This window comes from Pinus tabuliformis, chromosome 1_2 (assembly GCF_031772625.1).
Source record: "Pinus tabuliformis cultivar Carrire ecotype Pingquan chromosome 1_2, CPIR1, whole genome shotgun sequence".
NCBI classification, from domain to species: Eukaryota; Viridiplantae; Streptophyta; class Pinopsida; order Pinales; family Pinaceae; genus Pinus; species Pinus tabuliformis.
Window position 1 is genome coordinate 1,147,118,182 of NC_142298.1, and position 72,089 is coordinate 1,147,190,270.

General features: G+C 34.6%; 1 protein-coding gene and 1 non-coding gene across 2 annotated transcripts; both read left to right on the forward strand.

Annotated features, from left to right (window-relative positions):
• Positions 1-21,016: 21,016 nt before the first annotated feature.
• On the forward strand, positions 21,017-31,909 carry LOC149210273 (endonuclease 4-like). The gene is made up of 9 exons (XM_089396666.1): positions 21,017-21,304; positions 27,904-28,078; positions 28,300-28,398; positions 28,541-28,596; positions 28,687-28,770; positions 30,225-30,317; positions 30,490-30,557; positions 31,422-31,495; positions 31,579-31,909. The coding sequence occupies exons 1-9, from the start codon at positions 21,170-21,172 to the stop codon at positions 31,704-31,706; spliced, it is 912 nt and encodes a 303-aa protein (XP_089252792.1). The 5' UTR covers positions 21,017-21,169; the 3' UTR covers positions 31,707-31,909.
• A 2,878-nt stretch (positions 31,910-34,787) lies between these two features.
• Positions 34,788-34,878, forward strand: LOC149210274 (small nucleolar RNA R64/Z200 family). The gene has a single exon (XR_016253180.1). It is a non-coding gene; the product is annotated as a small nucleolar RNA R64/Z200 family (small nucleolar RNA).
• The last annotated feature ends 37,211 nt before the right edge of the window (positions 34,879-72,089 follow it).

Here is a 72,089-nt window from a genome sequence, read left to right on the forward strand (position 1 = left end):
AGCCATTATGACGAACCAAATTGGTGCCACACGTCTATAGGCCTTGACGTGCCTTAACTCGAGGGACACTTTGGGGGCATGACAATTGGTATCAAAGTAGAGCTTAGAGAAAATATAGCGAGGATTTATCCATGTGAGATGGAGTCTCATCTGAAGTACGTCGGAGATTGCAGTCAAGTTCAAAACCTGGGATGGGTTGGGTTACTTTCTCAAGTACTTGAGAGATTTGAGCAGTATGGTGATAAGATTTTCAGTCTCGAAGATACTTATGATAGATTGAGTCGATTGGAGGAGAATATTAAGAGTCTTACTTCAGTTATGGAAGTTCAAACAAAGACGATTGCAGTGTTAAGGAAGGCAATCGAGCAAAGTTCATCTAATGCTTCAGAAAGGGTGAAGTGAAAGAACCAAAATCGTACGATGGTACGAGAAGTACGAAAGTAGTTGGGAATTTATGTTGGGATGTAGATCAGTACTTGGATAAACTCAAAGAGTGCTCAAATGAGTTCATGATGAAGGTTGCTACCTCATTGTTAATAGGGAATGAAAAGCTATGGTGGAGAAGAAGGGAAAATAATATTGCCTCAAGTCAAATGTAACATGACCTTACCATATGGTTGAAGTTTAAGGAAGAATTATATTCTCAGTTTGGACCACAAGATCAAACTTGGGATGCAAGGAGAAGGTTGAAGTTTTTGAAGAAGACGTGAAGTGTACAAGCTTGCATTTGGGAGTATTCGAGTCTTATTTTGGAGATTGTGGATATAGATGAGAAGGACAGGTTGTTCAATCTTGATAGGTATACAACCTTGGGCTTAGATGGAAGTGAAGAGATAGAATATGTAGACTCTTGAAGAAGTTATTGTTGATTTCGATAAGCTTTTGGATCTCTATGTAGTAGGAAATCTATAAGGGAAGGAGCATGGTGAAAAGAGGAGGAAGAAGTCAGATAAGGAGAGAGATATCTTCGAAAGAGGATGGATTGAAGAAAAGTGGTAAGAAGGAGAGGAAGTCTCTTTCATGTTCGTTATAAGGAGAGGAATACATGGTGAAAAACTATCCATTGAATTAAAAAGTGGTTGTTATACAACAAGCTGAGAAGGAAGAGAGAGAAAAGAATATTTCTGATGTGTTTATGGGAGTGATGTAGGTTTTGGGTGCAAATTATTTGAAGGAGTCTACTCCAAAACATGATTTGGAGCAGAATAAGTTACACTATATGAATATTGATGTCAATGGGAGTCAGTCGATGGCTATGGTAAATAGTAGGGCTACTCATAACTTTATAAGGTAATATGTGGCTAGGAGATTGGGCTTGCAAATTGTTCCAGTCTGTCCTTACATCTTTCAAAGCTGTGAATTCTGAGGCATGAGATTTCTTGGATAAGTTTGTGATGTTCCAATATAGAATGGCAGTTGGGAAAGGAAGCTTGACTTCACAATTATCAGGATGGATGAATATAAAATTGTATTGGGCATTGTGTTTATGGTTGGATAGAGAGTTATACTAGCATCTCATTTAGGGAGATTATTCATTCTTTCAGGAGAGGAATCAATGGTTTTTCCAACTATTGGAGCCATGGTAGATGAATGTAGGATGAAAACTATCTGTATGGAGGGAGGACAACCATATGGAGAGATTTGTGAGAGATTGGATGGTATGGAGTCCATACTCATTCAACATTTGAGGATGATAGTCGACTTGGTAGATGGCATTATGAGGATGTCAAAAATACCTTAGATGGTACATGTTAAGACTTCCATGATTGTGTGTGAGAAGGTTGATGTTGAGACTTATACATCTCATGATGGTAGAGGAGATGTCTAGTATGTAGATGATGTTGATGGTTATAATATGAGTATGTGTGAAGACTTAGACCAAGATGATGGAGATTGCAGGAATACATTGTTAGATGAGGTTCAAGATGATGGATCATGGCATCAACATACCAACAAAGAGCTTGAGGATTCTAGTGAGACCAAGGAGGTAGATGGTTGGCCTAATTATCCAGAGTTGGATAAGTTGATTGAGAAGAGTGAGGGTAGGATTGGTTCCTATCCCCCTTTAGTGAGATACATTACAGACATATATGGAGGGTTCATACTGGGTAGATTTGTACCATTTCCAGGATCGAGGAGTACATGTTCACTGAGGAGATATGGAAGATTTGGAGTTTGGAGAGGTAGTCCAAGAGGATACCCCACTTCAGCCTCTCATTGAACTCATGAAGATGGGCTCACTATTAGTTTCTCACAGTGGTGAGTCTGGAGATGCAGGAGGTGCCATGGAGGGTACTTCATGTTGATGATCAGGAATAGGATGAGGAGGAGATATTTTGACATGAGGATGTTGTTAGGGTCCTATAATTTATAGGATCAATTGATGATTATCTGTTGATTTTTATGTTATGAGATATTGTAAATAATGTTTCATTTTGCAAATTATTTCCAAGAAAAGAAAAAGAAAAAATAGAAAAAAGAAAAAGAAAAAGAAAAAGAAAGGGGATATACAAAAAATGATATTTATATATATATAGATATATATACATCTCTGTGTGTGCGTATAAAAAATAAAAGAAATAAAAAATATGAAAAAAAAAAGAAAATAGCCCCAATAAGTGAGCCAGTTCAAATGCCACTTTAATTAAAAAAAAAATATATATTGAAAAAATAAAAAATATATGATGAAATACCCCTTAGAAAATAAAAATATGTGCAGCTAGTCTAAATGTCGCATTTGATTTAAATAAATATGTTTTATTATTTAATTTCACCATTTAAGCACGATTAAATTAGTTTTAATAAAGTTCTTTAATTAATTAATTGCACAATTTAAGCGTGATTAATTAAAGATTAATAAAGTTAGATTTGATACGACATTTTTTGTCATTTTGTAATAAGCGTCGGGCTACAAATGAGGGTCATGATCTAACCTGCCCAGATCAACGACGGGAGATCACTTTGGACACCGCGTCCCTCCGATAGTTAACCAAGGGGAGATCTGAAAAGTGGATTCCCCATTTACCATTTTTGCGACGTGGCACTCCTTAGTTGAATTTGGATCCCCCACCGTCCCCCCTCACCCCCCCAACCTAAAACTGCTTACCACTCACCCGCCTCCAAAATCCACTTTTCCCCTCTTCCCACCTTATTATAACCATTGACTTCGCACTTTCCTTTCCACTCCACTACTGCCAAGTGGTACATCCTTTCTCGCTCCACTCCAGTCTGCCCCCACCATATGGTACTTGTTGGGTTGTGTTATATTATTTCCACGACTAGCCCACGTAGTTAACCGGGGGGTTAGAGGGGGGCGGAGCCCCACATTTGTTGCGCTGATTGTGTAGCCGGGGGGGGTCACAGGGGTTTGAGGTATACCCGTAACCCCACTTTATGGGGTCCGGGGCAGCGCCCCAGAAAATTTTGGTTTTGGACCCTATGTTAGGTTGGGTGGACCCACCTATGGTTTTGTGCATGATTTTCGATGCGATGGTTTTCGGTCCATGGTTTTGGACACGATGGTTTTTGGTCCATGGTATTGGATGCTTCAGCATGTATAAATATGTATTGTAACATTGAAAGGAACATAATGAAAAATCAAGCTGGTAGTCCTGGTTTTGGGATCCAGGGGAAATCTCTGTGTATATGTGTTTTATGCGTTATGCTCTCGCATTGTTTATTTTCTGTGTTTTAGAATTTGTATGCAGGTAATTTCTGTACAGGGTTAAAACCTACATTTGGTATCAGAGCTGTTTTGGCTTCAAGGGGACGCCTTTGTTGCTGAGGGGTTTCGCTCGGGCCTGTGGTAGACCCTGTTCAGTGGGAGATCTGCGAGATCGATTTTGGTGGTGAAAGAAGATGGCGAGCAGTGGAAAGATAGAGATCGAGAAATTTAATGGTCAGAGTTTTGAGTTGTGGAAACTCAAGATGGAGGATTTGTTGGTGGATAAAGTGTTGGGTATACGACCAAAGTCCCACATTGACTAGAAGTGGGGAGGATCATGGGTATATAAGGATGGACAAATATCTCCATTGGTATGAGGCCTTTTGGGGTAAAGCCCAAAAACAAATCCATGAGGGCTTAGACCCAAAGTGGACAATATCATACCATTGTGGAGATATGTGGTGTCTAGAGTCTTAACAAGTGGTATCAGAGCCATGTTCGAAGTTAGCCAAGTGGATGAATCCTCGGCATGCCGAACAAAGGTGGTGGGCCCCAGTAATATCACGATGGGATCTGTGGATGAGCTCGGTTAGAGCAAGCTCTCGAGGCAGGTGGTGTTCCATGTAAGGCGTGTGCTTCCAACGCATTGGAGCAGAGAATCCTGGTTGGTAGAGAGTGGATGGATGGATAATCGTTTGAGGGGAGGCTCGATGGTCCTTTGTTCGAGGGGAGGATTGTTGGGTATATGACCAAAGTCCCACATCGAATAGAAGTGGGGAGGATCATGGGTATATAAGGATGGACAAATATCTTCATTGGTATGAGGCCTTTTGGGGTAAAGCCCAAAAACAAATCCATGAGGGTTTAGGCCCAAAGTGGACAATATCATACCATTGTGGAGATATGTGGTGTCCAAAGTCTAAACATAAAGATCAATGGATCGCAGTAGATCCGGGCACTAAACCAACGGGATTGTCCGATGAAGAATGGAAGAAGTTGGATCAGAAGGCAAAGAGCACAATACGATTGTGTATCTTAGATTCAATATTGCTGAATGTATTAGGGGAAGATACAGTGAACACTTTGTGGGACAAGTTAGGGACTTTGTACCAATCTAAGTCTCTGGTGAATAAATTGTTCCTGCGGAAAAAGTTGTATAACCTGAGGAGGAAAGATGGAGACTTAGTGACAGAGCATCTAAATGCATTTAATACTGTGGTAAGTCAGTTAGCATATGTTGATATTAAAATTTCAGACGAAGATAAGTGCATCAGTTTGTTGTGTTCTCTACCAGATTCGTGGGATAGTCTGGTTATTGCAATAGGTAGCAATGCAACTGCTTTGCAGTTTGATGAAATAGTCTCAACCTTGCTGATGGAGGAGATGAGATGGAAAAATATGGAGAGCCAGAATGGTGATGCCTTGTATGTACGAGGATGGTCCTAGAACAGAAACAAAAATAAGTCATCGAGTGGGAGATCTAAATCTATAGGGAGATCTAAATCTCCATGAAAACCTGTAAAGGTGGTGTGCTGGAAGTGCGGAAAGGAAGGGCACTACAAAAGGGACTATAAATCTAAAGCTCCTGACAAAGGAAATGGATCTGATGATGCTCCTTCTACAGAGGCCAAAACCACCTCACATGAAGGTGGAGATGTGTACTTGGCTTCTTCAAGTACACATGTAAATCATGAGGCATGGTTGATTGACTTAGGTGCATCCTTTCACTTCACTCCCCATAGAGAGTGGTTCTGCGAGTATGAGAAATATGATGGTGGTAATGTCTTCTTGGGGGATGATAGGAAGGCTAGAATCATTGGTCCTAGAAAAGTAAAGTTGAAGCTGCAAGGTGGAAGGGTTAGAACACTTCCGAGCATTATGCATATTCCATCATTAGCTAGAAATCTGATTTCTGTTAGCAAGTTGGATGATGCAGGTGTAAAAACAGTGTTTGAGAAGGATACCTATAAGATCGTTCAAGGAGCACTGGTATTGATGCGGGGAGTTCTGATTGGAAATCTGTACAAGCTGCAAGGTAGCACTGTTGTTGATGGGTGCAACAGTTCTGTGGTTCTTGAAAGTAGAGAAGAAAATCTAGTGGTCTCTGGAGAGAATATCATGTTGTGGCATCAAAGGCTTGGACATATTGGAGAGAAGGGCCTTCAAATACTTCATGGTAAAGGTATGGTAGAAGGTATGAGTAATAGCTCTCCGGATTTTGATTTATGTGAAAATTGTGTATATCAGAAGCAGAATTGGGTGAGTTTCCCCTCTAGTGGTAAGAGGGCGAAACAGATATTAGAGCTTGTGCATAGTGATGTGTTTCGACCTATGAAGGTTCCATCACTGGGTAAGTCTATGTACTATGTATCATTTGTAGATGACTTCTCAAGGAATACATGGATATATTTCCTTAAGAAGAAATCTGAAGTCTTTGACAGGTTTAAAGAATTTAAGGCTCTCGTGGAAAATCAAACAGAGAAGAAGATAAAGGTGCTGAGGACAGATAATGGTGGAGAGTTTTGTAGCAAGGAATTTGAAGAATTCTGTAAGTAGTGTGGTATAGCACGGCAGAAGACTGCTCCATATACACCTCAGCAAAATGGAGTTGCAGAAAGAATGAACATGACATTGATGGAAAGGGCAAGAAGTATGCTCAATGGTGCCAGGATAGGACAGGAATTCTGGCAGAGGCAGTGGAGACAACATGTTACCTGGTGAATAGATCACCTTCATCAATGTTGAAGGATAAAACTCCACAAGAGGTATGGACTAGTAAGAAACCCTCTCTTTCACATCTGAGGGTATTTGGATGTGATGCTTATGTACATTTTCCAAAGGAGAAACGAACCAAGTTGGATAGTAAGTCTGAAAAGTGCATCTTTATTGGGTATAAGGATGGTTTAAAGGGTTATAAGCTTTGGAACCTAGTAATGAGGAAGGTTGTGTAGAGCCAAGATGTGGTGTTCAAAGAGGTGAAAGATGTTATTAAACATGAAGTCCAACCAAAGGAACTTGAGAAGATAGAGTTTGAGCTAAAGGAGGAAGAATCAGACTCTACAGCAGAGGAGGAATAAGAAGATGAAGAGCCACAAACTCCAGGTGTGAGATGATCAGTTCGAGAAAGAAGGCAGCCAGAAAGGTATAGTCCATCTGCTTTCTATTCAAATTTTGCTTTATCTATTACTGATGATGATCCCAGAACTGTGAAGGAAGTAGTAGATTCAGAGGATGGAAAACTCTAGAAAGAGGCCATGGTTGATGAAATGGCATCTTTGCACAAAAACGAGGCTTGGGATCTGGTGGAGTTACCAGCTAGAAGGAAACCCATTGGCATCAAATGGGTGTTCGAGAAGAAGACAAATGCAGAAGGAAAGGTGGAGAAACACAAAGCTCGGTTGGTAGTAAAAGGTTATTCCCAAGTGTTGGGAATTGATTTTGGTGATATTTTTTCTCTTGTTGCCAAGGTAACTTCTATTAGATTACTTTTATATGTTGTTACTGCTTTTGATTTTGAGGTAGAACAGATGGATGCGAAGACAACATTTCTTCACAGGGATCTGGAAGAGGAAAACTACATGAAGCAACCTGAAGGCTTTGTGGTGAAGGGTAAGAAAGAACTGGTATGCAAGTTAAAGAAGTCTCTGTATGGGTTAAACTAGTCACCAAGGATGTGGTATCAGAAATTTGATACATTTATACGAGGACTTGGCTTCACCAGAAGCAAAGCAAATCACTGCATGTATTTTAAATTAATTGGTGTCCGTGTTATTTATTTGGTCCTGTATGTGGATGACATGTTGCTGGTTGGAAATGACAAAGAAATTATCTAGGATTTGAAGACCCAATTGTCCTCCAAATTCGACATGAAAGATCTTCGTGAACAAACTATATTTTGGGCATGGAAATTAAAAGAGATCGGGAAAAGAGAAAGCTCTGGTTAAACCAGAGGAAGTATGTTGAGACAATACTACAGAGGTTTAATATGCAAGATAGTAAATCGATGAAGGTTCCTATTCCTATAGGTGTAAAGTTATCTGTTGAACAGTGTCCCAAGACACAAGAAGAGGAAGAGCACATGTCCCATGTTCCATATGTAAGTGCAGTCGATAGCCTGATGTATGCAATGGTCTATACTAGACCAGACATTGCACATGCAGTAGGAGTATTGAGCAGGTTTATGTCAAAACCAGAGAAGGAGCACTGGATAGCAGTGAAGCGGGTTTTCAGGTATTTGCGTGGCACTAGTGATTATGGTTTGTGCTACCAAGGAAGACCGGGATTGGATAGAGTGTTGGATATCCATGGCTTTGTTGATGCAGACTGGGCTGGAGATCTGGATCAGAGAAGATCTACAACTGGGTATGTGTTTAACCTATTTGGAAGTGCAGTCAGTTAGATGAGTAAGAAATAATCTACAGTGGCACTATCAACTACAGAGGCAGAATACATTGCAGCCACTCATGCAAGCAAGGAAGCAGTTTGGTTGCAGAGATTGTGTTCAAGTATGGGGTTAATACAAGAAGCTATAAGGATAGACTGTGATAGCCAAAGTGCAATTTTCTTGGCAAAGAACCCTGCATATCATTCAAAGACAAAGCACATCGATGTTCAGTATCACTTTGTGAGGGATATGATAGAAGACAAAAAGGTGTTGCTGGTAAAGGTGGACACTTTGAAGAATACTGCAGATGCGTTGACAAAATCTGTGAGCTCTGAGAAGTTCTCTTGGTGTAGAGAAACAACAGGCATTGCAGGGTTGGATAAATGACTAAGCTCTCTTGTGGCCCCCTGTGGAAAGAAAACAACAAGTGGGAGAATATTGGGTTGTGTTATATTCTTTCCATGACTAGCCCACATAGTTAACTGGGGGGTTAGAGGGGGGCGGAGCCCCCCTTTTGTTCCACCGATTGTGTAGAGGGGAGGGGGGCGGTCACAGGGGGTTTGAGGCATACCCGTAACCCCACTTTATGGGGTCCGGGGTAGTTCCCTGGAAAATTTTGGTTTTGGACCCTATGTTAGGTTGGGCGGACCCACCTATGGTTTTGTGCATGATTTTCGCACATATTTTTTAGACGCGATGGTTTTCGGTGCATGGTTTTGGACGTGATGGTTTTCGGTCCATGGTATTGGATGCTTCGACATGTATAAATATGTATTGTAACATTGAAAGGAACATAATAAAAAATCAAGCTGGTAGACCCAATTTTGGGATCCAAGGGAAATCTCTGTGTATATCTGTTTTATGTGTTATGCTCTCGCATTGTTTATTTTCTGCGTTTTAGAATTCGTATGCAGGTAATTTCTGTACGGGGTTAAAACCTACAGTACTTCCACTTCCAACCTACTCCTGCCACGTGATACATCCCTTACACCTATCATTCAACCGCTAACTATCTGTTCAAGATATAATCTCGGCCTGAGTAATGAACCCGTTTGTTTACGGACAATTTCCAACGGTACAATGATCTGGCATATAAATGAACCAGAACCCCATTTAGTATGCCTTTCTTCTGCGATCCCATTACATTGAACAACTGAATCAACCAACCTACTACTGCTACTGCAACTCTTCAACAAGTCGACCTGTCACCGCTACCAGTCATCGAGCCACCAATATTCATCCAACCAATTCCCAGGTAATTTCAGTATTCCAGTTATTTTCTTTCCAGCATGGATTCTAAGGGTAAATCCAAATCCATAGTCAAAAACCCCCTTCTGCCCCCTGTAATTGACTTAGACCACCAGCCCCTGGTAGATCAAGAATACAAAATCATTGAAACCAGTTGTGAGTTCGATCTCTATGAACTCCACAACTGGTTAAAACAAAAATTCATTGATCTTAGTGACAAATTGGGTTTGTGGGACTCCTTCCTACTCCAATTTTTCTTTCCTCAGACGCATCATTTTCCTGAATTTATTTCATGGTGCCACTTCCGGTACATTCCCAGTCAAAGGGAAATTGTAGCCTAGAACAATGATGTTCTTTTCACAATTACCCTTGATTCCATAAGCCAAATGCTTCAGATTCATAATTTTGCCTCTCTGAAACCCTTTTTAGTAGATTCTCTCATGGAACTATACCAAAACCTCACTTTCCCTCACAGAGCCAAAATATTTGAGACATTATATTTGAGGATATCCAATTATCTCAGAAAAATCCTCCTTATCCATCCTCCATGTTCCCTGAAATGACAAAGAAAATTATCTCAATAGTTTCTTGTTTATTGGGCTATCAATCCAATTAGTGGGTTGATGAAGCCATCATAGGGTTTTTATCAGTTTTCTCAACAGGTGAAAATCCCTTAGTCATCTTCAATTACAGTGAATTCCTAGCAGATGCCATCCATGAACAATTCCTAAAGTTTTCTATAGAAGGGGTTTTTAAGTATTCTTCAATTTTAGTGTATTTGTTTTTATTCCATTAGGCAGACATGTTTCAATTTCCATTCCAAAACTAGATGAACAAGGGAATGCCCAGTCTGTGATTCATTGGACTTCCTTGGTAAGGAAGCATACTAATGAATTCACCTTTAGTGATTACGTATACCAGTTCTTGTATATCGTTGCTTGCATATTGAATAGTAATGTTGAACCAAGGGTAGAACCTAAGATAAAAATATTTCTACACCTCAGTGAGCAAACCAAGACAGGTGACTGGTACCTGTACCAAAATTACACTGAGATCAGAGTGTATGGGTGCAAATTGCCTCCATACAGGTTGCCCAAATTTGTTCCTATGAGAATTTTTTCACTAGAATATATTAGACAAATGATTAATATGGATGAGCTGCACTTTGTGGTAGCCAAGAAGAAATCTCAATTCAAGATCAAAACACAGGTTGGGCCTTTTATTTGCAATACCAGGACAACAACCAAAGAAGCAGATCTTCTCCTCAAGTAGATGAATTTTAAACTCAGCTTCACCTAGTCATATGACCCTTTGGGAATAATTTCAAAACTAAGAGTAGAGAAGAATACTACTCCCTACATTCATACTCCCACGCAAAAATAGAAAAATATATATGAATCACGATCAATGGCAGGAGAATACTTTGCAGAAAGCAGAAGAATAGGTACTCTCTACAACGACATCACAGACTCCAACACCACAGGAGAAGCATGAAAAAAGACCAAGGGAGGATGTTTCCCCTTCAGTCACAGAAATTCAGGGGAAAGAGTTTCAGATTTACAAGAAGAGACAAAAGACCAATCCAGCAGAAGAATCCTTTGAAGAAGAAAATGTACAATCCACCATTATTTTGACAGGCCCTTATACTTCTACTAGGAATGAATACATTTTCATAGGATCTCCATCATCTTCGACCTCCCAAGAGCCACTGGACACATCTCAGTCAAGAGAATTGGTTCATGACGAAGCTGAACCAATTATATTTGCTAGGTATAAGGAGATAAAGAAGAAAATTGAACTCCTAAAAGCTACCGCCTATTCTCAATTTTGGAAATAAATAGCCTCTTCACAACATAGACTACTCTCTACCTTTGATACAGAGAAAGGAAAGATGCAGATGGCCTTCCTCCAGGTTGAGGTTCCTTTCCCTAAGACTCTAGAATACCACAACAAGTCCATATTTTCCTTCAATATTGATCAAATCCATCCCATTGATCAGATGGACTTACACAAAAAAATAGATGAGATGATATATTCGACCTTGACAAACTCAACAATGGGAGCTTCCAGGCTACAGGCTTCGATCAACAACATTCAATCCCAACTAAAACTAGAAAATGTATCTTCATTAGCTAAAGACACTAAGATTAAGTCTTTAAAGGATCTAGTAATCAAACTTGGATATGATCCCAATAATGTGAAAGCTGCAGAGGAAATTATTAGAAGAAAGAATGTTGACATTGCAGCTCTAAAGAAGCAACTCAAGCTTCCATCCATTGAAGATCCACAGACCAAGGAAGTTGGACAACTAGAGAAAGAGAAAGAAGACATGTTCAAGATTATCGCTGAATAGAATGGGTAAATTAAAGAGATGGAGACTGAAACGGAAAAACTGCTAAAGGAGAAAGAACAATCTACACAATTAGCAGTCATTCCACTCACAATAGTCCTGATTATAGGCACATCGATAGCAGGAGCTTCCACTTCAGCAACCATCACAGTAGAGGGATAGTCTATAGACTCATTAGTAGAACTACTCAAAACTATGGAGGACCTGTCTATTAGAGGGTAGGAGATTGAAAAGTTGAAAGCTCAGGTAAACAATCTCCAAGAACATAAATTAAAGATTGATAATGCACATATAGAGGAGCTTCAAAAGACTCATAGGTTAACCCAAGAATTGAACAGTTATAAAATGAATCTGCCATGGTCTAGACAATTTAGCAAGCAAAGGAGAACGTTTGGGTGGAAATCAATGAAGCTATGACTGAAATTTGGCCTTCCATTGAAATAATTTTCATGCATGAGGAATTAGTGCAGATATCAAAAGAAGCTATTGAAGAAACAAAAGAAAGTTTGGGACAGAAACCAGGTGAAGCCACTTCCCTAATATGGAATCTAAATTCAAAGATAAAGGAGGAACTAGAGGAATTTGAGATTGCAGATAGAAGTCACTTTGTCACATCCTATGACAAAGTGGAGTCATGCATGGAAAAAACCAAGACATGGTCGGGTAGGGCACATGAGATGGGAAATGTGTGACGGTTAAGACGAGCGAGGGCATGTGAGACAAGAAACTGGGTGAGGGAATGTGAGACAGACACACGAACGAAATGAGTCAATTATGGTTCACGAGTGGAATGGTTGGGCTGGGCATATGGTGGAATGATTTGACCCAAACGAGATGAAGTGGAACGGTTGGTGAACCAGGTTTATGAGAGGTCGACCCAATTAATCTAACACATCGATTAGACCGATGTATCCCTCCTCTTGACCGCATGATGATATAAGTCAACAAAAATGTTGAACGCTGGAAAAATCAATGAACCCAATAAAACATGGGCAACCGAATATATTAGACAAATGATTAATATGGATGAGCTGCACTTTTTGGTAGCCAAGAAGAAATCTCAATTCAAGATCAAAACACAGGTTGGGCATTTTATTTGCAATAACAGGACAACAACCAAAGAAGAAAATCTTCTCCTCAAGCAGATGAATTTTAAACTCAGGTTCACCTAGTCATATGACCCTTTGGGAATAATTTCAAAACTAAGAGTAAAGAAGAATACTACTCCCTACATTCATACTCCCATGTAAAAAATAGAAAAATATATATGAATCAGGATCAATGGCAGGAGAATACTTTGTAGGAAGCAGAAGAATAAGTACTCTCTACAATGACATCACAGACTCCAACATCACAGGCGAAGCATGAAAAAAGGCCAAGGGAGTATGTTTCCCCTTCAGTCATAGAAATTCAGGGGAAAGAGTTTCAGATTTACAAGAAGAGACAAAAGACCAATCCAGCGGAAGAATCCTTTCAAGAAGAAAATGTACAATCCACCATTATTTTGATAGGCCCTTATAATTCTACTAGGAATGAATACATTTTCATAGGATTTTCACTATCTTCGACCTCCCAAGAGCCACTGGACACATCTCAGTCAAGAGAATTGGTTCATGATGAAGTTGAACCAATTATATTTGCTAGGTATAAGGAGATAAAGAAGAAAATTGAACTCCTAAAAGCTACCGCCTATTCTCAATTTTGGAAGTAAATAGCCTCTTCACATCATAGACTACTCTCTACCTTTGATACAGAGAAAGGAAAGATGCAGATAGCATTCCTCTAGGCTGAGGTTCCTTTCCCTAAGACTCCAAAAGACTACAACAAGTCCATCTTTTCCTTCAATATTGATCAAATCCATCCCATTGATCAGATGGACTTACACAAACAAATAGGCGAGATGATATATTTGACTTTGACAAACTCAACAATGGGAGCTTCTAGGCTACAAGCTTCAGTCAACAACATTCAGTCCCAACTCAAACTAGAAAATATATCTTCTTTAGCTAAAGACACTAAGATTAAGTCTTTAGAGGATCTAGTAATCAAACTGGGATATGATCCCAGTAATGTGAAAGTTGCAGAGGAAATTATTAGAAGAAAGAATGTTGACATTGCAGCTCTAAAGAAGCAACTCAAGCTTCCATCCACTGAAGATCCATAGACCAAGGAAGTTGGACAACTAGAGAAAGAGAAAGAAGACATGTTCAAGATTATCGTTGAATAGAATGGGAAAATTAAAGAGATGGAGACTGAAATGGAAAAACTGCTAAAGGAGAAAGAACAATCAACACAATTAGCAGTCATTCCACTCACAATAGTTCCAATTGCAGGTACATCGATAGCAGGAGCTTCCACTTCAACAACCATCACAGTAGAGGGACAGTCTACAGACTCATCAAGAGAACTAGTCAAAGCTATGGAGGACCTGTCTATTAGAGGGTAGGAGATTGAAAAGTTGAAAGCTCAAATAAACAATCTCCAAGAACATAAATTAAAGATTGATAATGCACATATAGAAGAGCTTCAAAAGACTCATAGGTTAACCTTAGAATTGAACAGTTAGAAAATGAATCTGCCATGGTCTAGAAAATTCAGCAGGCAAAGGAAAACATTTGGGTGGAAATCAATGAAGCTATGACTGAAATTTGGCCTTCCATTGAAATAATTTTCATGCATGAGGAATTAATGCAGAGATCAAAAGAAGGTATTGAAGAAACAAAAAAAGTTTGGGATAGAAACCAGGTGAAGCCACTTCCTTATATGGAATCTAAATTCAAAGACAAAGGAGGAACTAGAGGAATTTGAGATTGCAGATAGGACATAAACAATCCTTAAGGCGAGAAGAGTCCTTACAAAAAGGAACTTGATGCTATAGTTAGAAAACAAGTGCCATAACTTGGAGGCCCACATTTAGAAGTTCCACAAAAAATTCAACGCACTGAATCAAAAGGGGTTGTCAGGTTTGAAATGAATTGGAGATAAATTTGGTTATGTTAGATGATTATCAATAGAATTATACTCCATAGCCAGAGATAAGTCAAAGTTTTCTACCATCAAGGGAACCATCACAGGAAAAGCTTTCATGGAGGGTTTGAAATTCGATTTACTTATCAAACATGAGATAAAACATTTGTTTGTAATTAAGCCCACCTTCCAGAAATATACCGAGGTGGATGAAACCTATAGAAAGTTAATCAAATTCTCCACCCGAGATGAAGACAGATGGGATCAACTATGCCAACTACTTGAGTAAAACAAGTGTTCATCTTCAACAACAAAGCAACAATTTTTTAGGCCAAGTCAACACCAGAATCCTCGAAGATAGTGCCAGAGAGCTACAACAGTTTTATTTGCCTATATTTTTGTACTATTTTTGTAAACAATTTTTTAGATATTTTGTAAGGAAAATCTTGATATTTTAAATCAAGATATTTTGATGAATTTGTATAAATAGTTCATAATTCAAAGTACAAAGGGTTGGAACTCATGTGAAGAAAGTAGATCTTTGATGTAAAGTTGTACATGTAATGAAGTGATCATTTCCATTAATACATAAAGTTTGTTCCAGGATTCCTGTGTCAGACAATTGGTGAAGTTTCCTCTCTTGTAAAATTGTTATTTTTCTATTTTTCAATATGTTCTTTTTGTCTCTATTATTTAAAGAATATTAAGGTTAAATTTGTTTTAAATACACTCTGGTCTGGCTTATAAACAATATTTATGTTTTCACTCTGAGATTAAATATAGAATTCATCCTAGTATGCTCTATGTTTAATTGAATCTAAGTATCTTCATCCCATTCATTCCATAAATGCTCTAAAGATCCAAAAGCCTGCCTACCTTGCCCTATTACATTTGCTCTACAATTCTTGTATTTGATCAACAAGGACTCATTGACTCCATACCCAATGGACTATCCTTGCAGTTTCAACCAAACCTTTGAAAAAACCAAACTCAGAACTCATAACTAGCGTAATATCTTAAATCAACGAATCTAAATCATATAGGGAGATCCCTCTCTGAAGCTGGAAGGGATAAATTCCAGCTCCCAATGTGGTTTCGTGGTTACCTCTGTGCATCTCTCACAACCTTGGGAAATTATAGAGTGATAACAGATATGATGGTGAGTGTACATGTTCGAGTGCATGAGTTCCTATGGAGTTGGTGCTATGATTGGATTAGTTACTTAATTAGTCAATGATGTGAGGGGATCCAACATATGAAATTATTACATGGGTATTCATGGAGTCACATGGGATGTATGTCAGTAGATGAGATTGTTCCTTGTTATTGTTTCTAATGAGACAATGTGATGAGGACGTTGTTCAAGATGTAAAGGACAATCTTCTTGCAAACTTTGGTTATGGATGTATTGCAGTAGAGGTTCATTGTCAATGATGACATCTTTAGAGTGGGGGAGGATGTAAGACCCTCAAGGATGTGTGCCGAGGTCATCTAGGACAAGGAAAACTGAGTTGTGGAGGTGGAATGACATCATGAAATTTGTTACTTTGGAAGCAATGTTTTTGGATTTCACCAACACTTTGTCACATCCTACGACAAAGTGGAGTCATGCACGAAAAAAACCAAGACATGGTTGGGTAGGGCACATGAGATGGGAAATGCGTGACGGCTAAGACGAGTGAGGGCATGTGAGACAAGAAACTGGGTGAGGGCATGTGAGATAGATACACGAATGAAATGAGTCGGTTATGGTGCATGAGTGGAATGGTTGGGCTGGGCTTATGGTGGAATGATTCGGCCCAAACGAGATGAAGTGGAACGGTTGGTGAACCAGGTTTATGAGAGGTCGACCCAATTAATCTAACACATTGATTAGATCGATGTATCCCTCCTCTTGACCGCATGATGATATAAATGAACAAAAATGTTGAACGCTGGAAAAATCAATGAACCAAATAAAACATGGGCAACCGAGACCGATTCAAGACAAAGGAGTGGAACTGATTAGCTCACCTGATCATGCTAGCTAACTGTTGGAATGAGTTTAGGTGAGGGTGTTATGGGAACATTAGGTTTTGTATGAATCATGTAGAGTGGAATGGTCAAGCGTGTAGGGAAAGGTCATGGCACGACCATGCCTTAAGGCGCATGAAGGTGCAATTCGGTTGGACCATACGAGTTGGTCGAGATAGTTATCACATGATTGTGAGTTCCACATTTGGAAGGTTTTGGACTATGTAAACTATGAATGTAAGCCAAGAGGGTTGTGGCACAAGTTGGGGTCTATTGTACATGAAAGTAAGCAGAGGCTAAAATCGGTCAATGTTGTAACATCATAAAACTATTGAAGTTTATAATGTGAAGCTGGGAACTAATGAGGTTTCCCTTATACTTGTATAATCTCTTACAGATTGAACATTGATGTTTATGTAGATTTGTGACATTATACTAGGACATTATATTATGACATATATTTACATGTGAATGTTTAAGACATTGTGAAGTAGAAGTGAAGCGAAGTAATCAGGCATTGTACTTGGGTTAATATTGCATGTTAATTCCGCAAACACAATATATCTAACTCACACATATGTGCATGTGTTATAGGTGTAGTACAAGCGTAAGTAGTTATAAGTTGTTCAAACCATTACGATGAACCATGTTGGTGTCACATGTCCATAGACCTCGACATGCCTTAACTCGAGGGACACTCTAGGGGTGTGACAGGAATAGAAACACAAATCACAAGAATTATGGCAAGGTATAAATGTCTAATATTATGAAGGAAGGTCTTTATGTTCTCCTCTTCAACCATGCTCTCTAAGATAACAATAAAAAATAGTTCTTGGCCTCCATAAGGAGCCTTGAATTCTACAAATTAGATTGGTAAGGGTTGAGAGCTCAAGCTGACTCATAGTTCAAGTTCTAAAGGATCATATGTTTAGTAGTGATTTTTATAATATCACTTTCAGATGTTCTGTCTAGACTAGGAATTATTTAGTCTACGTATAAATTTTAAGATTCATTCATGGGATTGTCAATAGGACTAGTGAGTGGGAAATCTTGCATGAGGCCCCTGTCTATGCCCATCATTGAAAAGTTGGTCAAGTTGTTTTCACCAACCTACATTCTTGCTAGTCCAGAGACTCATATGCCTAGGTTCAAGTACACAACCAAACATCTACTAAGGCTCTTCCATATAAGATGTCATCATGGGATAGGAAATTAATTTTCTATTGACATCATAAATATTATTTACCATTCATCATCCATAAAATTTATAATAAGAAAACATCAACATTCAACCTACAAACATCAAACAATTAACAATTGTTGAACACCAAAATGCAAGTGAGTAAATTGATCTAAACAATTAAATTTATGCTATTAATGAAGGGTGATCTCTTTACCACCAAACTGTAGGTTCAACTATGTTTGTATCTTCCGACAACTGGAAATCCCCTAGCTAGACCGTGATACCACCAAGGGAATTCTACTTCACTCGAGAAAAGGATGATAGTGAAGGTCACTCTCTTTCAGAATAAATTACAATAGAAGTCCCTCTTTCCCACTAAGTTCAAGGCTCCCACAAACTCCTATATGCCTCTCTATTTGGCAGGAAATAGCACTAGGAAGCCCCTTCATTGCCTAGGTAGTCCCTCAACATTCTCCCTTCTCAATGTCATTCCAATCACCAAACTTGCATCAATTTGTAGCCTCTTCCCAAAGCTCAAATTCAATATTCTTCTACAAAAAATTAACATGTAGAAAATGGGTCTTTACAAGCATAGAACACACCAACACACTTCTAACACACAAACGACACTTTTTTGTCTGAATTTACATAACCAAATTGAGCTCTAGTTGCCTAGAATGTCATAGCAACCATTCCACTAGATAACGCAAACTCTCAACTTACAAGTTTTACTTCTCTAGGCACATGTGTGTTCTCTTGCTCTCCATGGGTATTTGAATTCACAATTGGATGGTTGTTTCCCTAATATTTTTCCAATTCCCCCACACCACTTATGGGTCTAACTCTCGAAATTCGAGATGGGTACTTGCCCATACTTCTTATCAAAATTTGAAAGAACTATTCAACCGCCACCCAACTTCCATAATTGTGGTAGGTGGGTGCTTCGGCTACCAAATTCCTCATTCAATGAATTTTGGGATAGAGGGAAAAGATATGGCAACATTTCAATTTTTTTTTTTGGTACAAATCTTTGATAGTGTTCTTTAGGACTATATGCAAAGTTAATTCTCACAATCCTCTCACATGTTCTCACTCATGGTATCATGGTCAATATAGATGCTCCACTCTTTAGTCAGGTGTAAAAAATTTTCATTAATACAAAAAATACATTTACATAGTTCATAATTTTTTTTCTTCAACTTAAAATTAGATAATGTGTCCATGCCACAACTCAAAGAAACTCTTAGACATAATACATTTACATACTAGGGAAAACTTCTCGAGTACTTATAATTTCAAGAATAATATCCAAGGTAAACCCTAGATTGTTTAAAGCACAAAGACAAGCCAACAACTGATAAATAAGTCATATATAACTCATCAATAATTGACTCAATAAAATTAAATATGTCATAAAGTGGGATTTCATTCTGAGTAGGAAAGGTAACAACTTTTCATCACAACCACTTTAAGTACACCCAGCTGTCACATCACACACACACACACACATATATAGAATGAAAATTTGTGAGAGAATTTCTCAATAAATTCAATTATTCAACTCTAAACACATGGAACCTAACTATTTTATAAGCCAATCCTAAAAATAGTTGCACTAAAGTATTTGGTTAATGATTTTTAAAAGATATCATTATCATAACAACCATATTCATATCATAATACTTCTTATAGGCAACTATTTAATTTGTGTATACATACCTAATACACTTATCACATGACTTCCTACCTATTTTATCCATATAATAATCACATAATTTCACACAATAATGCTTCTCACACACAACCACTTAACTTTTATACACATACCACATAAACTTATGAGGTGACTTCTTACATACTCTACAAATTAATCAGCATGAGAATAATACATAATTATTCATATATTCACATGCACCCTTACTCACTAAAATACCCATTAGATGACCAACTTATTAGGCTATCACTATCTACCTAATTAAGTCCATAACAATCAAGTTCACGTTATAATGCCTAATTAAATCCATAACAACCACGTTCACATCATAACACATATATACATACCTCATAAACTTATCACATGACCCTTCCTGATTTATCCAAATAATCACAAATTTTACATAATAAAACTTCTTACACACAACCACTTAACTTATACCTACATACCACATAATATCATCACATGACTTCTTACCTACTCTATCATTTAATTACTATTAGAATAATACATAATTATTCATGCATTGACTTGCACCCTTATTAGGCTATCATTATATTCATAATTAAATTCCTAATAACCACATTCACATCATAATACTTCTTAAAAACAACCATTTGACTTGTAAACACATACTTGATAACTTATAACACCACATCTTACCTCTTTTATCTAGATAATCATGTTACTTTTTATTCCCATATTACTTTTTACCCACATATTACTTTTTACTTGTTTACACATACCCCCATAAACCTATAACATAACTTTTTACCTACTTAACTTAAATAATGACTATTAAAATATATTCTTACAATAACTATCCACACATTCACTTACTCCCTAGGTATATAAAATACACGTTACCTATCTGCTTATTTAACCTACTATAATCCTATCATTGTCACTCTAAGAAATTTTCACATTTTGCAGTAATAAATGCCCAAAGTCAACAATAATTAAGAATAACTAATTTATTACGTATAACAACCAATAGACACTGCACCATAACAAATCATTGTGCCACGTGAAAACAACGTGGTAGATTTTTTTTAATGTGGGCTAAGGCGTATCCCAAGCAAATTCTAAAGTCTAATAATAATTTATACATTGATTTCAGTGGACGCAACTAGGAATCTCGCGCGCTGTAAACGTCCGTAGAATTATGAACATTCAAGCCACGTCTTGTACAAGATATTCCTTGGATATGCTTAACGTACACACTTCCAGAGGGCTGCTGGTCCCGCTTCACTGATTCGCAGTAAGCAGCTTTCATGGAGGGAACTTTCGCAGGCGCTCAGAGAGGGAAAACAGATAATCATTTTCAAAGAACGTAAGCACACTGACTTCTTAGGTCTCTTATATTGTTTAACAATGGGTGCCAAACTCACGCAACAAATGACGGTGTAAGCAAACTGTGACGAAGACTTGCACTCAACAAATTCCCAGCCTCCTCCACCTACTTCACAATTTTTATAAATTGCTGTTGCAGAGGAAGGAAAATGAAGGATCTTGATCTTGTTCTTGTTCTTGTGTTGGTGATCAATACTTTTAGCTTCATTGGGTGAAGATTATATCAGCAGATTGGGTGATCAAGTTTTTTTTTGCCAGAGTTGCAGAAAACCAGCAGAGAGGTTTGAGTGATAATGGGCAAGTTTGGGTGTTTAATGTTGTTTGGAATGGAGATATTGACTCTCCTTGTCCTTCTTGGTGTGGCTCCTCCTCTTGGTGTTGAGGCTTGGGGAAAGGAAGGGCATTATTCCACTTGCAAGATAGCTGAGGTAATTATTATTATTTCTTCTTTCTTTTTTATTGCAAGGAAGTTTGAATTTTTGTCTGTAGCTTCATTTTTTTCTTTCTGTTTTGCTTTCGGTTTTCTGGGGTGGTTAATACTTGAGGTTGGTGTTTGTCTTTCCATGAACAAAAAGTGCTAGAGTACGATGAATTTTCATGAGATTTATTTAACATAGAATTTTATATTTTTTTGTTTGAGTTCAGTTTAATTTATAAATTTGATGAATAAAATTAGTAAGAAAATGGACAAAATGATCGTCAAATTCCAAGATATTTCTAAAAAATATAAATTCAGTACAATTGGCATGTTTCTATTGATAGTATCCCAAAATCTGAAAGTTAAAAAAAAAAATCAGATAATTGACTTCTCTTCTTTCATATTCCAAAATATTCCCAAAATCTGAATAGACATAAAATGAGCGCATTGTTAAAATTCTATTCTCGCCACTTTTGAATTCATACAGTATAAAAAGATAGTGCCGATTACCTTTTTTTTAATCTAGGATAATCAGTAACTGGTGAGAGTTACCCTGAACAGACCCAGGATCAAATCTAACTGGCTGCCACTATAAATCTAGGCTAGGTGCAACAACGTGCAAGCCACTATGGCCTACTCTTCTAATCAAGACACAACAGACCATATACTCAATGAGATTTGAACCTTCATCTCGTGGGTTCATTGCCCTCGTTTCAGGTTTGAGCACAAAACCTGACCGTCTGTACAAGTCCAACTTTACCAACCAACCAACCTTGGTAAAGTCTGGCACTGGTCAACCAACTATGGTAAAGTATGGTGCCGATTACCTTAGCGGACTCTGTTTTCAGAGAACTCAGAATGGTGCCTAGGTAATTCAGGATATTGTTGAAAGACTACAGAGAGCATAGACTTCTGTTAGAACACGGTCCAATTTAGGGAAAAAAACTGTCCGACCTTTGTGGGGGAGTCAAGCTATAAGGACCTGCAAGCGTGTTCTGCGTGACTGATTGCGACAAAGTGGGTGGCGTTTGTTGTAGGTGACGTGTAAGGCACCGCAGCGCTGGATGGGTGTCTGTAGCTGCCGGTCATAGCCCTTGTGTGGGTTGAGTAGGCTAAAATAGATGTGCAAGCTGAGCAAGCTTGTCAAATTAAGGCAAGTAGGGACATGGCATTTAGTTTTCTTACACGTAGGCCTGGTCCTTTAGAGTCGATGTTGTCATAATATGGGTATGGTCCTCATGACTAGACTTACCACATTTGTGATCTAGGGAAAGAGTCATACACCATAAATCAGCTTTGAGTGCATCAAATCACATGGAAAGATACAATATCCACAGGATTTTATATATATAATTTAAACATTTAAATTTTGAGATTATATAATTTGTTTTCTAGCAGAAGAGTTTTGAAAATAGTATGATAAGAGTTTTTATTTTTGATGTATTTTTATGTTATTGAGAGGGGGTTCAATTTTCTAGACAGTGTCAGAATTATATTCAAAATTTATGATTAAATTAATAAGAGGGGATCTTTTTAGGTGAATTTGGAAGATACAAATATTAAATAAATATAATGATTATCTATTTTTAAATCAGTAACCCAAAAAAATAAAAAATAAATATTCATATAAATATTTAGTATTAATAGATTTTCAATAATTTATACATTTAATCAGAATTGTAAAACTAAATTTAAATATTTACAATTCCTTTTTAAATATACAACTAAGTTATTTATTTTAAATTATATACAATTAAGTTATTTATTTTAAATTATAAATTGTTTTAAATTATGAAAATTATAACATATACCAGTAATAAAACACTGAGTCATCATTAAAAATAAAATTTAAACAATTCATCTTATCAAATCAAATCAAATCATTTTAAATTAAATATAATATAAAATTTAAAAATGTAAATGAAAAATCATAAGAATATATAAAATTGATATTATTGATTACCTTAATAAAAAATTTTTTATAATTTGAATTGCCATTTGTCTCTGTTTTTAATTATATATATATATATATATATATATATTTATTAGTTTGTGAAGATAGTTAAGATTTAACGATATTTTTTAAAGTCATTTATCATATTATTTACCTAAATTAAATTAAATTAAAAGATAAAAATCTCAACCATTTCCAATAAATTTAATTAATTAAAATAAATTTAACAATTAAAATATAATTTTTCTATTTAAAAATTATATATTCAATTTATAAAATAAATAAGATAAAATTCTTTATAAAAAAAATAATATAGAAAATTAAATAAGTAAGATAAAAAATAATATATAAAATTAAATTAATGTAAATTTATAAAATTAATTATGAATAAAAAAATATTTATTTTAACATGGAGTAATAAATGATATTATTAAATGAGAGGAAGATATGAAAGCTACAAATATTATAATAATTTTTGAGTTGAGATTTTTGTGATTTTGTGATTCATAATGCTTTGATTTTATTTTTCAGATCAAATCATATTGAGCAATTTGGATTGATATTTTAAGTGAGCTAGTGTGGTTAATCATTAAGACCAAAATGATAAATCTTATCAAGTCTAAAGGAATAAATAAGACAAAGATGTAAGAGAAAGGAGGCAGAATCCCAAAAATTAAAATGACAAAAGCGAGTATTAGATAAATTCAATTAAAAAACATTAGTACCTAAAAAATAATAACATATTATATATAATTATTAATAAATAATCCTTAAAATCATATATCTATATATATAACAAATATTCAATATTTATTTAATAATAACTATATATAATTAATATTAAAATATTGATAAAAAAAAAATATTAAAGGCATAATATAGTCTAAGACTTATAACAAATAGAACTTATTATATTATAACCTAGTTATAACTTAGACTATATTTTGTACTTAATATAACATAATTCAATATTAACATATATTAATTAGATATATTTACTAATTTTTTTTGTTATTATTAATTATGGTGGATCGATAATCATTGGAGTCGATAATTCATTGGAGTGATTTGGGCTATGTTTAGGATCAAATATTAAAATGCTATTACAATTTCAATTTAATTAGAATTTTAAAAATTATGAGTTATATTAATTAAATTTAAAAAGAGGATATGAAAATAAAAATATTTTTTAATTTATTTATAACTCAAACTTAATTAAACTTTTTATATTTAAATTTAATTTAAGTGTTGACTTTTTTACCCTTTTAAATTATTAGAGATCTAATTAGTTATTTATACACTTATGTAAATATATACACTAAATCTTTCCATTTAATGGATAGATAGATATACATAGAAATTCTATGCATAGAGATTTTATCAACTCTAAACATCTCCGGTCTCTCTTCTCTTTTTATCTTTCTAGATCTCTTTATTCAATTTAGAAATGTTTCATAACAATATACAATTAATCCTTTTATCTTTCAAGTTCTCTTTATTCAATTTAGAAATAGTTCATAACAACATTCAATTAGGAGAATGTTAATATGACAAAAAATCTCAATAATTTGATGTAGATGAAGGCTTATGGTAAACTGTGTTGTCATTGGAGTGTCCAACATTCCGGTTGAACACTTCCCCATCTTTAGGGAATACATTATGTGTTGTCATTGCAATGCCCAACGTTTCGGTTGAACACTTCACCCATCCTCAGGGACATACATTCTAATGAGAACGCACAGTATACCAAGTCTTCATCTACATCAAATTATTGAGTTTGGAAATATTCATTCTAAAAATCTTAATAATAAGAAAGCGTTAATATAATATTTTCATAACAAAATAGGATATTGCAATTATTATAAACATGGTGAAAAGATCCACTTTTATTAAATATAACTTGTATATATTCTTGATAATTAAATAAATATAATTTTGTGATTTTTTTGGGAAAAGGGGGCTAAAAGAAGATTAGTAGGAGAATTTTGGTGCAATGAATGTTCATATATATTTAATATACATATTTTTGTGATTTTTTTGGAAAAAAAAGTAAAATAAGATTATGAGGAGAATTTTGAAGCTTTAAGGAAAATATTTAAAATAATAATAATTTTTTTATGAAATTTTAAGGGAAATTTAAGTTCTAAAATAGGTACGCTAAGGAAAATAATGAAATAACATTTCAAATAATAAAATAAAAGTTATGTATTAAAAAAATAAAAAATAAAAAATAAAATTAATTTTTAAAATGTATTTTAGGTTTCCTTTATAATTTTGCTCAAATAAGTGTACTTTTTCAAGTGTTTTGCATGTATTTCCATTTTTTTGTGGATTTGCTCAAAATCATGTAGACCAAGTAGTAATTGATACTAGTATGTGTACACTTAATATTTGAATAAACTTACAAAAAGATTAAAAAAAATGCAATTAAAAAAATTATTTATTTTTTTTTCTTTTCAAAAATATTTACCCCTATAGATCTGGAATCTTATTAGTTATTATTGAATTTTGATTTTTTTATTTTTTTTGGGTCGGTCTTGAAACCTATTTCTAACATAAACAACGAAAAATACGCCAAAAATATAAATATAATCATCTTGCAGAAAGTACTATCTTAGCAGGGGCATTATTGCAACCAATAAACCGCTCTCTTAGTAAGGGGACATTACCTTTGTGGATGCCCTGATTAATATAAGGATTGTCTCGAAGCCTATTTCTAATGTAATCAAGCACATGTAGGAGAGAGAAGAAGGCAATATAAGCATAATCGTCTCGCAATCAACGAGCTACTATCTTAGCAAGGGCATTATTGCAACCAATAAACCACTCTCTTAGTAAGGGGACATTACTTTTGTGGATGCCCGGAAGGATTAGACACGAAATATAAGAATTTTGGTATATTGAGTTTTATTTTATAGAAACAGAATATAAGAATTATGGTATATTGAGTTTTATTTTATATAAATAGTAAGATGTACAATTAAGCATAATTGTTTTTCTATATGGTTTCGTAAGAGGACATTACTTTTATGGATGCTTCCATTAATATAAAGATTAGAAATATGGTATATTGAGTTTTATTATATATAAATAGTAAAGATATATAATTAAGTATAATTGTTTTTTTCCAAGAATTGAACCTTTGACTTCTCAATAATAAAAATATTTTAACAATAAAAACTCGACACAATAAGCTGACAAATATTATTATTATTATTAATTAAAAAAATTAAATATAAATAAGAATAACCTATTTCATCATCTTTTATTATTATTTCATTTTTCACAATAAAATAAATAATGTTTGAAAAACAGTTATTTGATTAAACTTAATTGAAATTTTATAGATAATTTTTGGAATCTTTAATTTAATTTACAAAAATCTAAATACATTTTAAACAACTTTAATTTACATCTAACAAAAAATTATATCAAAAACATCTAATATTTACAATGTTCCAATATTCCAACTTAAAAATATTCCGAAAATCATTTAGCTTTTCATTCAAATTGGGTGGATTCCAGGTTAGCCAAGTTTGTCTCTGGCCAGAAAAAAACTAACTTCTCTTTTTATTAAAATAAAAAACTTGATTAAGTCATATTAAAGAAAACAAAGGTATTTTTATTTACAAGAATAACTAAAATATTTTGTATCATTGCAACTTTTCCTCACATTATAATATTAATAAAAAATAGTTAATATTTCTCCAATATAAATAGGAAAATTATAGTATTATTTTTTTAAACTAGAATTTGTTAATATAATATTTTTTAACCAGAATTTAATAATATAATTTAAAGTGAGTGACATTTTTTGTTATTTAAAATGCACTTTTTGTTATTTAAATAAATTTAGCACTTTGAAAAGTTTTTGGAGCATTTATAATATACAGACTGCATAATTCAAGCTTATGATTTTATCAAATTTCTATCTAATTTTGAAGAAGCAAAATTAACCTGAAAATATACCATAAAAACTAAAATATTAAAAAATTAAATTACAACTATTTATATGCAGAGATTTGTCTTCTTTCATATGAATCATCTAAATTGCCTACATGTTTTCACATAAATAATCTAAATTGTCAATATGAATGTGTTTCAAACCAACACAATAACTAATTGAAAACGAGTAAGCAATTCAAATGATTTATGTGATGGATCTAAAAGATCTCTGATTAACTCTACTCACAAAAACTTCTATTCAAATAGTTATCTATATTTCATCTCAATAATTTAATTTAACAGAATAAAAAAATTTAATTAATGTAAAATAACTAAATAACTATTTATCAATTTGCAAAAACATATTTTAAATTTTAACGATTACATTGATGGATTAAAAACACACAATTCATTTAAATGATTGATTAATTAAAAACACACTATTTATTTAAATGATTTATCCAATAGATTTAAAATACAGCCCCAAATATACTCTACTCACAAAAACCTCCATTTTATGATTTATCTCTCATGTAAAACTATCCCATTGACTTGTATGATTTATTTAATGTGGAAAAAAATCCTATATTAACTTACTTCAAATAATATCATATATAAACCATCTTCTAACTTCGAAAGAAATGGTTATTTGATGGGTTGTCCAATTTCGCTGGCATTGTGATACTTACTGTTTTGATTGGCCATTGCAGCCACTTCTAAGTGAAGAAGCAGCAGAGGCAGTGAAGAAATTGCTCCCGAAGTATGCAGATGGTGATCTTGCTTCTTTATGTTCGTGGCCTGATCAAATGCGATTCAGATTCCACTGGGCAAGTCCTTTACACTACATTAACACACCAGATAACCAGTGTGGTTATAGTTATGAGAGTAAGTTCTGCTATCCATTGTAAACTTCAGTCTCTTTCATTTGTTTTCTGTCAAATGGTCTCACCTTGCCCATTGGTCTTGCACTTTATTTATCAGAGTGTGCAGAGTTTACCATGAATTGCATAAGAGGATTAATTGCATCTTGATGATGCGTAGCGTATCAGAAAAATATCTGAGCCTTGTCAGAGAATTTAAGATATGTTCTGTTTGTTTGTGAACAGGGGACTGCCATGATGAACATGGAGTAAAGGATGTGTGCCTTGAAGGTGCCTTAAAAAATTACACTTCTCAGCTTGAAGGTTATGGCAGCAGTGGAAAATGTATGGTTTTGTTTCAATTGCCATCATCTTACAATCAGTTTTCTCTCTGTATCACAAAAACCTGCGTTCACAATAAATTATAATTCAATGCTTTCTTATTTAAATGAGAACGGAATCTAATGCTCAGTTGTATAACTTGCAGATAATTTAACACAAGCTTTACTGTTTCTCTCTCATTTCATGGGAGATATCCATGAGGTAATGACCTTCCTACTTAGAAATTTTCCATATGAACAATTTACTGAGAGCTTGTTCTTTGATACTGATGAATGAACAAAATAAATGCAGCCTTTACATGTGGGATTCACCTCGGATGAAGGTGGAAATACAATACAGTTACACTGGTACAAGAGGAAGAGTAATTTGCATCATGTAAGTACTCTGCCTGGGAATTTGATTCAGAAGTATAATGTTTCCATTTTTCATCTCTTTTCCTTATAAGTCACTGTAGTTATTTCAATTCTATCTTCTAGGGTGGAATTAAGCAAGCAAGGTAAAAAGTCTCAGGATTCAATAAAATTCACTCTGTTCCATTGTGTGTTTAACATCAATCTGAAAGAGAACTTTTCTGATATACTACTCATTTTAGACTTCATATAGCTATTTTTATTTTTTCAGCTTTAAGACATTGGTTGGCCATTGTAGAAGTTGGTATGGCTGCATCCGTCAGACTCAAAATGTGTAGACATTAGTTGATGTAGCTGTTTTGACCCATTGGTGAACTACACAGAATTTGCAACCCACAAATAAAAGTATAAGATGTCTGTTATGCTTACCATTTTCCTGTGACTAGATAGAAAAAAGCAGCAGTACCCTTGTACACTCCCCATTTTTCTGACATCCACACTCGTTACCCTTGTTTTTACAGATGATTATTCTGCCATGTTGTTATAGATTGTTACCTATGCAACGGAATCATCCACACTTGTTACTCATGTTTTCTCAGTAAACTATTCTGCTATTTTATTATACATTAGAGGTAGATCACCCATGCAATTAAGCCTTAGCCAAGTGTCTTGGTTGTAGATATTAAATCAGAAGCTACTTTCTTCTCAAAAAAAGCAAATATAGCAACATATTCTGTCAAAAACAAAGAAACATCAAACAGGGGATAGGATAGAATCAAACACAGAGTTCATTCTAGTATCTTTTAGAAGCTCTTAGGCTGTAGCTGGTAGCTGGTAGGAATCATAAGGCAGCCGAAGCCTCAAAACTTTGAGATGCACAAGCCGACATTACAACAATATAGTCAGTATATTAACTCAAGTGATAACATATCACTTGTAGGAATTGAACATGACCATCTCAAAGCCGACATTACAACAATATAGTCAGTATATTAACTCAACATATCACTCCTAGGAAGTATATTAACTCAACACGTCATTCGTAGGAATTGAACATAGTGGGTAGGATAACAATCAATCATCCCAACCACTCAAGATAAACCTAATTAGTTACTTAATCTGAAAATTTTATGAAACTATCCAGAAACTTACAATTGGGATACAGGATTTTTTCTGGTTTGCAGGATGGTTGGAAACAAAATTGTTTAGTGCTCAAATACTACTTTTATACTTGCAGAGTGATTGGAAATTGTAATAAGACCTTGTGTTATTTTTTTTATCATCTTCTCAAAGCAGATCCTCTGATGATCAGCCATTTATATTTTCCAGACAATGTTGGCTGGCAGGGCTAAGAACTAGAGGCAGAATGTGTTCTAGTTATGTATTAATAAAATTGTTGAGGATTTATTTCAAAGTTTAGTTGAACTCTTGAATCACATTTTGATGTCACTGATATTTTGTTTCCTCGACTGTCGACAGGTATGGGACAGTTACATCATCGAGAAAGCCATGAAGGAATATTATGACAATGATCTGGAGGTTATGATAGAAGCAATTCAGAAAAATATTTCTGTATGTGCCCCTTTCTCTCATCTGAAAAATGTAGTTAAATTGCTAGATTACCCATTTACTTCTTCATCATATTTTGAAGTATTTTTTTCTTGTGCAAAGGAAAAAGGTCGCAGTTTATGTATATATAATGATTGTCATCAAGGATAAAATTTATATGTTGTTTCAAAAACAGGGCAGCTGGTCTGATGAAGTACCTACATGGGAGAAATGCAAGGGACATGAGGTCGTCTGCCCCGGAGAGTAAGTCTTACAAATTACTAAACTCTGCCAACATCCTTGGATTGCAATTTGCGAATGATCTTGTTTTAATGACTCTGTTAACTATTCCCCCAACTAGGGTTCTTGATGAACTTGGCGAACCATCTTCTATTGCTGTCAACACTTTTTGTAAAACCACCAGAGTCATACTGGTTTGAACTACATCCCTCCATTTAGACTCAAGCATAAACTTTGATTTTGAGTTGCCAAAGCTTAGGGCTCAAACATAACTACATAAAGGGATGGAACTTGTGACATGTATCTGGGTACTTAGAACACAAAGCCTTTAGTTGACATTTGTTGCTCTGAAACAGGGTCCAGGCCATTGAGGGTTTGAGTCAAACTGATACCAACCATAATAATACCTATGGACTTTCTAGATAAAGAGTATGCACAAAATACATAAGGCAAATACAGAAGATTGTATGGAAACAGAGAAATTACAACAACAATAACCAAAAGAATAGAGTTGTGACCAAATATAGTCTCCTTTCAGCTAGTTGCACAATGCAATGCATGCAATGACTTGCTAAAACGATAGACTACTTGCTAAGTTAACTTGTTTGACTTGAGTTTTATAAAATTTCTAAGATGGTTCTCTCTGAATTGTTCAGTTGTTAGGGAGAAGATATATTCATTCCCATAATATGTTTGTGAAATTGTAGTATAGGTTTAGGGTTTTTTCAGGGAAGCAGTTCCGATTCAGTATTAAATTAAGACATTAATTCCATAGACCCTGAAGAATGATCACTATGATTTCATTATTTTTATGATTATTCACCTTATTTGATATTTTTTTTGGCTTGCTTAATCATGATTTATTGGAATTCAAATTGCTGACATCAGGTACGCAGATGAAAGTATCGTTATAGCTTGCAAGTGGGCTTACAAAGACGCTGAGGAAGACAGTGTTTTGGAAGGTATATTCATGAATTTCAGATGTGATTCTTTTATTTCCTGTATTTTCTGGCAGCCATGAAAGCTGAAATGCCTTCCTCTGCAGATGACTATTTCCTCTCTCGCTTGCCCATTCTTGAGAGACAACTTGCAAAAGGAGGTGTGAGGTTGGCTGCAACACTCAACCGTATATTCAGTTCAAAAAAAGACCACACTCGGGATTCAGAACTCTAGAAGCAACAGGACTGGGTTGTCTGCTACAACAGTCTTGTAAACTTAGATCAGGAACACTACCACTGTGAAAACTATCGTCGTGACCATTGCACCGCAGCATCCTGGTTCCTCTGTGTATCAAGAAATAAACTGTACCCTAATTTTATAGGAGCATTAGTATCAATGATGTGTAATCATAACCTCTGTTACCATGGCAGTTCCTATATCCAACTCCATAGGAAAGTAATTGCGCCTGACATGCGCTGGAGATAGCCATATAACACAGCGGGTCTTTTTTTTTCCTTATCTAATCATTACCGCGCGCCTGTTATATGGCTATCTCCTGCGCATATGGCTATCTCCTGCGCATGTCCAGGCGCAATTACTTTCCTATGGAGTTGGATATAGGAACCGCCCTGTTACCATACCCATTTCAATGTTTTCCTAATTTTCCTTTAATGTAAATTGCCACGTATTTGAATTCCTTTAACCTTTGCCTGGACCTCCATGAGGTCGTTGAACAATGGGGTTGAAGAACCGCAATCTGTATTAATATGATGTATGATTGATTTATTACTAGCAATTGCCCCAAAAGGTGTAAAGAGAGGCCAATAGGATTGTTAATTTGGAATTGTTGAATTGTAAAAATTATACTTTGGTTTGAAATAATAATTATTGTATTAAATTTAGTTGTTTACATTTACGTATACTCTTGGTATGGATATCATTTGGAAATCATTTATCTAGGTCTTATCCTTTCATCGTTATTTAATAGTAAACCAAAAAAGATAGTCCATGACCCAAAAACAAAAAGACCAAATTAAATATTTTTAATATTCAACTAAAAAATCTAGCCCATAACCCATTTTTTTAATCCAAATTAAATACTTTTGGAAGATCTTTGCCACAAATCAAAGAGTGCTTTTTGGTGGAGTTAGGATAGTTGGGATTGGAAAAACATTTAATTCATTAGAAATATGATAATAATAATTTTTACAATTTAATTAAAATCAAATGTAAAAACATAGTATCTCATTACAAACATGTTTCTTTCCAATTTTTACGTAATATAATAAAATATTAAACCATAGGAAAAAATGATATTCTGTCATAAAAACATGTCAGTAAAGTGTACCCTGATGGCTTGTCCACTCTCACATATTAAACCATAGAAAAAAATGATATTCTGTCATAAAAACATGTCAGTAAAGTGTACCGTGATGGCTTGTCCTTCACGTTCTCTTCCCCACTCTGACATCCTAAGCCATGGCTGACTTGGTCATCTTGTAGAAGCTACTTGATCCCTCTTATGATGCTTGTGCTCATGATACCCGATAACATATTTTTATTTACCTCTTAATCTTGTCTTTAGAGATTTTAATTTTTAATGATTTAAAAATAATAATAATAAAATAGCTACACCTATTTAAAAATCATGCATGAATATAGCAACAATATCTAGCAATAATAACATAAAATATACCAAGCAGTAATTTATATTTAACATTGTTATTACAACATTGTTTTATTAACATTTAATGAAATGAATGATTTTATCAACAATGTTGATGTGTGAGTTTGTTGTGTTGTTGGTACATACAACAACAACCATTGAACATTTAATGAAATGATTGATTTTATCAAATAATGCGGATGTGTGAGTTTGCTATGTTGTTGGTAGATACAACAACAACCATTGAATTTTTTAAATGTGATACTTATTCATGTGCCTGGTAGCCCTTGAGTAAATCTTAGAGCAAATCTTAGCATTTTCAGCTTGTGGAAAAAACAAAAAAGAATTGTTGAGGATCCCACCACAAATTGGAAATATTAAAAGAAAAATATTATTTATATTTTCAAATTTTAATTTATGATGTAATCATAGCTGTTATCTAAAGTTTTAATATCACTTTGATGACTAGACAAGAAAACCATACAATAATATAATAGATCGAATTGTTACTTTGTAAATCAAATCAAGTAAATTAATTATTGGAAATAAATCATTAAATAAACTCAAAATTATTAATAATAATATTAATATTGTTTATAAAAGTGCTTTAATTATAAAAAATATTAAATGGGTCAAGTTCACAAGTAGAATTACACTTCTATAATTTATATTTTAAAATCAGATGTCTTATAAATCACCTCGAGAGATTTGACAAAATGATTTCACTTTATTTCGCTATCTGACTTCAAAGGATGGTAGTAATGGCAAGGGTGCTTTAAAAAAAATATTATTTTGATATGAAAACATATTTATCAATTGCTTTATAGAAAAAAAGCACCACCATCAAACATTCCAAAAATCTCATTTTCAATAATTATTTAATAATAATCTTATTTCCAAAAAATAATTTTAAATATTAAAAAAAGAGCCACCTTCGTCAAACATGCCAAGAGTCTCATTTTCAATAATAATTTTATAATAAATCTTATTTCCGAAAAATAATTTTAAATAATTTTATAATAGAATTTCATTTAAAAAAAGAAATTTAAAATAAGATATTATAGAGGAAAGAAATGAAATGAAAAGTAAAGGCACTTATTTGAAATGTCGTTTGTTAAATTTTTAATGCCAATTGACGTGGCTAAGATACTGTGGGCGGTGAGGTGTTCAATTATGATGACAAGGATGGGAAGAGGAGGTGGTCCGGTGAGATGATGGGGAAGGTAAGACTCAATCGTCTGGTGTAATGACGAAGATTGAGTTACCCAGAAAAAAGTTGTACACCTAATAAATCACATTATTCAACTAATAAATTATATCGAGACTTCATTTGGTGTCCCATCATCCGACGTGGATGTAGAGTTGTGTGCCATTAGCACATGTGGTTATTTTATATATATATATATATATATATATATATATATGACCTTGGAATATACAAGCTTCAACACGTGGCACGAATGGCATAGTTTCATGGTAAAATTTTGTTCCATGTTGACATACTTGAACTGTTGCCCACAGTAAGCAAAAGAGTAGTCATCCATGGCGAAATGTGGATGTAACAAATGCACAGTAATCTCTTCTACGTGTTAATATTCTCTTACGACCAATAATATGAGAGCTAGTTTCTGGGATTTTTCGTTGTGGGTTTTTAGCGATGATGAATGTTACAAATATTACACATGTTAGACTTCGGAGATGGACACCATCGATGAGACATATGTTCATTATGAGCAGAATAAGTAAAGTATTGTGGGTTGTTTTATTACCTCTGTCATTGCTTTCATATGTTTTATATTGGATCTCTGTTGTTTGTTGTCATGCATTGATTATTATAGTTAGTGGATTAATTGTCATAGACACATACATATAGATGGGTGGTCGGGCTCCTTATGAGGAGAATGTAAGGCCATTTGATGAAAAGATGAATGCTGGATCGACTACCAGAGCGATTAGTCTTTAAGTGCATTTTGTTGTAATGCCATGAATTGATTTTATATACTGAAGTAGAGCGATTAGTCTTTAAGTGCATTTTGTTGTAATGCCATGAATTGATTTTATATACCGAAGTGGCGAGGCTGAATTGTGATTCTTTTGATTTGTTTTTGCCTTTGATTTGCCATGGTTTGTTTGGTTTTTTTTTTAAATATCTCTTAAAAAATAATATGGTGGACGACGCTTTTGAAAGTTTGTTTTTGGGAAGTTAGATGGGTTGTAATTATAAATAAGTGAATGAATAATAGTGTTCTTTTCACTTAAAAGCTTAGATTTTACACTTGTTTTTATTTTGGGTAATGTTTGGATTCAATACGTGTGGATGATGGGTAATGTTTGGATTCAACACGTGTGGCTCATCTCCATTATCTAGGGCAAATGATGAGATGAGAAATCTAAATTTGTTCAGATTATTCAATCATTTCTTCCATGTCTTTCGTGTCTCAAAGATGAGCCATATTTACTGGTCACTCAAATAAAACAGTGTGATGGATAAACTATTCATATCACAGAACTCAACTCCTTAAAAACTATTAGGGATTTTTTTCCCTTTCATGATCTGGCAATGTTTCCATGTTGTTTTTCTATATTACATCTGTAAAAAGGAAGTAACCCTCTGCTGCTCGATTTTCTGCATTTAGTCTGACCTGGACCTAACATGGATCTGTTTGTAAATGGTAGGCGTAGGCCTTATTAACAAGGTTTACTGCAATTTGGTCTACACCTTGTGGCCAATCTGGAACTGTAGATTAGAATCTTCGGTGATGGGTTTCAGACATATCAACAATTTTGTTGCGTTTTGCGAAAGGATATTACATCTGATTTTTTGTCATGGACCTATAATTTCCGTAGTCTGGAATGCATGCAATTTTGCAATGTAAGTGGTAAAGAATTTTTTGGGATCGGCAGCCTGTCGATGTAGGTACTGTGAAGAGGAGTGTCTTGCAATCTGCTTTTATGGTGTGGTTCGGCTGCTGATAGGTATTGCTTTTATTTTATTTATATTAAATTAAGATATTAATCATTCATCGACATTACAACTATTATTTCATGCGCCAAATTTCAAACAAAACATTGTCCTAAGGATATCTATGTTAGAAATACGCACCTAGAGGTGGAGAGAGTGGAAAAACACCGTGTCGTTTATAGAGACGAAAACATCGTTCACTTACAGATTCTGTCCCTCTGCAAGCAGTATGATTGAAGGCAACATGTTTCCCTTCTTCCATACTTTACCGTGAGGAAGAGGTCTTTGCTTGCATGGCTTTTCAATGATATCTCTGGCAATATTGCAGAGTCCAAAGAGCCGCCAGTGGACAATGATATGGTATCAACTGAGGACCGACCGACTTCATGAGAACTACTGCCCGTTTCTGCACCGCCTGCGCTTTTCCTGTCGTGACTGAGAAGACGCTTGCGGAGATGGTGAATGTAATATATAGTTTCGAGTACAACGCTGATTTTGTCACTCTGAAAATTAGAACGTTCGATATGTTTTATTGGTATAAGAATGTCCGACAATATTAGACACGCCATTTTCACTCCAGCAATGTTCATCATCTCCGATCAGGAACCTGTTATGATATGTTGACAGAGTGGTCTTAACAGTACCTGTAATAGAAATATTGAAGCATCAGCAGTGCGTGAAATTTGGATGAATATGTTTTCCCTGAGGCAGAAAGAAAGAACACACTTTGTGCATCTCCCGACATTTGCAGCTCTCGTGTTTGATTCACAATCCCTGATAATCCAAAAAAATAAGGCGACATCCCCGTCCTTTGCATATTGCAGCCAAAATGCAGGGAAATAATTTGTCTCTTCGGCAGAAGATAGAGCATCATGCCGAACCCTTAACTTCTTCTGCAACCCTTAACTTCACTTTCGGGAAAGTCCTATTTCTATCACGTTTCGCAAAAGGAACTGTGATAAGAACTTTACCTTCGTCTTCCCGGGTGCGATCAAACTTAAACTACTTTCAGACCTGCGACCACAACTTAATGATATCCTCACGGTTGAACAAGCAAATGTTGGATTTGGACTTCCATTCTAGTTAAAATAGGTGAGATGGCAGCGCCATATCAATTTCATCTTGCTAGCACCACTAAGAACCAATGCATTCGAGGGAACCAATGCAAACTGCCTACTTCACACTTGGGGTTTAGAGGATGCGCATGAAAATAGTCTTAGGACTTGGGTTGCCATTGTGAACTTCGTTTTGCGTTGTGTATTGCTCCGATTAATAAGACCATGGAAACAGTTAAAGAGCACTTCGCAAGATCTCGAGCAAATAGCGTTTACCTGTAACATAGACGATCAGCATAACATTTACCTGTAACAATGCACAACGCAGACGAGGATTCTCCAGCTCTCCACCCATAACAGAAATGCCCACCATTCCGCTCGTAAATGAAGACCATGATGCTCGTAACTGTAACATAGACGATTAGCATAACATTTACCTGTAACAATGCACAACGTAGACGAGGATTCTCCAGCTCTCCGCCCATAACAGAAATTCCCACCATTCTGCTCGTAAATGAAGACCATGATGCTCGTAACTGTAACATAGACGATCAGCATAACATTTACCTGTAACAACGCACAACGCAGACGAGGATTCTCCAGCTCTCCGCCCATAACAGAAATGCCCACCATTCCGCTCGTAAATGAAGACCATGATGCTCGTAACTGTAACATATACGATCAGCATAACATTTACCTATAACAACGCACAACCCAGACGAGGATTCTCCAGCTCTCTGCCCATAACAGAAATGCCCACCATTCGGCTCGTAAATGAAGACCATGACGAGGATTCTCCAGCTCTCCGCCCATAATAGAAATGCCCACCATTCCGCTCGTAAATGAAGACCATGATGCCCGTAACTGAAGGATCTCGCCCGTAACTGAAGGATGAAGACCATGACGAATATCCCGAAAATGTGTACAGGAAGAGCAGAAAGCGGTATCCGCCTAACCAGATGCCAGTTGGAGTTGTACGACAAATGTCAATCACATGCCAGTTAAAGGTGCACGCCAAATGTCAATCATAGAAACAAAAGGTAGACGAAAAAGCTCATTCAAAGGAAGGCCTATCGGCCTAAATGTTATTATAAGTTGAATTTTCTTACATATTGAAAGAATAAAATCTTCTAATTGTAATAAATTTGAAAATATGATACATTGTTTTGTTAAAATGTATGTATAACTTTAGTAGATGTGTTATATAGAAGTCAATTTTTCATTATAGGTTTATTTTAAATTTGTTTTTTAAATAATTATAAATTTATATTTTGATTTTTTTGTGTAAATATATATTTATTTAGGGAAATTAGTGTTTATGTTAGGATTTTGAATGAGACATCTAGCAATATTGTCAACTAGTTAAACTAACTCGTGCCTTTAAATATTTGGAATATTTTACACTGCATGCAACACTTGCAAGCACTTGATGAGAATGAGATTGCATTACAATATTTGGAATATTTTACACCACAAGCAACACTTGCAAGCACTTGACGAGAATGAGATTGCACTACTTACCAACTCCATTTTACGTCACAACCTGAATTTAAATCTAGGTCAAAGTGAACCCAATTGATTTAATGATGCATAGATACAGATAATAAACCAAACATCGGTTTGATAGAACTCCTTAGTCAAGTCTATTAGTATCATATCTCACGTATAAAGGAACTACTTCTCTTGGATATATGACCCAAGAGTTCATACATGTCACATAACATGTTTTTGACCATATGCCACTTTCGATTGTGATTTGGTTTTGTTATGAGATGAGTTAAAATGTGTTACAATTTGCATTACTATAAATAAATAGAAATGGTTCAAACACATAAGAACTATAGATGGAGCGAAATACAAAGTATAAGAGTGAACAAAATTACATATTTTAAAAAAATTGGAAACCATTTTCTAACGACCCTAAAATTTGTAATAATAATAAAAATCATAAACAATTGTTTGTGCGATTACACACACAAAACAATTTCTCACTTATCATTAATATTGTCACTTTATATAGTAACCTATTATTTATTTATACAAGTCTTTCCTTCTGGTTAGGGATGCTTCATCTTCAAAGCATTAGAAATTACCAAGTCATAAGGTTTTCTCATCTTCTTGCTCACATGATTTCATGCTTGATTATCCATCCATTCATAATTGATCCTTATTATTTATTGTTTTTAGTACTTTAATATCATATATTTGTTTTTTCTTACATCCCCTAAACTATTGTACTTTGCTAATTTGTTGTTTCAATTAGTATTTAAAATACCTTATCTTATAATTGATCTACCTTTAAATCTATAATTCCACTTCTTTTTTCAAAAATGTGGATGTATATGTTTCTTGATAGTTTGGATGTGGATTCTATTCAATTTGTTTGGAGTTTACTTCTTTGTCTTTAGACGTATCCTTCAATCTTTTCTTATGGCTTGTTATTTCTTCCTATCTTTTGGTCTTGTTCTTCATTAGCACTTATTTTAGAGAGAATATCACAAAGTATTATCTTCTAGTCTTCAATTTTTCATTTCACTACCTCAAACTAGATATCAACTTGTTTGACCATTTTGGTGTGACCTTGTTCTTCCTTTTTCCTTCTAAAAGTAAATTGTTATACTATTTTCCTACATATTTCTTCCATATTCATCTATTTTTTTCCATTTCTACATTAACTTCATCTATCTATCTTTAGCACTTCTTTAACCTTCATATAGAGCTCTTCTCAAACATTCTTAGTCACCTCTTTATCCATGATATTTACTTTTACCTTGATTTGAGAGTGGTCTCTCTTCATATAGTGCATTAACTTCTCTAAAGGGTTGATTATACTTTTGTTGTTTGGATTCAATTTTCATCTTTTTTCTTCCTTCACTTCATATTTGGTTCTTTTGCGAGTTTTTTTCATCTTCTTTCCATGAAATTCCATAATGTTGCTCATTTTCCTCTTCCTTCTATTTTTTTATGGAAGAATTGTTTAAACTCTTCTTTTCCCAGAATAATTCAGGATTTGTGATTTTGGCATCAAAATATTTACATATTGAATATATATTATCCTAAATTATTTTTATGCAACTATTTAAGGATGAATTCTATATTCCATGCCCAAAAAACCACCTCCTTTTTTTTTAAAGATATTTAAAATCCATGTCAATTTCAAATCCATCTAGTTTTATGTTTAAAGTATTGTAATTTTAAAACAACTACACAAATTCTAAATAAATTGAAGTTTTTTTAAAACTCGTAACTTTATATCCAAACATCTTTATAAAAACTACTCAAATTGGACAATTTTTTAACCAAATATTCTTCACTTCTTTATTCTTTCAAAATACTTTTGAAGTACCTGATTTGGATGTACTATTCCAAACTATGTACCTAATAGAAAAAAAATACATAGTTAGATGCTTGTGGTATTCAAGAGTTTCTTTAAACTCCTTTCATGACATTATTATGTCAAATCCATCTTCATACAAAAAGATGAAGTTTGTATTTGGACAACTACATCTATGTCATCCTCGAAAAAACACAAAAATTATATTTGAAATATGACATCAGTGATTCATCCTGAGATCCAAAAGAGTCCGATATAGGAAACTCAAGTAACTAAGAATTAGGTTGTGTTTCATGATTATATTCAATTAAATGACCATTCTAGATTTAAGTAATGATATAAGTTCCTTGTTCCAACCCAACTCAATCTTTTGAAAGAATGTCCACAAATCTATCCATGTCCCTATAAATATGAGATAGAGATGTGTGTGAAAAATATGTGAGTAGATTGAGAAGTTCATCATATGACAAACATAATGTAAAGTTCCTATGAGTAATTTATTTGCACATTCATTAGATAATCAACATTGTGCCACAATAAACTTGTAGTTGGGTTACACCGTGCTTATTTCGAAACTAGCTTTAGAGCCATTAGTTAACAAAAAATGTTGGTTTCTTGACCAATTATAGTTTTAAAATAAAGGCTAGAGATTTCTTCTTGAGCCTCCCCTAGTATGGCTCCCCTGTGATTCACCATCCAGTAAAAGCCCATGAAATCTCCTTATGTATTTCCACTTCAATTTAATAATGAGATAAAGATTTTTCTTACACCTGTGCGTAGGCTTCTAAAATATTTATGGCCTAAAATACACATTTTAGGATAATTGTTTCTTTGTATTTAAACAAATTTAGGTTTCCAATAAGCCATACACTCTATGCTATGTTAAAGCATACTGATCTAATCTTAGAAGTATCCTTTCTCCTACACCAAGTTATGAAGGCCTCCTCAAGGCTACCTCCTTCATGAAGATTCCTTATCCCCATCATACTTTCCACCTTTTTCCAAACCTCTTTGGAATATGGACTTTATAGAATCTTATGATACACAATATTTTTTTGCAATAAAACATTGAAAACACCATATTGGCCCAATAAAATTCCTTTTTTGAAGAATTTCCCACATAGAAGCCTTATTGTGTAAACTCAACTACGTGAATATCTTGTTTTTGTTGACCATTTTGATTTCCAAATGATATCTCGGCCACCAAAGTTGTTGACCTTCTCTCCCTTCCTCTACTAGTCCTATATAACCTATTTTTGGAACATAAGCACCCATAGGAATCAAAGATTGAATCAATTGGACATCTTCTCCTTTGAGTCTAAAATTGTAGTCTTTAAGGATGCAAATGTACCTTTTCCATTCCTCAACATAATCTACCCCCAAATTAACCTCTTCTAATGATAACCACTATCGGTTCCAAGTTGTGGTACTATCTTGGTTTGCAACCTATCAAAGATTATAATAGCCCTTTTTCCTTAACTCTTTAATAAAATGCAATGGAAATTTGTGCATACCTTTGCTCCCAACCCAAGGGTTCAAACCAATCTGTACTTTATCACCTTTTCCAATTTGCCAAATAAACCCATTACCAATAAGAGGGGACACATTAATACTAGCTTTCCATATTATTGAGACATTATTTGGTTGTTTAAGGGAATTTCTAACTTAATCCGCTCTAGTATTAGGCTTATATACATAGTTCTTACTACATCAACTCAAAAAATGTATTCCTTGAATTAGCCTCCATTGAAATTGCTTCAAGAACTATTGTTACCAATACCAAATGACCTCCCCTAGATAGCCCCCGTTTGTACAAAGTGTTTAATTTTTCTCCACTTTAGTCATTAGACAAAACCATTCACATGTTTTATATTGATTTGGACTCAAGAAGAAATACAAATACTTCTTACCCTGTCCTAGATCAATCATCTAAAACAAAATAACTAAGGAATATCATTCTTTCCCTATTTTGATGTCCCCCATAAAGTCATCATGAAATTTTACATATTAATTGCCATATCAACTGCTTTACAAAATAAATCCATGTTATCTTTGAATCTTTTAGTGATTCTTCAAGTGCCTTCACAGGAAATCAATATATCACCTAGAAATAATAAATGTGTGATATTGTTTGATACTCATATTGGTATCCCTTCAACACTACCTTTTCCTTATGTGCCATTTTAATAACTTGTTTAATCATTGAGTGATTAACATAAATATAAGGGATGATCAAGAGTGAAGGAATAACTCCTACTCGTTAATTATAATTAATGTCTAGATTATGGTGAAGTAGACCAACCATATTAGTCTGGGAAAGAATGAGAAATTTTGCCCAAATGAGTGGTGTTAAGGATGAAAATTGCTTAAAATATTTATGGAGAGATTGTGGAGGAAGTTGAGGAAATTGTTTCAACCAAAAATATAATTGGGACACAATTTTTATGCTAACTTTCTTTTTTCAAGGAAAGAAAAATTGATAGGCTGTCTATCAAAAATAAATAACCCATTACATAGTTGAAAGTTCCAAAATTGCCTTGTCTATCCAATCATCGGATATACCAGCATTGAAAGTATCATAAAAAAATAAATTATTACAGGCCTTTAAACATCATCTATAAAAATCTTTCAAAAAACATACAGTAACTAAAACACTAAAAAATATTGTGAACGACGATGGAACATTGTAAGTTTTACCCTAACAAAAAGTTTATATCACCATCATCACAAAAAACATATTATTCATAAGTAAAGACCCAAACAACACATCCATCACCTGAGAGTTGTTCAAAAAAACCATTACATAGCCATACCAAGGGAATGGTGCCAGTTTTCCTCCGCTCGCCCTGACGAATAATCTCATAGTGTATGCATCCAAAAGGAGATGTGAGGCCCCTCTTTGAAAGGGAATCGACAATAGTGTTATATTCCCGATATGCATGTGCAAATGAGATCCTATGAAAAGTGTCTTTCAACACCCCTATTCTCCTCATCCAGTTTTGTATTAGAGGTGGCACTAAAGTAGCTTGACCTCTAATTCAATCGATAATCACCCTGGCGTCACCATATATGCTAATAGTAGCTAGATAAATCCTCCTCATACAGTATAACGGTCCCCATAACGCAACCACCTCAGCCCTTGTATTAGAACCCACACCACAACTACAGTAAAAAGTATACCTCATAGTATTTGATACATCAATGTGGGCACCACAACCACGACATACCTATTTTGTATCCTCGTTGAAGAAACCAAGCATATATTGAGCATAATGTTGTATTATGATATTTATCTGAGGCTTTGTACTATGAACCTTCCTCCCATGTTCTTTATATGAGGAAAACATTGATGCAAAAATGTTTCTAATGTCATAATTCCATCCCTGAAAGCAACATTTATGCCTTTCCATATACCTCATAATATAAAAAAAGGAAGAGCCAACTCAACACCAAATTGAGACATTCAATGCTCAACGCATTCAACCATGGACATATAATACCTATCATTATACAATATGGCCATTTGTAAAATAAAATCACATGGAAATGTTTATTTAATATAATTTTCCATTATTTACATGATTGACCATAATAACCCACAAACAATATCAAAACTAGAAGAAGAAGGTTTTTTGTATTTTTTTTAATGAAAAATTCTTTATTTAATTAATTGTTGCAGATCAATAAAGTACTGGAGACAGATAGGGATCCTGGAGTCACTGATAAATATAGTGTTGAGGCATGAGATGGGAACATCATTCCTACATAAAGTTTATTTTTAAATAAAATGATCTCATGTACACAACATTAGCAACTTATCCCTTGTACCCAGAAGTGGCCAATGATATGGTGACGAAAACTTGTTTATGGCCAGTTGAAAAGTGATGTAGTGTTGTGAAATTTATGGTGACTCATAAAGATGGGGCGATTTAGCATTTATTTTTAACTCTTTGACTTTTCATGAAAAGAAAAGGTCACGTCAGGTTCATACATGTTTATTTTTATGCAAAGGAAAAGGTCAATGTGTAATAGGATTATTAGTGTTATCCTTGGAGAGTTTGGAGTTTAAGTCATTGTCATGAATAGTTTTAAACTAGGAGATTATGAAAATCTTGTTACTTATATTTTTAAAGAGAATCATGTCAATGTAACCAAAGTTGTATTAGGAAATATGATGAACATTGATTGCGCTCTAAAACATTCACGTTTCATCCACAAAAAAAAATATTTTTCTATTAGAAATACTAAATTGATAAGATGCATTGTTTTTTTAGATGATGAAGATGAACAACTTCCCTCCTGGTTCCAAGGGCTTTAATTTTGTTTTAAGTTTACTTTGTAAGGAGAAAAAAATTGCACAGATAATCAAACTCCTTGATAATATGACTAAGATGGGCTACAAACTTAATACAATTACATATGATATAATGATTCATGCTGGGAGAATACAAGGTGCATTGCAGCGTTCCAATAGAATGAAAGAAGGAAGAGTTAACTCTTTGCATGGTGTGCATATGATTCTTCTTGATAGAATCTTCCAAACTAGAGATTTAATGACGAAATTTATATCACGAGAGACAACATGAAACTACATATTGTTAGAAAAATACTCAGGGGGGATCAATATTTTAAACTATTTAAACTTTTCTTTTCTTATTCAGATTTATGTTTGCAACTACTATGAAGTAAACCTGCGTATGTACACATCTGTGATGAAGACAAGTAGTGTATATCCAGTTCACTAACCTTTTCAATTAATTCATCATCTAGTTAACTTGAACCAATATATCAGTACTTCATTAAATGTTAATTAAACAATAATCATGTGTAGTAAGAATAGAATAAGTCATCACACACAAACAACACATAAAAACCATAATTTTAGATGGAAACACAATGTGGGAAAAAACCACTGATGTTGTCGTCTCTGTCTTCTTCTTTTGTTATAAAGATAAATTTCTTACAAACTTGTACTAGTGCAGACTCATATCAGTGGGCAGACACCCACCTGCAGAAGGCTACAACCTTCTCTCATTTTCCATCTTCTACTGGAAGGGAGCTACAACCCCTTATTCTTTATTCTTTGTGGATTACTTTTCATAATGTTTCAAACTGGACCCATTCCAAATATCAGACAACAATATTGAAACCAACATTGTACCAATTAGTCACTTAATCACTGAATCAACTATATCACCAGGTCAAACATAGAAATAACTCGTTCAAACAACTAGACCAACTTATTTCACTTTATACCCATTCATCAGAATACCAGACCACATATTGTTCATCACTGAAACCAGATTTTTTTAGTGCAAACTTTGTTTAAACACATGTCATAATTTATATGCTACTATTTTTACTCATACCTGTGTATGTGCACATTTCCCCTTAAGCATACCCATGTACAGATATCAAAATATTGATAGATGAATCTGTATCACTGTACCATTGAATCAATTACCCAAGAAAATACGAAGCCAATCATAAATCACCGAACCAAGTACATATTATCATCTAGCAACATCATCACAAGTCAATACTTTACTTCATAATCAATTCAGGCTAAATAGTATTGTCAAATACATATAATTATAAGAGACTTCATCGACAGACAACAACAAACATAAAAAAATAGATCAGCCATTATCATTAATTCATATTGTAAAACCCTACCATATATACACAACTCTTATAAATCATTTCCACGTATTAACACACCTTTTATACTTGACATACACATACATAACTATTTATTCTGCAGAATGTATATGCGACATCCATAATCAGATCCACGTATGTATGCAATTTTTATGAAGCACCCCTATGTACATATCTGTAATTATTGATTCAAACCTTCGATGCACATCAGAACCCCTATCAAATCCAAATCTCGGCACACACCACAACATACATATATCATAAAAGCATCATCATAGAGCTATCAAACCATAAGCAACTTATTCATTATATATATTCATTTTAGATCTTATAGATTTGATCCATCATTATACTCCTTGGTGCATACTTATTTCACATCAAACCAATCATCAAAAACCCAATTCATGCACACTTAGCACTTTGATCTCCATCTCCTTATATAGCTTAGGCCTTAGCCAATACCTTAGGACAATTCCGTAGTTATGTCGACGATATTCTTTGACGGGATCAAATATTCGTTGTCATACTCATTACTAGGGGCCAATACCATGGTAAAGACCCTTGGTATTTAGAATACAATGGTACGAAAACTATACATGACTATTCTTGACCATACTCGCGTATGTATGCAACCTTTATTCACAGGACCCACATATATTTCTTAAAACATCATCTTTATCATTCCTCTATCTCTAAACTGATATTTCTTCCAATCTGGCCTGACTACTTATCATGTTGAAATCTTTATTAAGTAGGCTGCCACCAAGGACAACACATTTTTTTATAATTCCAACAATCTCCCCCTTTGGACTTGATGGAAACCAGTTTGGTATTTGGTCACCACCACCTGTAGATACTTGTAAACACATCTATAGATATACCAAGTTTCTCTCCCAAGTCACCAAGCATTCTCCAAACACCAAGCTCTCTCCCCCTTTAACATCAAGGGAAAAGGGTTGACTAATGCTGAATGAAGGCTTCTCTCCTTTTGTTGACATGAGCATTGTAGATCTGATCTGTTGAGTATGAACACCGAATATTGACCATGCTCCCCCTGAGCAGAGGCTGAAATTTCTGAAGATATACAAAGAAGTACACGACTCTATGACTCAACCAATATGAAATTTCCTATCACCAATGACTCATGTTTACATTGATCACCCAACATAGTGGGGTTACATATTTGGCTCAACATTACATCACATGCCCAAAATGATGGGATTACATGAGTTTACCACAATAGTCCATACATGACTAAATTTTTCAATGATTTATAACATATGTCTTTACATGAACTTTACATCAAGAGACATATATGGCATTTATAACCAAAACAAAAGACCTCAATAAGGACATTATAGTCATCAGAAACTATCATACACCATATAGGGTCTGCACCATAAGTATTAAGTGTGAAAATAATTCAACAACATATGTGTCTTTAGTATCATCCATGATATATACCTATCCAGAATGCTAAAGAAATCATAATGCCATCAATTCAATATTAGAAGCATAGCTCCGCCCTGAACCCATGTCAACCATTCACTGTCAGATCTGATCACATTAGCGTAGGCCATCAAAGTGTCTTCATCAATCAGTAAGTTCATCAAAGCATCAATGTCACATTGCAACAACTCATAAACCATCATAAGGCAACACCACTTCTAAGTAGAACCAATCAACATCAGGACCAAAATGCCAAATAATAATTATATGAAGCATATCATAGCCTTTCCCTCAATTTTTTCCATCGTTTCTTCATCATAGAGAAATATACATTACTGTTTAGATTAGAACTTGTGTATATACATGACTATCCTTCATAATATTCGTGTACAAAAATAAAAATGTTGAATTTTTCATAACTACAACTCCCTCCGAGCCTGTAATGTCTGTACCTATTCACTGTTACTACATCAGATGTACTATCAGTAATATAAGAAACATGAATATCAAAACAACCATAGGAGACATCTTCAAAACAACATATGTATCTCCCCTCGTGAATATGAAAGATCTATCAGAATAATTAATGAAGTGATGAAGCAAAGACCACTCCTAGTTTCTATCTAAGATATTCAAAGGAATCACGTGGAAGAGGCTTTGTAAATATATCTGCAACTTGTTCCTTTGAGGGAACATACTTCAATTTGACCTTTTATTCATATACCCATTCTCTCAGAAAGTGATATTTGATTGAAATATGCTTGGTTTTTGAGTGCATGACAATATTTTTAGAAATATTTATGGCACTAGTGTTATCACACAAAATAGGTATAGGTTGAGGATAAGTGATTTGAATATCTTGTAATGTTTGCATCATCCATAGAAGTTGAGTACAACAAGATGCAACAACAACATATTCTGCTTCAGTAGTAGATAAAGAAATGTAGCTTCTTTTTTGTTGAACCATGATACCAAGCAGGGTCCCAAATAGAATGCTCCTCCACTAGTACTTTTCCAATACCCAACATTACCTACCCAATCTGCATCTGTGTAAGCATGAAGAGAAAAACTTGCATTTTTGGGATACCATAGACCATAATCTTGAGTTCCTTGTAGGTACTTAAATATTCTCTTGGCTGCATGGATATGAGTTTCTTTAGGATTTATTTGAAACCGTCCAACAATCCCAATTGCATGCATGGTGTCTGGTCTTGTCCATGTAAGGTAGAGCAAGTTATTGATCATAGATCTGTATTCTGGTTGATTTATTGAAGGAGAATCATCATGTGAACTGAGGTTACAACCTATTACCATTGGTGTGCATACATGTTTATAGTCTTCCATTCCATACTTCTTTAAAATCTGCTTGAGGTACTTAGTCTGCGAGAGAAAGATTCCATTCTTTGCTTGCTGAACTTGAAGACCAAGAAAGTATGTTAGTTCACCAAGTAATGACATTTCAAATTCTTGCTGCATGACTGAGGAAAATATTTGACTCATAGAATCTTCATTGCTTCCAAATATGATGTCATCTACGTAAAAAACAACTATTAAAAGTTTACCATCATCCATCTTTATATATAGATTGTTATCTGCAGATCCCTTAGTGAAACCTTGTTGTTGAAGATATTTGTCAAGGCGATAATACCATGCACGAGGAGCTTGTTTTAGCCCATATAATTCCTTCTTGAGTTTGCAAACAAGGTTTTTATCATTTCCTAGAATGAACCCTTCAGGTTGCTCAATATAAACTTCTTCTTCTAGGTCCCCATTCAGAAATGCAGATTTAACATCCATTTTATATACTTTGAATTTATGAAAGCTTGAAAATGAAAGCAACATTCTTATGGCTTTAAGCTTGGCTACTGGTGAAAACTTTTCTTCAAAGTCTATTCCTTCTTGTTCGGCATAGCCTTTGCATACAAGTCTTTATTTGTTTCTAATTACCTCTCCATTTTCATTTAGTTTGTTTTTGAATACCCATTTTGTCCCATTAAATTTTTTATTATGAGGTCTTGGTACTAATTCCCATGTATGGTTCTTTTCTATTTGGTCAAGTTCTTCATCCATAGCCTTAACCCAAAATTCATCTTTGCTAGCTTGATTTACATTTTGTGGTTCAATTGTGGATAATAAGGCTAGATAACTAGAAGTTCCAACAAGAGTTCTTCTAGTTTGTACTCCAGATTCCTTATCACCTAGAATTTGAGATTCTGGATGATTTTTCTGAACATACCTTGATGGAGTCTTTTCTTATGCTTTTGTATTGTCAATTTCTTCTTCTAATGCTTCATTGATTCCTTCTCCAACATTCTTTTGGCTTGTTGTAGGAGTATATTCGTCATCTGTTGGTGCTTCCTTTTTGGTACCTGTGGATGCTTCATCAATCACAACATCAATGCATTCAATAATATTTTGAAGTCTTTTATTGTAGCATTTATATCCTTTGCTTCTAGAGGAGTATCCAAGGAGAATTCATTCATCAGCTCTAGCTTCAAACTTTCCAAGTTTATCATCATTATTCTTTATGTAACATTTTCTTCCAAAGACTCTAAAATGCTTGATAGTTGGAGGTTTACCAAACCATAGTTCATGAGGATTTTTGTCACTGTTTACCCGAATATGAGCTTTGTTGAGGATATTTATTGTTGTATGTGCTACTTCCCCCCATAAGGTATGAGGTGTTCCAGAATCATCAAGCATGGCACGTGCCATTTGTTGGATTGTTTTGTTCATTCTTTCTGCCACTCCATTTTGTTGAGGAGTTTTAGCTATAGAAAACTGCCTCTTGATGCCATGTTGTTCACAAAAGTCGAAAAAATCATATGATATAAATTCTCCTCTATCAGATCTAAGACATTTTATTTTCAAATCTAACTCATTTTATACTAGAGCTTTGAAGACTTTAAATTTATCAAATGCTTCATATTTATGTTTTAATAAGCCAATCCAACACATACGAGTAAAATCATCAATGAATAATATGAAGTATTGTCCCCCCCGAGGAGACTTCTTTCTCATAGGACCACATAGGTCAATATGAATAAGTTCAAGTGACTTACTTGAAGTACCTTATTTAGAATTAAACTGCACCCTGGTTTTCTTACTCCATTGACATGATTATGTTATGGTACTTTCTGGTAGAGAGATGTTAGGCAGGTCACAAACTGCGCCCATTCTGCTTGACTTATGTAGTTTACTGAAAATCTTAGGTGTCCCAATATTATGTGCCAGAGCCAACTTTTTTCTGATTTTCTCAAGTAACAATGTTCTAAACTGCCTTCCAAGACATAGACATTACCTGGAGTTCTCGTTCCCTTTATTATGATCTTACCTGTATCGAGATTTCGTACCACACAATTCTTTGATCTGAAAACCACCTCATGCCCTTGATCACACATCTAAATAACACTCAATAAGTTATGTTTTAATCCATCAACAAACAAAACATTTCCATCTTTAACCTTTTCTTTTAGCAAAACAATTCATTTTCCTTTGATAGTAGCAGGTGAATTATTTCCAAATGTTACATTATTTTCTTTCTTTATTTCATTAAAGGACATAAAATTATCTTTATCACTTGTCATATGTTTTGAACATCCACTGTCAATGTACCACAAATTTTCTTGATCTCCTGCATATAAAGCTAAACCACAATTCTTAGATTCTATGGTTTTCTTTTTCCATACCTTAGATGTTGTTGCTTTTTGTTCATTCTAAAGAGTAGATCATATTTTTCTTCTACATTCAGCTTCTCTATGCCCAAATTTATTGCAAAGAGAACATTCAGATTAATATTGAAGAGGCGAGAAGGTATTGTAAGAGTATTTCATTAACACAGTCTCATTCTTTTGTTTTCTAGCTTCTCTAGTCATGATAGTTTAATAAACACACTAGGAAACCTTATGACCAAAATGATGACAAGTGAATCGTTGACCATTAAAGTAAAAGTTTCTGGGAGTGAAGTACCTTCTTGTTTATATTTCCCTTTGAATGTGATAAGGGCGATTCACCTGAGAAACATTTGATCCCTTATTCCTTTGCCGAGAGCTGAAATTTTGTTGAACGCTTCCTTTTACTGCATTGAGATAGCTTCCTGTACCTGTTTCAGAGGATTTTACAGTCTTTGATGATTCTTCATTGTATCTGAGACCTTTTTTTACAATAGGAGAATGTTGTACGTTGATTATTTCTTCTAAGGTATCATATCCTTTAGCAAATCTAAGGTTTAGACTTTTTTCTTTCTCAAGTTCCTTCCTTAGGCTTACAACTTCTAGTTCTAACTTTTCATTATGTGCCTCCTTTTCTAAGAATTGTTTCTTCAAAGCATCTTATGCTAATTTAGCTTCTTCTAAACGAATTTTAAGAAAGGTTATTTCTTCTATGAGATTATCCTTTTCTTCTAGGGCATCCATAAAGACATCATCAGATTCAATAGTACATTTATCTTCAAATTCCATAAGTAATTAGTATTCTTGATCGGAATCACCTTCTTCACCATTTGAAAGACCATCACTATCTTTGTGTGTGTAGAAGCTTCTCTTGTTTTCGAACCTTCCTCTAAAATTTAATTTTACTGAATTATTCCCTTTCTCATGGTTTTCTTTATAAGGACATTTAGCAGCATAGTGACCAACTCTTCCACAAGAAAAACATTTGAAAGGAATCTTACCTTTGAATCTGCCAGTGCCTACTTAGAGTTTCTTCACGAAGTTTGCCTCTTCTTCATCTAATACATACCCTGATTCTTTTAACTCCCCCTTTTACTTTCCTTTGGAAGTGACATTGAATGCAACTTCTCTAATATCTGAGGGACCCCCTTTTCTCATTTAACAGGCTGTTGAAATCCCATGAAGTTGTTCAATAATAAGGTTCTTCAAATCCTGCATTTCTTCAATGGAAGAGAATTTTGAATTGAATATTGGGGTTAGAGATCTTAAGCTTTTCTCAACCAGTGATGATTCTTTTATTTTGTCACCAAGATTTCTCATTGAATTAACAATCTCATCTACCCTAAGGAAGAAACTTGCAATGTTTTCATCATTATGCATTATGAGAGTTTCATATTGAATTCTAAGAGTTTGAAGCTTGGCACTTTTTACCTTTGTGTCGCCTTCATAAATTTGGATGATCTTGTCCCATATAGCCTTTGTGGTATTTAGTTGCATGACTTTGACAAATTCTAATTCTACCAAGATTCCTAACAGAGCAATGATCGCCTTTGCATTGGTCTCATACTTCTTCTTTTTTGCTTCATCCATGGGAAAGGAGGATGGATAATGGTGGCCTGATTGATGTTGCTCCCTCTTAGTTGCTCATCTTGATGAATTTTCCTTCAAGCGATCAAGCTTCTTCTGAAGGACCTGCTCTGATACCAATTGTTAGAAAAATACTGAGAGGGTGGGGTGGGGGGGGGGGGGGGGTGAATCAATATTTTAAACTACTTAAACTTTTATTTTCTTATTCAGATTTCTGTATGTGATTGTTATGAAGTAAACCTGCGTATGTACACGACTATGATGAAGACAAGTAGCATATATCTAGTTCACTAACTTTTTCAATTAATTCATCATTTGTTTAACTTGAACCAGTATATCAGTACTTCATTAAACATTAATTAAACAATAATCATGTGCAGTAAGAACAAAATAAGTCATCACACACAAGCAACACATGAACACCATAATTTTAAGTGGAAACCCAATGTGGGAAAAAAACCATAGCAGATGTTTTCTATGTCTTCTTATTTTATTATAAAGAGATTTTTCTTACAAACTTGTACTAGTACAGACTCATACCAGTACGCAGGAACCCACCTGCAGAAGGCTAAAACCTTCTCTCGTTTTCCAGCCTCTACTAGAAGGGAGCTACAATCCCCTTATTCTTTGTTCTTTGTGGATTACTTTTGAGAATGTTTCAAACTGGATCCATTCCAAATATCAAACAACAATACTAAAACCAACACTCTACCAAGTCACTTAATCATTGAATCAACTGTATGACCAGGTCAAACATAGAAATAACTTGTTCAAACAACTAAACCAACTTATATCATTGTATACCCATTCATCAGAATACCAGACGACATATTGTTCATCACTGAAACCAACTTCTGTCACTACAAACTTTGTCTAAACACATGTCAAAATTTATACACTATTATTATTACTCATACCCCCGTATGTACGCATTTCCCCTTAAGCATACCCGCATACAGATCCAAAAATATTGATAGTTGAATCCATATCGCTATATCATTGAATCAATCACACAAGCAGATAAAAAATCCAATCATAAATCGATGAACCAAGTACAAATTATCATCTAGCAACATCATCACAAGTCAATACTTTACTTCATAATAAAATTCAGGCCAAACAATGCTATCAAATATAGATAATTATAAGAGACTTCATAAAAAAAACAACAAACATAACAAAATAGATCAGCCATTATCATCAGCTCATACTACAAAACCCTAGAATATATACACGACTCTTATAAAGCATTTCCGCATATGTACGCGCCTTATATACTTGACATCCATGTACAAAATTGTTTATTTTGCATAACGTATACACCACTATCCATAATTAGATTTGCATATGTACACGATTTTTCTAAAGCACACCTGCATACATATATGTAATTATTGAGTCAAACCTTTGAAGCACATCAGAACACCTGTCAAACCCAAATCTTGGCACACACCATAACATACATATATGATAAAATCATCATCAGAGATCTATCAAACCATAAGCAAATTATTCATTATATATATTCATTTCAAATCTAATATATTTGATCCATCATCATACTCCTTGGTGGATACTTATTTTAGATCAAACCAATCATCAAAAACGCAGTTCATGCGCACTTAACACTTTGATCTCCATCTCCTTATATAGCTTAGGCCTTAGCCAATACCTTAGGCCAATTTCGTAGTTATGTCAATGGTATTCTTTGACGGGATTAAATATCCATTTCCATGCTCATTGTTATGGGCCAATAGCATGGTAAAGACCCCTGGTATTTAGAATACCGTGGTGCATAAAATGTACGCAACTTTTCTTCACCATACCTATGTATGTATGCAGAATTTTTTCACAGGACCCACATATACTTCTTAAAACATCATCTTTATCATTCCTTTGTCTCTGAACTAATATGTCTTCCAATATGTCCTAACTACTTATCATGTTGAGATCTTTATTAATAAGGTTTCCATTAAGGACAACACATTTGTCATAATTCCAATATGTATGAGAGTCTCACTATGGTGGAAGAGACACACATTCCGATCAAAAAGCATAGAGCGCCTCATATAATGTTGTGGAAATTTATATATCCCATTAGAATATGATGATTAGGAGGCAAGTTCTTATTTTTGGTTGAAGAGATGGACCACTAGATGGACAATGATTGAATGAAGATGTTGGCCTCAAGGTTTTGAGATAATTTAAGAATGCAACATGGATGTTGATGGTATTAAATTGTTTTGGTCAACAATTCTGCCTTCACTTTGAGGCATTCCATCTTGCCAAAGGAGGAGGTTTCATAATGAAAAGGAGAGACGTCATAGGAATCAACTACTCCTAGTTGAAAAGAAAGCATAGACAAAGGTACTTATCTTTTAGTTTCATAAAATAGATCTTTTTAATAATCATGATGGTTTTGGAAGTACATAAGGCTTATATTTATAAATAATCATTAATGTATGGAGATTTGACCATTTGTGCTCAAGTTGGCCATATGAAAGTCATTAAAGTCTAAATTATGTCATGTCATAAATATTTGGAGATTATCAAAATTTCTGATGAGAGTTTCATGTTCTTTGAAGTTCAAGTGAAGGTGGAAATTTGAAATTAAGGAGTGAAAACCCAATTCAGTTTAAAGTTTAGTTAAGTAAATTGAAGTCAACTAAAATAAAAATCATTGGTTGTATTTAATTAAAACAAGGAAGGGTGCATGATTGGTGTTACCCTAACAATTGATGTAATTCGTTACATGAGAGTTGAAGTGTAGGTTAGAATGGAGAGTCAATAAAAATGTTAAGTCAATCTACAATATTGATTGGAACAAAGTAAAATGAAGTTGAATGCATGCATTGGTGCATCAATTAAGTTTTCAAACCAAGGTCATAGTTGTCTTGTTGGGTCTTGATCAACTCCAGCAAGAAACATTTCTTGTAAGCATATAAATGTATGAAGAAGATTGCAGGTGTATTATTGGATCGATATGTCCCTTCTACAAGAAACAATTTATGTTGGTACAATAAAAGATTCAAAGGAAGAATTATGCAAGAAGATGGAAAAAGCAGGCATAAGTTCGAAAAATATTCAAAAACCATGAAGAAAAAATAACAAAGAAACCACAAGAAACATGAACAAAGAAGATGAAAGAAAAATAAAGAAGAAGATGTTTTTGTTAGAGGAGGAATGACCTATTCTAGAGTTTGAGAACCCAACATTTCGGACTACTAAGTGAGTCCATCATCAGGGGATGCGTCAATAGATTTTAAGATATTAGTGATGTATCCAAGAACTGTATTTTAGTGTATATATATGGGTTATAAAAAGAATACTATCAGAACTTTTAGTCGGCCTATATCTGATTAGTTTGTTGATATATATTTTTATTTATTTTATTTATTTGTATTTTTGTTTTCTATTTATTTATTATTATTATTATTATTATTATTTTATTTTTATTTTTTTATATTTATATTTATTTTTCTAATTAATAAGTGAATTATCCTATGTTGAATTTAAGTCATTAAGGATTTAGTTAATTTTAATTATGAATGAGAGGAGGGAATAAATTGTTTTAAGGGATTAATCATTGATTTTTTATGATTTCAAATAAAGGTTTCCAAGTGTTACTCAACTTTAATCCGTCACCTCGGTTCAAGTTGTTCTTCCATTTTTCTATTTCAATGGCTTCTTTAATTTTCCTTTAAGATAGCGGTCCTCTTTCCTAATTAGTTTGGCTTCTTCCATGCAGATATAATGAGAGGAAGAGTGAACATGTTCTGCTAAGGCAAATTTGAGGTCCTTTCACTTCTTAAGTCAGCCGTGTGTTCTTTAATTCTGATGTTAAAAGACCTTCCAGTTTAACCTATGTATTCCTTTCCACATGAGCAAGGAATCACAAAAGTTTCCCTGAATGAACTGGACAAATGAAGAGATAAAGAAGTAAATTGCATGACAAAAGATGATAATAGAGGAAAGTGAAAGAAAGATGTAGAAAAAAGATGGTGCGAGAAAAATATGATGACAAAGAGAACGGATCCCTAGACTTGAAAAAGAAAAAATAATGAAGAAAAATTTAGTTATGAAAGAAAAGTGTAAAAAGGCCAAATACAAGGAAGAAATTTTAATGCATCCAAAGCGAGAGAAAGAAAAAGAATGAAGTAGCAGAAGAGAATCATTCAAAAAGGAAGAAGAAAAAGTAAGATGAAGATGATGATAGAGAGAATGTTGCAACAACAAATATAATGGCATGAAAAATGGTGAAATGGAGAAGTAAGAAGAAGCACATGAAGCAAGGTAAATAAATTATAGTACTGTGTGTACAAAATTGGCAAACAAAATGTAGTATTGTTTAGTTCATGAAGTATGTCAACATATTACTCAACAATGTCAAACCTTGCAAGATGCTATGAAAAGTTAAAACCTACATGTTATCCTAACTTGGAAACGTTGAAATTCACAAGAAATAGAAAGAGAACAAACAAAAAAAACACAAACCCAAATTTTGTGGTAGAGAGAAGAATAAAGTAGAGGACAAATTATTCAAGTGAAGCATAATGCTAGAGAGGGTGACCCCAAGAACAAGTGCACTAGAGAGAATAAATTCAAGAACAAGACAACACACCACTTGATAGGTTCCCTTCATAAAATTACTTTATTAAGAATGAAAAGGAATCGGGTTATAATAAAAATACAGATGAATGTTGTGTATGTATACACAAATTTAAAAGTAGGGTGCTTTCTCCAAGAGAGGGTATAAACCTACATGCACAAGGTTGGACTTAGTCAAAACCTAGAAAGATAATGATGCTAGTACAAAATAAGGTCAATGGTGGTTGAAAGTGAAGGTTATAAGCCACCCTTTTAAATAGGGAACATGACCCACATTATTACAACTTTGGCCATTGGATGTATTAGAAAAAATAATTGGTTTCCCTATTCCATGTCATGCACTACCAAATTTTCAAGAACATAGTGCCAACTAAATTCCACACCTTATGACATAGAATAATAATTTTACTCCAATGACATAACAACAACAACACAACAATAGGTCACACTTAGACACCAATCTCAATAGATCATTTCTCTCTTGCTACCGCGATTATTAATAAGGAATAGTAGTTGGCCCAACAAAACTACCCAACACTACTCTCCCACAAATTCAAAATAATACTTGTGACTTATTTCAAAGACATATATGATTACCATAGAATACCTTTCTTGCCATCAACCTCACAATTGGTCTTTCCATCTCCTTTTAATGATATAAACCAATTTTTAATAGATAACTCATATTGCAGTGTATTATGGGAATCAATGAATTTCAAGCTAGAAGACTTGAATGTTGATGTGTATTTTCGCCATAAATGATGGGCCACATGATCCAAAATGGATTTTGGATAGACTCCTAAGTCTAAGTGTTCCTCACAGAGGAAAAAATGAAAGTCCAAGGAAGTTACTAGAACCACCCCCATTGTAGAGATCGTCTCATTCTGAATCTACTGCAACTTGAATGGGAAAAAATGGACTTAGGATGCAGAAGTTGTCATAAAATGAAGCTGCCCTTTATCCTTTGGAAAAAGGGGCAAAATCGTCTAAAAATGGGTCCTAAAAACCTTCTCGAGAGGCAAAAACATGAATAAATAGCAGAAAACAGGCCTATCGGAGGTCAAACCAACTTTGCACAGGAGCCATCGGATCTGGCTGATCAACGGTCCAGATTTGATTGGCACATCACAATTAGCGGCGACAGGCAGAGGCTATCGAAGGTAGACATGCAATAGGATCGGGCCGATGCGATGGTGCGATCACCGAAATCGGTGGATCAGCATCGGCGATGGCATGGGGCTTAAGGCGGGACCCCGGGTCGATACATATGCGATTGTGATCGACCGCATCGCAATATCGCATCGGAGCTACACAAACGAGCGGGGTCGACACAAATATGGCTTGCAACAACTGGACTCGATAGGGTTATAGGTGATATTTTATATATTTTAAAATCCGAAAAATGGCATTTTCCTTTGTATTTCGCATTTCTGCCAAATAAAGGAATTACAAAGGAAATGTGCCCGATGTGATGAAACCGGACCCGAAAGGGTTTATGAATGCATATGTATAACATTTCAAGTCTGCCATAAAGCCATTTTGAGAGAATTTCAATGTTTTAATGTATTTCCCAAATACAAAGGGAAACCACGAAACGAGCGGGATTTTGGGTGGGCCGTAGGCAGTAAGTGGTTTTGGCTGAGCTCTGCTTGAGCCCATACATTAGCTGCCATGTGGCTAGGCGCCAGAGAGAGAAAACCACCCTTTTCAGGCAGTTAACCCCCGTACGCATGAGCCGCACGAAATAGATCTCAACCGTTGGATCAAGATCACTCAGATCAACGGTGGAGATGCGATAGTGATTTAAAAGGTGGACCCGATGGAATATAGGGTGGAATTCATAATATTTGAAGTTCGATGAACAATGATTCGGCGGATTTTTCCTGTGTTTTACAGTGTTTCTCTGTGTAAACAAAAAACACTATTTTTATGGATTTCAAAGGCTTGATGGTCCCTTCTGTTGCAGAACAGGTGGCCACCTCCCCTGAAGACGTTATGCCATGATTGTTAATGCTCAGAAGGGGGATTTGAGTGGAGAGAGGCCAGGAGCCAGAGTGTTGGGTCCTTATAATACTAGTGATTACCCCATTACTATTGTAGTTGTATCCCTTATTAATATTGTTGTGCCCCTATTGTCCCCATATTGTTATTACTGTGCCCCATAGAATCCCTCTATTGTTATTTTTGTGTCTTTATATTATTATTGTTAGGTCGGCTAGGTTATATTGTGACTCCTTAGACTCCTATATATAGAAAGGAGGTTTTGTCATTTAAATCATCCAAGAATTGTTCATTTATGTAATGTAAAGGAGGTTGCCCCCTCGAAGAGGCTGAATTCTAAGGCGTTGATCTATCTTTTCTAACTTTCTTGAGCTGGTTTCATAACATTTGGTATCAGAGCTTTGGATTCTAGGATTTCGCTGCTCCAAATAGGTCATCATGCAATTTTTGCTATAACTTTTTTTCTACGACGTTTCAAAAGTTAAAAAAAAAACCCATTTGAGAAGAGATCGCGTTGAACCTTTGTGCCGAATTTAAGAGCTTTTCGCGCTATATTTACAGAGATATGATCTGAGGAAGTTGGTCTTTTTGCAGACTCCTGAATTACATTCCAAACAGGTGACCTGGGGAAAATAGTCATAACTTTCTCTTTGAGCATCGGATTGAAATTTCGTAAGAAGGTACAGAAAGAGAACAGACTGTAGTTTCTTGTATATATTTTTCAAAGCCAAAGGTCGAAACAGTGACTCGTGGAATGTCGTACAAGTTCGCTCTACTGAACTAGTCTATAATCAGGTCACTGTGGGAGATTTCACATAACTCTTCCTTGGAGAATCCAATTTGGATCAGAATGGTGGCATTGGAAATAGGACATAGAGGGATACTTCAGGTCGCAATTTCAGAATAGGATGATCCGAAAGTACAGAGATACAACAGAGAAAATATCGAGCTCCTACAAAGTGAAAAAAGGTGTGTAGATTTTTTTAAATTTTTGTTTAAGCTTGGTTTGAAAATTTATTATGAAGGAATTCAAAGGGAATAGTAGAGCATTATTATCGGTAACTGATGCCCCAAGGAAAGAAAATTCAAACACCTAGTAAGCAACCTGAAAGCTCTAGCATGACTCATGAAGAAGAGGAAGAAATGCTACATGATATATCAAAATTACAAGACCAAGTGCAACAATTGTCACTCTCACAAAAGCTAACAGAAGCTAAGATAAATGGCGTGGAATCTAAGATAAAGGGCATGGAAGATAAGATGTACGATTTGAAGAGAGACATGGCAGATTTGAAGACAGATTTGAAGACAGACATGGCAGATTTGAAGACAGATTTGATAAATTTTCTACAAGAAATACTTGCTAATGGTGAAAAGGTAGTAAAGGAAAATCATGATGTGAACAAAAGAAATGTTAATCATGATTTCATAGACTCTAATGTGGGATCGAAGACCCACCATATTCCAAAAATAGATATGAGGAAGTTTGATGGCAAGGATCCCGCAACATGGATATTACAGATGAAGCAATTTTTCGATCTCAATAATGTGCAAAACACACAAAAGGTACCTATTGCAACTTTATATTTGGAACCAAATCAGTTTGTATGGTATCAATGGCTTTGTGCTCGTAAACAAATTATCACTTGGACAATTTTTACGGAAGAATTGACAGCACATTATGAGGATACAAAAAGCAACACTTTTTTTAGCCAATTGATAAGTCTCAAACAAAAGGGTTCAATAATGGAGCACATTGAGGAGTTCCAAAAATTGAACATAAGGGTAAAAAATATTCCAGAGGAGCATAGGATTGATGTTTTCATAGGGACTTTAAAGGATAATATACAACATGATGTTCACCTTTGGGAACCTGATTCATTAGAGAAGGGATTCAGGTTAGCAAGAAAAATGGAAAGCAAAATTATGGCAACCAAGAAGCATACCACTCACAACTATAAAGATGGAAGTGTTGTTGCTCCTAGTCTTCCACAACCTATAAGGTTGACACCACAACAATTGGAAGAAAAAAGAACAAAAGGGCTCTGTTATAGTTGTGATAGCAAATACACTAAAGGTCATAAGTGTGCTGAGAAGAAATTATTCTACATAGATTGTGAAGAGGAAGAAGAAAAGGAGCAAGAAAGGTCAAAAGAAGAGGATATATTCCAGGAACAAAGCCTAGATAAAGAAGAAATGAATCCGACCATATTTGATAATGCATTGGCGGGAATTAGCACTCCTCAAACCATTAAGATAGAAGGACAAATCGAGAAGAAAAAGGTAATAGTGTTGATTGATTCAGGAAGTACCCACAATTTTATTCATTGTAAGGTAGCAAAAGAATTAAATTCCTTCTTATATCTGGCACCAGAGTGTCAAGTGATGGTTGCAAATGGAGGAACAATAAATTGCTCTGGAAAGTGCCATAATATCAAGCTGTCCATGGGAGAATATGTATTGACTAGCCCAATGCTTTTCATTCCAATGGGAGGTGGTGATGTTGTACTAGGAGTCTAATGGCTACAATCCTTGGGTACAATAGCTTTTAATTTTCAAGAACTTTTCATGAAATTTTCTGTGGAAGGAAAGGAAGTTGAATTAAGGGGTATTGTAGGGAAACCGGGAAAGATAATCAACTTTAACGGTATGACAAAGCTTCTAAAAAAGGAACAAAGAGGTGTAATTGCACAATTATGTTCGCTAGATGTTTCCTCATTGGAATCATCTATTTCTCCAGATCTCCAAAAAGTCTTGGAAAACCATTCCAAGGTATTTGAGACTTGCAAAGGTCTCCCACCTATTCGTGATCATGATCATGCTATTCATCTGATTCTAGGAAGTGTTCCTCCAAACATAAGGCCATAGAGATATCCCTATGCCCAAAAGAGTGAAATTGAACGTATGGTTGCAGAAATGCTAGAGGCTGGTATAATTCAACCGAGTCAAAGTTCTTTCTCTGCTCCAGTAGTATTGGTGCACAAGAAGGATGGATCATGGCGCATGTGTCCGGATTATAGGGACCTCAACAAGCTCACTATTAAAGATAAGTTTCCCATTCCTGTCATTGATGAATTACTGGATGAATTGCATGGATCAATTTACTTCACCAAGTTGGATCTTCGTTCAGCATATCATCAAATCAAAATGAAGACTGAAGAAATTACGAAAACAACATTTAGAACTCATGAGGGTCATTATGAATTTTTGGTCATGCCTTTTGGCCTTACCAATGCACCTTCAACATTTCAAGGTTTAATGAATTCCATTTTCAAACCATTCCTTAGAAAATTTGTGTTAGTATTTTTTGATGATATACTAATCTACAACAAGTCTTGGAAGGATCATGTTGAACATGTTGACAGGGAGCTACAACTATTGGAGGATAAACAATTATATGCAAAAAGATCCAAATGTTTCTTTGGAGTACAAGAGGTGGAATATCTGGGTCATATTGTATCTCATGAAGGAGTTAAGGTAGACCCTAGCAAAATTAAAGCCATTAAGGAATGGAAAATCCCCAGATCCGTAAAGCATCTGCGAGGATTTCTCGGGTTGACAGGGTATTATCGCAAGTCTGTTAAGATTTATGGAAGAATAAAAGCACCTCTAATAACATTATTGAAGAAAGATGCATTTTCATGGACTCCAGAAGCAACAAAGGCCTTCGAACATCTTAAAGAGGCAATGTGCCAAGCACTGGTCTTAGCTACACCGAACTTCACAAAAACCTTTATTGTGGAATGTGATGCTTCAGGAAATGGAATTGGTACTGTTTTAATGCAAGATGAAAGACCCATTGCTTTTGAAAGTCATCCAATCAAGGGAAAGTTTTTACACAAAGCTATTTATGAGAAGGAAATGTTGGCAATAATCCATGCACTTAAGAAATGGCGACCCTACCTAATGGGAAGACACTTCAAGGTAAAAACAGATCATGATAGCCTTAAATACTTTTTAGAACAAAGATTATCCTCTGAAGAGCAACAAAAGTGGGTCACAAAGATGTTGGGTTATGACTTTGAAATCATCTACCAAAAAGGGAAGCAAAATGTGGTGGCAGATGCACTCTCAAGAAAGGATGAGGATGTGGAAGAATTGTTGTGCGCCATTTGTATTACCCAACCAGATTGGATAAACGAAGCAAGGGAGGAATGGAAAAATGACGAAGAAGTGTGGGCACTTATTCGAAATTTACAACAAGATTCCAGTACGTCTGATACATTTAGCTGGCAAAATAATTCGTTATGGTACAAAGATAGCTTATACCTCTGTAAGAATTCCTAGCTAAAACAAAAGATTCTTATGGAATTGCACACTTCTCCCTTAGGAGGTCACTTAGGATTTTTAAAAACTTACCACAGGGTTAAGAAGGAAATTTTTTGGGATGGCCTTAAATTGGATATTCAAAAGTTTGTGGCGGAATGTTTGGTTTGCCAACAAAATAAAGTTGAAACAATTAAGACATCGGGTCTATTACAACCTTTATCCATTCCAAGCCAACGTTGGGAGGAGGTTTCAATGGATTTTATCACAGGTTTGCCCAAGTTTGAGGGAAAGAGTGTCATCATGGTGGTAGTTGACAGACTTACCAAGTATGCACACTTTTGTGCATTATCACATCCATTTAAAGCTAGTACAGTTTCTACTGTATTTATGGAAACAATTCAAAAGCTACATGGAAACCCAAAGATTATTGTAAGTGACAGAGATCCCATTTTCACTGGAAATTTTTGGACATAATTATTTTCTTGTCTTGGTACTCAGTTAGCTCATATCTCATCTTATCATCCTCAATCTGATGGAAAATTGAGATAGTAAACAAATGTTTGGAAGGATATCTTCGTTGCTTTGTATCTGATAAACAGACACAATGGGTCAAATGGTTGCCTCTAGCTGAATGGTGGTATAACACTTCCTTCCATACAGCAACAAAAATTACCCCATTTATGGTACTTTATGGATATCATCCACCATCCATCACATCATATTTAAGAGAAAATTCTAAGGTTCAAGCAGTGGAACATCACATCGAACGTCAACAACAAGTCCTCCAACTCTTAAAAGATAACCTCGTGTTGGCACAGAATAGAATGAAACAACAGGCAGATCAACATCGCAGCGAAAGAAGTTTTGATGTAGGTGATTGGGTATTCCTACGACTACAACCATATAAGAAAATGTCCCTCAAGCAAGCTAAGAAGGATAATAAATTATCACCAAAGTATTATGGGCCGTACAAGGTGTTGCAAAAGATTGGTACTATGGCATACAAATTGGAGCTTCCTGTAGCTTCTCGATTGCACCCAATTTTCCATGTTTCATGTTTAAAGAAGGTTATAGGTGACAAGCTCCCAGCTCAAACAATATTGCCAGAACTTGACGAGGAAGGAAAAATTATATTGGAACCGGAAGTAGTCACAGAAACAAGAACTCGACAGCTACAAAATCGATCAATTTTGGAGTATCTTATCAAGTGGAAGAACTTATCCGCTGAAGATTCCACGTGGGAGGATGAGAATTTTATACAAAAGCATCCAGAGCTACTCAAGCATTGAGGACAACACTTTTTTTAAGGAGAGGGGCATGTTGGGTCCCTATAATACTAGTGATTACCCCATTACTATTGTAGTTGTATCCCTTATTAATATTGTTGTGCCCCTATTGTCCCCATATTGTTATTACTGTGCCCCATAGAATCCCTCTATTGTTATTTTTGTGGCTTTATATTATTATTGTTAGGTCGTCTGGGTTATATTGTGACTCCTTAGACTCCTATATATAGAAAGGAGGTTTTTTCATTTGAATCATCCAAGAATTGTTCATTTATGTAAGTAAAGGAGGTTGCCCCCTCGAAGAAGCTGAATTCTAAGGCATTGATCTATTTTTCTATCTTTCTTGAGCTGGTTTCATAACACAGAGAGCCCAAGAAGAGGAAATGAATAGACAATGTTAATTGGCTTTATAGCCACAAAATGACAGAGACAGAGAGAGTTGTTGGTAAAACAGAGAATAAGCAGGCAGCGTAGAAGCAAAAAAAGAGCCAGAGAGAGCGAAAGCTAATGTGCAGAGCAGCCAAGGGAGTCTTTGGATTCACTTGGAGGTCCAGTGAAAAACTAGAGAGCTGAAGGTTGCAGAAAAGTAAGAGCCAGAGCCAAGAGCGAGAGCCGAGAGCCAGAAAGCTGAGAGCTTCAAGAGACAGGGAGAGATGGTGTTTTGAGCCCATTGTTCCTATGTAAAATAGTGGAGTTAAGCCAAAGAGCTTGTAAAACGACTTTGCCATAAACCCAGAGAGCCTAGTCGAGTTGACTAAAGCTCAAGGAGATGTAGCCTAATAGTTTTGGGTGAACTCCATATGAAGTTGTTGTCCTATGTGTTTATTATTTGCTACATTGTTTTCACTATTACATGTATTTACATATCAGAACAAACAACATATTTTAAAACACATAAATAGTTAAAATAACCATAAGCATACACCTTATTTTCAAGCACATATTTAATTCCACATTGGTTAATCATAAAGACTTGGGAATATTTAAGCTTTGGAAGTGGAAGAGGTTCTTGTAAGTTAGACAAGAAGCCCAAGTGCCCCATTTTCAGATCAGGTGGTATCAGAGCCAGGTTTTATTAATCCCACCTTCAAAGGAGGTTATATCAGAATGCTTGATTGATAGAGAAAAGATTGCTTGTCTAAAAGGTGTTTAAACAGTCAAAGTTTGATTGTATACTTGTTTGCAGATTGGCTATTGTTTGAGTTTGCAGAAGTGAAGGGAAATCTATTGATAGCTTAGTCTAGGAAGGGCAAGGAGGAAGAAGGGCTGAAGGCATTCTTCTACCCCAAAGGACCTCAAAGCAATCCCTGAAGCACAAGAGGTTTGCTGCAAAAGATTGCTTAAATAACACTACAACAAAACCCTGTGATTAGCATCCCTTTTTGCTTCCTTTTTTGCATATAGTGTCCATTTTTGGTGCTATTTGTGTCCATTTATCAAATATGGTGCAAAACTTGATGCAAATTTTGCACCGAGTTTTGCACCAAGTCTTACATCAAGTTTAGCACCAGGTATTGTAATAGGTTTTGCACCAGATTTTACACCAACTTTTACACTAGGTTTTACGCCAGTTTTTGTGCCATCCTTTGCATCGTGTTTTGCATCAAGTTTGGCACCTAATTTTGTTTTACTAACTTTTTCATCCTTTATTGCATCCACTTTTTGCACCTACACTTGCATCAACTTTTTCATCATCTCTTGCATCCTCTTTTGCATCATTTTTTGCATCCATTTTTGCATCACTTTTTGCATCCCCTTTGTGCCAAGTTTTGCATCAAGGTTTGGGTCTAGTTTTTCATCTAATTTTGTATCCACTTTTACATCTTGTTTTTCATCCATATTTACATCCTCTTTTTCATCTGTTATTGTGTCCACTATTGCATCCATTTTTCTTGTGCCATTTTTTGCACCTAGTTTGACACCTCCCTTTGCACCCTTTTTTGCTTCTAAATTTGCATCCACGATTGCATCCTCATATGCATATAGGTTTTCATAGACTTTTACATCTATTTTTGCATCCATTTTTGTATCCACTTTTGCGTCAAGATTTGTGTCAGGTTTTGTGTCTCATATTGCATATACTTTTGCATCGAATTTGTTGCATCAACTTTTGCATCCCTTTTTGCATCTTATTTTGCATCTTCAATTTCTTATTTTTTTGCATCTATCCTTACATCCACTTTTTTTGTGACACAATTTGTGCCACGTTTTGTACTTATTGTTGTACCCACTTTTTCTTCCAATTTTGCATCCATCTTCACATCCTCTTTTGCATAAAATATTGCATCTATTTTTACATCCACTTTGTGTTGGGTTTTGTGTGTAATTTTGTATCTTATTTTTCATGTACTTCCATTGCATCCATATTTTGCATCCAATTTTGTTTTTCCTGTTGCACCCGTGTTTGCATCCACTTTTACATCCACTTTTACATCCCTTATATCATATTGTCTTGCATCTAAGTTTGTGTCTTTTTTTGTTTCCGTTATTACATCCACTTTCTCATCCACTTTTGTTGTGCTATGATTTGTGCCATATCTTATTCCTATCTTTGCAACCCACATTTTCTTCCATTTTTGCATCCTCTTTTGTGTCCAAGTTTACGTCAAATATTGTTTATGTTTTTTGCATCCCATTTTGAATCTACTTTTACATCCACTTTTGATTCGTCCAATTTTGCAACTAATTTTGTGTCTTGCACTATTGCACCCATGTTTGGTCCATGTTTACATCCCTTTTAGTATCCAAGTTTTCCTCCTTTTTGCATTCAAGTTTGTGTCTTTTTTTACATTCGTTGTTGTATCCACATTTGTTTCACCACAATTCATGCTAAGTTTTATGCTACTATTGCTCCCATGTTTTCTTCCACTTTTTCATCCATATTTCCATCCTATTTTGTGTCCAAGTTTGCATCAACTATTGCATCTACTTTTTCATCCACTTTTGTGTCAATTTTTCTATCTTGTTTTGCATCTACTTATGTTCTGTCCACTCTTCATCCAATTTTATGTCTATTTTTGCCCCCATTTTTTTTGTTCACTTTTGCATCCCTTTTCCAACACACATCATATTTTTTGCATTGATCATATTTCTTATGACATTGAAAATTATGAACAACTGATGACAATGTCAATAATTATAACGATGATGATAATGAAGATGATGACAATGACATGAATTGCGATTGTTATGATAATGACAATGATGATAAAGAAAATGGGGGTTACAATGACAATGATGATGACGATGCTAATGACCTTGGCAATTCTTCCCAATTTTTAAATGTTGTCATGGTCATAATCATAATCATTGTATTTTGCGTCGTCTTCCAAGTCATCATCATATGAGCATCATTATTATTATTTTCATCTTGGTCATCATCAACAACAATAATAACATGATGATGATTATGATGTTCATGATGAAGATGGAAACAATTATGATAGAAATTATGTTGATTATGATGATGGGGATGATGACAATTATAATGACGATGATAATGGTAGTGATGATGATGATCATCAATCATCTCTAAAAAATAAAGTTGTTATTTCTCTTGCATATATCATGTGTCCTAACAACCCTTTTCGAGCACTCGTAACATTTTTTGGGTTGGTGATATTTCTTACGATACCTATAATTATGAACAATTGACGACAATGTTCATAATCATGATGATGATGATGATGATGATGATGATGATGACGATAATGAAATGATGACAATAATGATGACGATGATGGCGGAGATGATGACGATAATGAAGATGATGACACTCCCTCTAAACTAGGGAGGTACTCATAATGAGACAAAAAGTACTCTCATGTTGAAATATTCATATAAGAAGGGATCTGGATTGATAAGCATTAATGATGATTTACATCATCATAGCCAACATTGTCAAAATAGCAAGGCCTTGACTAACAAGTTCTATCTCTCCATTAGATCAGAGCACAATGTTGGGAGGCATAAATTTGGACAACAATACCTCTCTAGGCACTTACCCCTCCAGGATATTCACTAGGTATGCCTCACATGATCATTTCCTAATCCACAATCATAATATTTGACACCAAGAAATTTCAATCCTCATGACTATTCTTATCTTGGATGAATGTACTTGACTTATGGTGGTTATTCCTAGTCATAGTACAAATTCTCAAAGAATATTGGTCCCAGATGTTTATCCAATCCACCATTCTCCCTATTGGTGTCTTTAATAGGCTTACAACTATTATTCCTGGCCATAGTACATGACATATGGATAATATGGTGTCTACCCTCACTCCCTCTCAACCAGAGAAGAGACATCCACAAGCATAAGCGTTTCTCAAGAATACCCATCATTTTCATAGAGAATAACATCATTAATTTGTTTTCATCGCATGACACCTTTATGATTAATAATTCATAGATTTGTGGAAAAATATTTTCCCTTTTTTCATTTGTGATGATATAAAATCAAAAAGTGAAAGCCAAAATCATTAAATATACACTATAATGATTTATCTAAGTCTAAACTATAAGGTTGAAGTGAAAATTCATGTAAATGTTATACCTATGAGTTGTGCCAAACTTATGAAAACCTTATTCCCTAAGTCTTATATATAAGAAAAAGAAAAAGAAAGAAAAATAAGGCCCAATGAATAGTAACTCATGTATTCACTCCCTCTTTGGAAAACATATGAATATATACACTCCTAGTCACACTTGATCACATGTTTGTGATGGTTAAATCATGAAGTCCTCTTTTACCCTTGTATTTTCACTTCATCATTTAAGCACCTAATTGAGGATCTAGGGAATTTTTTTTGCCTAAGGGTTTCATGTCTACTCTTGGTTTACTTATGTCACACCACTGTCAATTTATGTGACAGAGTGAAATACATAAGTTTGTGGAGTTATTAGAACAATGTATTAAGTTAGTCACCACACACACATGTATTACATCTCATTGATCCACATGTGTGGGTTGGAGACTCATTACCTGACAACTTTAATGGAGACTACTTTAGGGCTTTAATGGTACAACTTACAAAGTATATTGTTAAACATTGTGATTAATCCTTTCTTTTCCTCGAGACACTTGATAATATTGAAGTCACTCCCAATAATCCATGGAGATGGGGAGTATAAATTACTTGTGCTGTAAAATAGAATTGAGAAATAAATATTTTCCATTTGCGATAGTGGAGTCATAGAAATTGGATACATGGTAGTAGTCCTCGATGTCAATTAACTAAAATTGTATTGTCATAATGCAAAAATAGGTAAACATTTTGGTAATCTTGATGTCCTGATCATTCCAAATAATAACCATTCCACCCAAGTATCTCTAAGCATCAATCACTACTACTTGGAAATTCCTCCCCCATTTGCTAATTATATGAGGTAGAACCTCACTTAATATTTGTGTTTCTTATATCAACATTATTGATGGGTGCTTTGCGTACCATTTTTATTTTAGGAGTCTTTGTTTTCCTTTACTATTGGGGCCCCTCATGTTCCATGAGACTATTTTCATCAATTATTTACACAGAAGGAAGTATAATGTGACTAAAATAACATGTTTCAAGATATAAGTGCTTGGACAATTCCACTTCATGACTCCTATATTTACTTAACCTGGGACCAAATGGTGAACTTGATGGCCTTAAGGGAAATTGACCAATGAAAATCTAAAAAAGAGGTGACTTTTGATTTTATCACATACAAGTTAATATACTAAAAAAAATATCCATAACAATTTCATCAATCAATGAATCATTAAAAAAAAATATCCAAAACAATTTCATCAAGCAATGAATCATTACATTATAAAATACAATCTATAAACCTTTTGGGAACGTTTTGCTAAACCATGCTAAAAAACCAACATATTTAATATTAATATTTAACAATAATATGGACAATAACACATTTTGATAAATTAAATAACATGTTATCAAGCCTAAGAAATTTCACTAACAGAAAACTAAAAATCATGCAACTAATGGATGTGACCACTCAAGGCCACCATAAGACAATTAATCTATTAAGACCAATATTGGTGGGGACAAAGATCTCCAAAGGACAAAGGCAAACCTATTTTAACTTTATCGTTTTATTAGGTTCAAGTTGAACATCTCAAGATATAAAGAAGAGCATAATTAGTTTTATTGCATTAAGAAAACCCAAGCACATTCTATAACTTATCAAGGAAGAGATGTATAATACCCATCTCAACGACACAACACATGGCATTAAGTTACTTTTTTATATATAATTTAAACTCCTATCATAAAATCACAAATTTAGCATGAATGGAATGTTTAAAATCCATTTTTATAAAAACAAAATATGATTTTTCTTATAGAAAAAAATACCAAAAACTAAATATATATTTTTTAGAAAATAAAAAAATACTAAAACTAAATATATATTAAAAAAAAAAAACCATAAGCAAACTAGAATTTGAATTTGATACTTGTTCACTTTTGGAAACTCATATGGTGGAATGCAATCTCTTTATCCTCATCTTTAGCTTTTTCCTAAAAAATAAAACCATACAAAAGCGGAAAAGAGCCATAAAGCATGGGGAAGCTTTTTCCTAAGCACAAAAGCATCTAAAAAGTGGAAAAGGCCATTTTTATATGAGGAAACATTATTCACCCAAAAGATTTTGCCCAAATTGAACTAATGAGGAATTTAGGAAATCTTCATAGCCTTCACTTTCCTATATATTGGAGGCTTGGCCATTGAGAAAATGATGGGAATTCTTGTATTGTCACGCTGTTGAGATCTATCTTGAGAGGGAGAGTTTTGGAGCTAGGAGTTGGGGGAGGTGCTGCTGCAACTACATCTGATGGTTGTAACTTTCCTCAAACTCCTTTATTAATATAGATCAGTTGTTCTTCCTTCCATATGTTTATATTCATTCTTTACTTATTCTATTTAACTAATGAATGTATGGGATTTTGTTTTATATTTATTTATTCAACAATATTTATATGTTTTTGATAGTTTCGATTTTCAAGATATTATGGTGTGAAGGTTGCTTTATTCTCTCTCTTATGTGTAGGACCAAGC

Excerpts from the sequence above, each read along its gene's own strand:
- LOC149210273 (XM_089396666.1), top strand. The coding sequence starts at position 21,170 with ATGGGCAAGTTTGGGTGTTTAATGTTGTTTGGAATGGAGATATTGACT. Across the intron at positions 21,305-27,903 it reads CCACTTGCAAGATAGCTGAG|CCACTTCTAAGTGAAGAAGC; the intron begins GTAATTATTATT and ends TGGCCATTGCAG. Across the intron at positions 28,771-30,224 it reads GGAAGAGTAATTTGCATCAT|GTATGGGACAGTTACATCAT; the intron begins GTAAGTACTCTG and ends GACTGTCGACAG.